The sequence below is a fragment of the Eutrema salsugineum genome, unplaced genomic scaffold (assembly GCF_000478725.1).
Source record: "Eutrema salsugineum unplaced genomic scaffold, Eutsalg1_0 scaffold_4, whole genome shotgun sequence".
Lineage (NCBI taxonomy): Eukaryota > Viridiplantae > Streptophyta > Magnoliopsida > Brassicales > Brassicaceae > Eutrema > Eutrema salsugineum.
In genome coordinates, this window is record NW_006256686.1 from 11,682,354 (window position 1) to 11,732,934 (window position 50,581).

General features: G+C 32.9%; 5 protein-coding genes across 6 annotated transcripts; 2 read left to right on the top strand and 3 right to left on the bottom strand.

Moving 5' to 3' along the window:
- Positions 1-5,373: 5,373 nt before the first annotated feature.
- LOC112084528 lies at positions 5,374-6,649 on the bottom strand. The gene is made up of 5 exons (XM_024153678.1): positions 6,527-6,649; positions 6,251-6,450; positions 5,878-6,001; positions 5,629-5,757; positions 5,374-5,538 (listed from the first exon to the last, which is right to left on the bottom strand). The coding sequence occupies exons 1-5, from the start codon at positions 6,647-6,649 to the stop codon at positions 5,374-5,376; spliced, it is 741 nt and encodes a 246-aa protein (XP_024009446.1).
- A 3,103-nt stretch (positions 6,650-9,752) lies between these two features.
- LOC18013769 (serine/threonine-protein kinase D6PKL2) lies at positions 9,753-14,739 on the top strand. The gene is made up of 3 exons (XM_006419056.2): positions 9,753-10,450; positions 13,137-13,570; positions 14,324-14,739. Exons 1-3 carry the CDS (start codon positions 9,924-9,926, stop codon positions 14,698-14,700), a joined length of 1,338 nt encoding a protein of 445 aa, XP_006419119.1. The 5' UTR covers positions 9,753-9,923; the 3' UTR covers positions 14,701-14,739.
- Positions 14,740-22,423: 7,684 nt separating this feature from the next.
- Positions 22,424-26,949, top strand: LOC18013677 (peptidyl-prolyl cis-trans isomerase CYP71). Its single transcript, XM_006419057.2, has 13 exons — positions 22,424-22,697; positions 23,082-23,167; positions 23,329-23,417; positions 23,623-23,862; positions 23,971-24,092; positions 24,442-24,517; positions 24,654-24,761; positions 24,847-25,023; positions 25,280-25,497; positions 25,696-25,828; positions 25,950-26,173; positions 26,271-26,424; positions 26,518-26,949. Exons 1-13 carry the CDS (start codon positions 22,513-22,515, stop codon positions 26,599-26,601), a joined length of 1,896 nt encoding a protein of 631 aa, XP_006419120.1. The 5' UTR covers positions 22,424-22,512; the 3' UTR covers positions 26,602-26,949.
- Positions 26,950-27,121: 172 nt separating this feature from the next.
- LOC18013678 (60S acidic ribosomal protein P2-4) lies at positions 27,122-28,490 on the bottom strand. Its single transcript, XM_006419058.2, has 4 exons — positions 28,402-28,490; positions 28,217-28,309; positions 27,399-27,622; positions 27,122-27,303 (listed from the first exon to the last, which is right to left on the bottom strand). Exons 2-4 carry the CDS (start codon positions 28,302-28,304, stop codon positions 27,277-27,279), a joined length of 339 nt encoding a protein of 112 aa, XP_006419121.1. The 5' UTR covers positions 28,305-28,309; positions 28,402-28,490; the 3' UTR covers positions 27,122-27,276.
- Positions 28,491-33,749: 5,259 nt separating this feature from the next.
- On the bottom strand, positions 33,750-38,490 carry LOC18013694 (probable fatty acyl-CoA reductase 5). 2 transcript variants are annotated; one of them, XM_006419059.2, is made up of 10 exons: positions 38,396-38,490; positions 37,363-37,466; positions 37,022-37,227; positions 36,833-36,933; positions 36,532-36,727; positions 36,282-36,443; positions 36,074-36,155; positions 35,676-35,945; positions 34,113-34,240; positions 33,750-33,998 (listed from the first exon to the last, which is right to left on the bottom strand). In XM_006419059.2, the coding sequence occupies exons 1-10, from the start codon at positions 38,469-38,471 to the stop codon at positions 33,833-33,835; spliced, it is 1,491 nt and encodes a 496-aa protein (XP_006419122.1). In that variant the 5' UTR covers positions 38,472-38,490; the 3' UTR covers positions 33,750-33,832. The 2 variants fall into 2 exon arrangements, 1 of the variants encoding a protein (XP_006419122.1); XR_002898272.1 differs by having other exon boundaries at positions 33,822-33,998; positions 34,113-34,205.
- Positions 38,491-50,581: the final 12,091 nt, after the last annotated feature.

Genomic DNA, 50,581 nt, shown 5'->3' on the forward strand with positions numbered 1-50,581 from the left:
AGCTTCTCTGAAGGTGTCGTATACAACACCATTAACTATTCGGATATCTTCATAACTGCGAGGACTTCTAATGATATTCAACAGACAACCCAAATAAAAAATTTCCCCATCATAAATTGAATATTGTTGAAGAATAGTTGGATTTCCTGAACCCTTCACATGTGGCCTCCACTCATGCAATGTGGCATTCCAGACAAATTGATGAGATAATTCAGTGTAGAGCAGAAATCTGGCAGTTGGGTATATCTTGTTACACTCCATCCAAGCAATAAATTTTCTATTTTTCATTAGTTTGTCCACCTTGTTTTAGCTTGGGAGAATTTGTTCTTGGTAGATGAAATTGAATAATTTCTGAAAACAATCATGTTAACTTGTTAAAACAGTTAAAAGGAAACAAATAATGTATGATAAGAAGTTATAAAGGGTAAGTCTCTATAGTTCTTAATAGAATAAATTTGGACGCAGAAGGCTTACTTATCTTGTTCATAGCAGTAGAAATGGAGAATATTGAGAATTTTTTTCAAGTGTAATAAATGAAGTTGCAGTTCACAAAAGTATGATGTGAATATATAGATGGATTAAATAGGGCATACACGAATATACGAATAAGTTAAAGATTGCAATATGCATCTGGTTATAAAAAGTAACAACAATATATCAATATCTTTCATATTATATTTAAAAAAAATCCAGAATATATGGTTAGATAATTTAATTTATACATAATTTCTTCATAAGAATATTAGTTCGAAATTATCGAAGCACAATATTATGTTACCATATATTACGGTTTAAATCAAAATGTAAAGAGGAAAATCCAAATTTTTAAATATTTTTGTATGAGCTAAGTTATGTGAATTGGACGAAGAAGACTTGTGTAAATATTATGTCCATTTATCAAAAGCGAAAGTGAAAAAGTCAAACTGGTTGGTTGAAACAGTATTCCCAAGAAAACATAGAAATTTGGTGACATTGAATATTTTTTAACTACCCTATCCTATATAAAATATGAGGTAGCTTCTATTATAAACATACTTATAAAATTTACTCTGCAACCCTAAATGACTAATAAGAGATTAGACAAAAATGGAAAATCTCCAAGAAAAACGTTTATGATGAAAACGGATGACTAAAAATTAATCCACCACCATTGAACATGAGATTTGGTGTGGAAGAAACACCATCACCTCCTCCAATTTCTGAATCAGAGATGGAGCAAACTAATATGTGGGAAGAGATTAATGACTTTCTGAGCATATCAACTGCGAAGGCCATCGAGGTTCCTTCTAATGTAATTTAAACTTTAGAAGGAACCCAAAAAAAAAGATCAATACTGAGCATTGGATGAAATTGCGTAAGAAACGTTATAGTTGCATCGCGTGACATAATTATAAATAAAGAAACTCATAAAGGCTCGTAATAAATGTAATTTCCAAATCTACCGTAATAAATTGTATGGTACTAAATTTGGCATAATATGAAAAATGGCCGTTAAAATATTGTAGTAATATAATTTGGCAATATCTTATTATTATGAAAATGTAAAATATTGGATAGAAGAAAATGTCTATAAAGGAAGTAACATTTCTAAATTCAAATGAATTCTATATATAGATGGTATATGTTATATCCAAAACTATACATATATACTTGTAAAATATATTAACAATAACTACAATGATATTAAAGGACATAAGTAAATTGGCAATTAAACATTACCATAAATAAATACTAAATATTTCATTACAAATATACGAAAGTATGTTCAAACACATCCCAGTTTGATGGGAAAATATTACATAATGGGAACGTAAAACAGTTGGTATTAAAATATAAGTAGAGGGATTAAAGTTATGGCCAGCTCGGATCTCCATGGATATCGGTAAAAGGAAGCCTGATTGAAAACAATTTCAAGTTAACAATTGAAAAAAGATTAAAATAACCCATAAAACATACCAATTAGAAAATTACCAGTCAAGATAATCAGAAACCTCTTTTATGTGAGGATTGAAAAGTATTTCAGAATAGTCTCCAGCATTCCTTATGCGATATCTCCCTATATGATTTACAAATATAAAGGGCACAAATGTTAGAAGCCAAATTATCATATAAACAAAGTCGAAATGAATGTTCCCACTCGATTATAAAATTTAATTCCTAACCTTCAGAATCATAGGTCAGACGAAACATGCGCAAAGTCAAGACTGTTTCATAAGTACCTATGTCTTCCCACTTCTTCCAGAAATCCAGAGCAGTCTTCCCAATGAGTTCGATGTCCATATCATTATAACTAAACCAAAAATTATATTACAACAACATTAACTAAAATATAAATACTCTGAATTATAAGACAAATTATTGGCATTTACATATATAGATGATAATAAAAAATATCTTACTTCATGTCCCTTAATGTCCAATTTGTGAGAAGGTCCAAAAATCATCTTGTATGGGTCATCAATGTCAGTACTTAGTTCATCATCAACATAGATGATTACGCTGATCAAATCTATAGAGAAACAATTTTATTATACAATATTTATAACCCTATATATGAATTGAATAAAGGTGAGAAGCCTAACCGATAGAGTACTCAGTAGGGAAATTCCCTCGCATAATGGCATCAAATGGCATAAAATCCATCATATGCTTAAGATTGACTTGAAAGGTCTTGTCTACAACAGTATCGGCGTTCATGTTGATGAAGTGGTAGTTTATAGTATTTCTGAAAGATCCGAACGCATTGACAACGTTGAATAATTTGACATAATTCCATTCTCCTTCTTTAAACTTTGGACCGAGAGAAGAAATAAGATCATGATCTATCGATGCCTCTATTTTGTAACCCTAAATTCGTGAACCAAAAAATCATTTCAGAGATTCATGTGTTTAAATGTTCATAACATGCAACAGAATAAAAAAATTTTAAAAGATGAACTTACATTTTCGTCACCGAGGAGAAGATGCAATTCCTGGCGTTGATTATGGTAGTTGTATTGTTCCAAAACTCGTAGAACTTTTATAAGGATTCTGGAGTCAGATTCTGTGGGAGAAAGATACTCAAGGGTACAATAGCGAAGCATGTTTGAGGAAAGTTGTTGTTTTCTGAGACTTTAGGTTTGTTTTTAGTTAAGATGACGAGAAGTTTTTCTACTTGGTCCTTTTATATGTATAGGAAAGCAAGTATAGGGTTTGAAAGGTTGTGTCGTTTTATAAAATCCGAATAAATAGCAACATTTGACATTTATTGCATTAAGTGACTTACGAACAAACCAAAATGGTTACATTCAATTCATTGGTATATTGACTTTTATATTGATTAAATATATATATATAGTAAAATATGTAAAGATGGTAGGAAAATGTCATATCTTGTACTGACTACTTCTTTTTAATAGTCAATTACTTCATTTCATTAATTATAAATAATTAATGAGAGTACAATACTGGAATTTATGTATTCTATTTTTTTTTTACAGACACAAATCACGGACCATCCAAATTTTGAATATCATAGTTATTTTTTGTTGAAAACAAATAGAATACGATTCTCGCCAATATACCCAATAAAATTTAATTGTTATTTAGAAAATATAAAATATTGTCATTGGATAAGTTATCTCAATCAGAATAATATAGAAGTATGGTTTAACACTATAAAAATAAGAAATAAGAAACAACAATCTCTTTTGCCAAAAAAAAAAACAACAATCTCTTTTACTGAGGCTGGTCTTCATATTCATCATGGACCGGAGGAAAATCATTTGAAGATGCGAGCCTGAAATAATATTAGGATTTTTTATCATTATTATAAGCATTATGTCAAAATAAGTAATATGACTATCATATATTTAGAAATATTATAATATAGGATACAATATCAAAGATGGAATAAACATACCTCAATCTTGCACTTTCCACTTCTGGGGTAGGAGGATCCTCGAGAATATCAGATATGAATCTTTCCGATTCAACTATCCATTCATCTAAATACATAGACATGTGTATTATTTAGAAAAAATATATATGTAAAACTTGTAATTAATTAAAAATATCAAATAATGAGGTAGATAGTTACCTCTCCATCTAGTGAAAGAGAAAAGTCGCAATACAATAATATGCCTAGAAGACCTTTCACGATTCGTCCAAAGATCTTCAAATTTCCTTGCCAAGTTATCCCAAGCAATACATTTCAAAGTTTCTCCACTGTATATTTAAATCATTTAGATTATTATTAATATACTTTAAAATTTATAAAAAAATATACAAATAACAGATGTTCTGAGAATAAGTTGTACAGACCTGAAATCTTAAATTTTAAAATGAATAAGTGGACGTTCCGTGGGTGTGTCCGATGTATCGGACATAGGAACTCCTAACTGAAGTTTCTGAACAAATATGACAACGCCGAGAAGATCAACTGCAACAATAAAGGACTGCCTTTAAATACATGTTGGAGTTCCTTAGATAAACGATTTTAAAAAAAAAAGTTGTAAGAAACATACCAAGATATCTATCTGTATGAATAAATCTATATAAAATATTCATGAATGCACAAAATGAGTATATTCCTCTTGAAGACTTCAGATCGGGTTTCTCAACAATGGTATCCTCGAGGAAATGTATATGATAGTTGTTTGATGATATACTTGGACGAATCACTCTGTCAGTAACTTCAAAATTACCAAGAAAAACTCAATCTCCTCCAACCAATTCATACTTGAATTTGTCCATTATATCATATTGAATAGTAGACAGGATGTGATTGCCCTACACGGTTTATAAGAATAAATAATTTAGGAAAACATTTTTAAAACATATATACGGTAAATTTTTCAAACTTAAAAAACTTACAAATTCATCCGCAAGAACTAACATCCGATTAGGTCGATCGAAGAGAGTATAATCATAATAATCTCTTAGTGTCTGTACACAAATACGATATCCGCCGTTTGACTTCTGAAATTCGAAAAGTCTTTCACAAGGAGACATCTTTGTTTTAATATTTTTGTGAAGATTGAAGTGAAAGAGAATAAGGAATGAATAATTTTCTATGTGATGGAGTAAAACGGTTACGGTTCTAATGACGTCTTAATTGAAACTCTCGTGTAAATTTATGACAGTTAGTTGAAAAAAATATCACAAATTAAAGTTTCAAAAAAATATAATTAAGGAAAAACAATCTAGGGCAACATTAAAGTTCCACGATGAAATAAAATACGCCAAAAAAGTTCCACAAATACCGCAAACAAAATAAAGAATAGAGTTAAAGCGTTAACCACCCATTGGAAAAATTGGTTACAAATATCAAAAGCAATAATCAATCACTAGCAATGCATTTCTGCAATAAGTTCATTACGATTTCTTGCCTCTTCATAACTTCATTGGGATCTCTTTCTTCGCTCGCTTTTTGTTAACAGATTTTTCACCTTCATCCAAATAGTCGAGACTCTTAATTACCTTCTTAGACGAAGGAGTGAGTGAAGATCCAGACAATGGATTCTCAAGTTCGTCAAAACTCGTAAGCATCAACGGTTGCTGAAGACATGTACATTGTTGACGTCTTAATTTAACTAAACGATCAGATAAGCGAGCTTTAGAAGTCTGTAAAACTTTATCATATATTACCTCTGATTGAGAATCCCACTCAGTCATAATGTCGACATCTTGAGACCATAGTTCTACTACATACGGAGACTGGCTTCCTTTATGTTCTTCTGAAACTGTTATTTTGAAAAGCATCCTCATAGTTAGAAGCTTTGTCAAGCCATCAGGGAGCCCTCTTAGTAAATCATGCGCATCATTATATATAATGGATTAATATTATTTCAGAAAATATAAATAATACATAATGTATATAATTATTACATAAATAACCTCATCATTTTGTTCCATTATAGACTCAGCTGAATGACCTAACAATCTTTGAGCAGTGTCATCAAACATCAGGAAGCGGACATCGACGTTTGAATCATCAGTTACAAATAATACAATGTAGTACCTACATTGTTTGAAAGATAATAGAAGAGTGAGTTATTTAAATGTTACAATCATAAACATGTAATGTAATGCCGGAATAAATGTATGATGAGACGAATCAATGTAATAAAATAAGGCGCACATTTAGCCAGTCAATCAGAGAAAGTCTACATGAAATAATTCTGCTATATGTGCTAGATATATTACCTAAGAAAGTCTTAATGAAACAAGTAATGTTTTCTTGACTTTATGGGACAAATCATTGTATTACCTTGCGACGATGGTACCATATGAATAAATATCACCACAATTTTTGCAACTGAAAAGAGGAATCCTCTTATCGTAATCTTCATCATCAGACATAATTCCATGCTCTAAAACTTTGATGTTGCAAGGTTTGCATGCCCAATAATACCATAGCTTTGAAGTGTCAACGTCTTTGACCATAATGCCTGTTACAATCTTGCCAGGCTATAACAAAACCATTAATATGTATATAGTTAAATGTAAATATATTTATACCATTTTCAAAATATATAGCTCATACCACTTTTGTATCATGAATTCCAGATATCGTTAGCCTCCTATTTTTCACACCTAAATATTCTTCACGGTAGTCAATAGCACCACCCCGAGAAGTCGAATAACTCTGTTTAACATGCACAATCATTTGATTGTTTTTTGGCAACCTACAAAAACGTAAACAATAATTATATAAATAAAACAATGTTAAAATGATATTAAATTGTCACAAAACATACTTTTCTCTGAAGTCTTTCACGATCTTGACGTCATGATCAAACACAATTTTGGTGGAGTTGAAAGCGTTTGATATTAAAATGTCACTTATACTCGGAAAACATAAAATAAGAATAATTAACAAACTAATCCAAACTCAATCTCTACAAACTGTATATATATGAATAGAGGATATAGTGATCTAACATTTGTACTCTTTTATACAGACAAATCGCATTACACACACAACAATAGCAGCCATATGTTTGTCAGTGTACTCAACAGTTGCTTTTGTATATTGTCCCCATAGTGTACATTTCAGTTGGACATCGTTTCATCAGTAAACATATTAGCGTTACATTGTTAAAATATTGTTATGTTTATTTTGGTATGATATCATAACTACTTACTTGGTATCCTGGAGTGTTATCATACATGGTGACAAATTGTCCAATGACATCTTCAAGAAAAAAATATTTGTATACAATGATAAATATGTACATTATAATATAAATTTCATAATCAAGATGATGACATACCGATGAGGACGTTTTTGTCGAGTTTGTCTTCCTTGATTAACTTGAAATCAGACAAATATTTCTCTGGCAAATCTGATGGAAAATCATTAATCTCCTTATTACGGGTTGTCCTGCACAAAGCGATCTTGTATGGTAATAGAGTCGTCCTAAAATCACCATAGTATTCTTTAATTATGAAACAATTAATAGAAAGTGTATTTTCCTTCTATAAGGATCCCTTTATGTTTTGCGATCAATTCTTCATCAACAGTAGTGTGAATACTAGTGCCCTGTGAAACACACGTAAATAGTATTACTATATAATCTATAGATTACTTAAAATAACAATAAGAAAAAGACATAAGATCGCATACAAACCTCTTCGTCAACCAATACTATTTCTATAACAAAACCAGACTGCCTATTCTTGACTTTCCAAAATGAAAATATAGTAGCTCTAACTTTCTGAATTTCACTTGATTGATCTAATTTGGTAAATGGAACTATAGCAGCTGAACGTCTGCGGACTAAAGCCATTTTAGTGAATGAGAATGGTAGAGTTTTAGGGTTTACGATATGTGGTATATATAGGGAGAGGAAGTTAATGAAAACATTTTAAAAATGATGTTAGGCGGGATTGAAATTATTTTGAGAAAGAGAATGAAATGAAGAATATGGATATTCGGAATGTGCGTAGAAGTAGGTATTGTTGCGGGAATATTTGAGAATTAATATATTCGAATTGATTTAATTGCCAAAATTGATGTCTAGTATTAAACTGTAACATAAATTATTGTTTCTTTTTGAAAAATTAAAATTTCTGTATATTTTGTTACATTAACTCCGGTAAATCCTGCTAATAGTTAATGTAATCTTTCATTTTGGGAATAATTTCTATTTTCTTACGTAGAAAAGTTTTTAAAAATCCATAATTTCAATAATTTCATAAATGGGCTTGTATGACGTATAGGGCCAAAGGGTGTTTTTAAAATACTGATAATTGGGCCGGGTCGGGTATAAAGATCCGCGTGTTTATCCGTTTATGACTTTCTATTCTTTTTTTTTTTTTTAATCAAAAAATTTTGGACAGAAATTACACATCAGCATCATCATCCAATGAAATTGCGCAGAGCTAGCGACCTTGACATGTCACATTTGTCGTGGAATAAACGTCATCATTGACGTTGACAAGTGAGATTTTCTAAGCCAATCAAATTAAAACAAATCAGATTTTTTCATTAAACTACATTCTCATTTAATATATATGATATAATAATTAAGGAAAATCAATAATAGAAAGACTATAAAAATTCAATACAATCATAATTAAAACATCACCATCAAAAGTCTCTATTTATGTTAAACTTCTATTAAAGTTTAGTATATATCAAGAAATTTTCAAATATATTTGATGTATATCATTCAATTTTTAAGAATTATTTTAGAATTTTTTTTTTTAATTTGCAGAAATATTCTTTCGTTCAATGTGTATATATAAGTACATAAATTATCCATAAACTCAAATATAAAATTATTATACAACTTTTTAAATGTATAAAGCTCGCGCTTGGCTCGAACAGTCACCTAGTTTATAGCTAAATTCACAAATTGTTAGGAGATTTCCAAGATTTCAAGATCGAGTTGGAAGGAAACTTAACATATCTGTATAGGTAGATTTTTTATTATCAAATGTAAATAACTTTTTAGTGAAAATATTCTTTTGTATAAATAAGAATAATGGCCAAATCAATAATACTGGTAGAAACTGTTTATACTTTTAGGTTTCCTCCATATTTGACACAAACCAAAGTCTTTCAGCCTCCGCAATTACTTGTTTATGCACATTTCAAATGAGCATCTCGTACCCATAATTCATCGAGTAGATACCGATCTTTGTTGTAATCCAACAGCCGTAATGTCTCCGTTTAATCAAAGACCTTTGTTAACGTATGATCTCGACATTAACAGGAGGATTTGAGTTTTGATTTAACAATCTTATAAAATACATAAACTCAAAATTATACATAATCATAACAAATGATGTCAAAACCAAATTAAAACATCAGCAACTACATCCTTAACTTAAATCAAATCATTAGTAAGACATGCTAACAATAACACTTCAAATGTCGATATATAAAAACTTCGCAAAGTGTACACCGTCTTTGTCCTAGGCATAGTGATTAGATTTTTGTTAAAACGAATAAAACATACTATAATTACAAACTGAAATAGAACAAACACAAAATATGTATATGTCATTATCTTTTTTCTGTAGGGGCCTAAAGATTATATGTCTCTTTGTTTCTCTCTTTTGAAACATATACATTCTTAAATCATGGAGAGAGCCAAATCCTCTCAAATAATTCCGTAATTATTGTCTAGTTTACATAAATTAAAATCTACTGTATTTGCTTAAAATATAAACAAAATAAAATTTAATTACGAAACGCGACATATCTAAATCCTAAATTACAAACTATGCCATTGCAATTGTATCTTCTAAAATGATTTTATTTTCTCTTCCCAAAAAGGCAAAATCTCACTGCTACTTCTTCTCTTCTCCTCCATAGCCAAATCTCTCTCTTTCTCTCTTCTCTTCTCTCTCTCTCTCTCTTCTCTTCTCTCTCTTCTCTCTCATCTCTCTCCTCTCTCTCTCTTCACTCATTGGGTCTGATTGGATCCGAAATGGAGCCATGGGTGGACGATTTAGCCGACGATTTACAGAGTGTGAGCTTTACATCCGCCGGAACCACCGTGAATCGAAGCACTAGCTCCGGCTCTCGCTCATCTTCCTCCGCCGCAGCTCTTACTCCGGCGCCATCCTTTTCCTCCGCTAAACTCCCTCCGTCACTCCGATCGTCTCTCTCCCTCTCCGATCTCCGATTCCGTCTCCGTCTAGGCTCCGGCGACATCGGTTCCGTTTTCTTAGCCGAATTCAAATCCGCAACCGCCGTCGAAACCGCCGGGAAGTTACCGCTCTTGGCCGCGAAAGTGATGGATAAGAAGGAGCTCGCGAGCCGGAGCAAAGAAGGTCGAGCGAAAACGGAAAGAGAGATCCTCGAGTCGCTTGACCATCCTTTCCTCCCGACGCTTTACGCGGCCATAGATTCTCCGAGATGGCTCTGTTTGTTAACGGAGTTTTGTCCCGGCGGTGACCTCCACGTTCTCCGTCAGAAACAGCCTTATAAACGCTTCCACGAATCCGCCGTCAGGTAACCGCCGTTACAGTTTCCGTTTATGTCCTTGAAAATTCAATATATTCAGTTTCCAAAAATATTTAAAATTCTTTGGGAGTATTATGAAGTGAAAATTAAACAAAATAAAAAATAAAAATGAAAAGAGAAAAGGAAGGCTGATGAAATCAGGGTAGTGGGACCCGCCAGCTGGCCATTGTCTCGTAGTTAACAGTTAAATACATAACAGAATTTATGGCTTTGTGCTTCCCCTGAACCGTAATTCACTAGATTATTGCCTGTTTAACGGATAATTATGCATTAATTAAATCATACACCTTTAGGTTTGTTACTTCTAATCCTGGTGAAAATCTCATAAATTTAGCATAAACCGAGTTTTGGATTTCCGTAATTTCGTCCGGAAATTAGCGTTTTTCCGTAAACTCAAGCCTTGTTATTAAAAATGTTTCCAAATTTGTTTTATTGATTGATGTGCTCGAATCTCGATAATGGTTTTTTTGGGTAATTAGAGAAAGTCTATTTATGTCACACGAAAAAAAAGGAACTAGAAAGTTGAAAGTCTATTTAAATTTAATATTTGTTTGTCGGCCTATTTAAATTTTTTTAAAACTCATAGATTTATATTGTTTTTTTATAAAAAAAATATTTTTAGCAGAAGTACGCACGATTACATGTGTGCGTATATCGTAGGGCACAATTAAGTTGCAGTCTAGTGCGGACACTTAAAATAAAGTCAAAACGAGTTGGGGTTTGACTTTGAGTACGTAACAAATGACTTAATGACACGTGTAATTATGTAGTGGGACCGCGTGATTAAATTGAATCACGTAGCATGCTGGAAAGGAGGTTTTGAATATTTTTTTTCTAACTTGGCATGTGGCTTCAGTACAAGCACATCCGCTAGGCAGGTTCTTGTAACAATTATTACAACTTTGCCATTGAAACCGGTGGTTATTAATATTATGAATTTACTATTAATATATTATTTAGAAAACAGTATCATAAAATAATACAAAAATTTTTTTTATCAAACTTAGCATTTTAAATTAGAATTTTGAAAATAGCACAAAAAATACATCTAAAAAATTCAATATTATATTTGGGTTTTCATTTCTTTTTGTTTGTAACAAGGGTAAGGGTTTTCTATTTCTCATTTAAGGTTTACTTTTTCTACTAAGAACAAAATTTTGATCATGTTAATATAAAATTAGGCTATTATCGAACTTTTTAACTAATGATACTAAGTTTGGAATAGTGTGCTTGGCCTAATTTTTTTTTTTTTGTCAAAAATCTTAATGAGTTGGACCCACTAGAGTTAACGACATTTGAAAATACTATCAAACAAAATTGATTATTTACAAGTAAATGACTTCGACCGAATATTTGAGATGCAACAGTCAATTTAATTTTCGATGTATTTTTAAAATTTTCCGGAAACAGATCGTGTTCCTAGTATATAGACGTTAACAAAAAAATAAACACTGGATATCTGATTAATTGCAGAGCGGATACGAATAGAAGAATGTTTTTTTTACTATAAAAAAATTAGGATATCTGTTCCGCTAGTTAGTATATAGGAGCGAACCAAATACACTTGATGATACATTAGGCCTTTTGTTTTCGGTTGGTAGAAAAAGATTTATTTTTACCCCCTTTGGTTGGTAGTAGTAGATGTAAGTGATGATTGTTAGTTGAGTTAGCCACTTATTGCCATTTATGAACCAATTCTTACCACGTGATATACTGGAAACCCGGATCTTGTTGTTCTTGGTAGATGACTAGATGATAGATCTGAATTTTTTTTTTCTTTTTATGATCTTGAGTTAATGTCATATTACAAGTAGTAGTTTACACGTTAAAGATTCTGAAAGTGAAGTCAAGGCCATCACTAGTTGAGCTTTTTTTTTTTCCAAATCCTGAGACTTAAATGTGTGTTTAGTTACAGCTAAATTCTAATATATTTGCCCTTTTTTACCTTTTCTTTTGTCTCTGACCATATAATTGAGTTCTAGTAGGTTTCTTCTTAAGTCTTAAAGTAAAATGATTGAGAACAGAAGAACCAGAAAAAGGTAGCCCTGTCTACGTTTAGCTATCTTTTTTTTATCATGATTGTAGGGATTCCTTATGTTATTTTAAGGTTGTCCTACAAAGAAACTAGGTCCCATTTCTCTTCAGTTAGCTGCATTTTACATTAAGAAACTAGTTTGGGTCATATATATATTTCACAATTGTTCTATAGATATATGCATATAAACCGAATATGAAATGGCTCTAAGTTTCTGGTTTATCTTTTGTGTGAACTTGTCCTTAAGAACCAAAACAGACTTTTATACTCTGTTTTGTGTGGAGTCTGTTTGTTGATTGTGGACCCATGGAGACAAAATAGGAATCTTGGGTAATGTATTTGCACCAGAAACTCTCTTATAGACAAAAGAGTTCGTTAAGCTAACAAACTTTGTAGGTCCACAATTGTTCCGTATGCATAGTAAAAATCAAACCCAACATTATCTTCTTGTCCCCAATATCCAACAGATGATGTTTTGTCATAATACCTAAATATGTAACCAAAGATTCCAAAATTATTGCTTAAATCTCAATTATTCGTATTGTCTTCACTACCCTGTTTTCTTCTTCCTGTCCCTTATATTATTTTCTTGCTTTCTCATTACCAATAATCACATTCACATCTGTTATGATTTTCTAGATTCTATGTATCGGAAGTGATCGTAGCCATCGAATATCTTCACATGATGGGGATTGTGTACCGTGACTTGAAGCCTGAGAATGTGCTGGTTCGATCAGACGGTCATATCATGCTAACCGATTTCGATCTATCCTTGAAATGTGATGAATCCACCTCCACACCACAGATCGTGCTGAACCGGAACCAAACTCAAAACGGCTCGTCTGACCAGAATGAGAACCAAGCCATGGACCATCATCAGACTACATCGTCCTCTTGCATGATCCCAAACTGTATTGTCCCTGCTGTGTCGTGCTTCCACCCGAGAATCCGAAGACGTAAGAAGAAAACTGATCACCGTAACGACGGTCCTGAGCTTGTGGCCGAGCCTGTGGACGTCCGGTCCATGTCCTTCGTTGGGACGCATGAGTACTTGGCTCCTGAGATTGTTTCAGGTATACTTCAAATTTACGTCATTATGATGTGCCTATCTTTCTTTCTTTTTTAGTTTTGATCACACCAAATCACTACATATCTACAATGGATTTGCAAAAGCCCAATAATGGAAAAATCTATTGAAAACAAAAGTCTGTAATCCTCCTAAATTTTATGCCCAAGCTTCTCTTACCATAATAATTATGGTATGGTTTGATAAGATAGGATTTGGTATTCGAAAATACTTATTTCAATGATTGCCATGCCATGCAAAACCTTTTCTCATTGTTTCAACACATTTTACACATTATTTCTTTTTCTTTTTGTAAGAAATACATATTTTTTTCTAAAATGTACTCTCCATTTCAAATAATTGATGATTTAGGGAAAAAATTGTTTCAAATTTAAGATGTTTTCAACTTTTATATTCTGTGGTTTGTTTTTTCTATTGGTTGTTTTCTTATTGGTTGATTTGTTTTTTGATAAATTAATATACAATTTTTATTTTGAAATGGAGAAAGAATACAAAAAGTATGAATTTCGTATACTACTAATTAAATAATATTATCTTAAATTCATAGTTTATTAGCTTTGAACAAAAGATCAACAAGGATTGTTGGTTTGAAAAGCGACATTGAAAATGCGAATTAACATTCTTTTGTATATACCAAATTATCATTCTAATTAAAATGAACATTTTTATGTAATCTACACTTTTTTTTATGTAATCTACACTATTGTAATAAATCTGGAACGTAAAATATGGATGGCAGGAGAAGGGCATGGAAGTGCGGTGGACTGGTGGACATTGGGGATATTCATGTTTGAACTGTTCTACGGAACGACGCCTTTCAAAGGAATGGACCACGAGCTAACCCTTGCCAACATCGTGGCTCGAGCCCTTGAATTCCCAAAAGAGCCAACGATTCCAAGCGCGGCCAAGGATCTGATCTCTCAGCTACTGGCCAAGGACCCGACCCGGCGCTTGGGGACGTCTCTGGGTGCATCCGCCGTGAAACGCCACCCGTTTTTCCAAGGAGTGAATTGGGCTTTGCTCATGTGTACTCGTCCTCCATTTCTTCCTCCGCCTTTCCGCAAAGAACTTTTGTCCGATGACATTTGTCCCGAAACCCATGTGGACTATTATTAATATCTTAATTAGCAACTACGTAATTAATTGAATTTACAAATTAGCAAACTCAGCTTAATACTAGTAGTTGTTTCATAAAAACTAGAAATCATTTTTCAGCTTTTAAAAATCTAAGATCATCTGCGAACATTCAAAAACAAAAATCTCATAAATTGAAACAAAAAAACTTATGGCATTCAGAAACCTGAGTCCCGACCAAAAAAAAAGAAAACATATATACAACTACCAGAGCCAGTTCAATGGATCAAGAAAATAAGTTTGGTATGATCCATACTCAAAATCTCAAATAAAATTAGTTTCAAAAAGTGTATCTGTATGGTCCAACTCCTATGTTTACTCCACTTGTTATTTTTAGAAGAGACCTGGCGGGTACACCTAATATGCATTTCAGTCATTTATTGTTGACTGAGATTTTGTTACAACTAAATGAGTTTCAAGTTCGTCACACAAAAAAAAAACTAAATGAGTTCCACATATTACATATATATGCATCATAATGCTTTCCTCAAGAAGAAAATATACTTCTTTGTGATATTACTGCTATTTGATTTCGGACAAGCAATTTAAGAAATTAATTTCGAAATGATTTTGACAGATAAATGAAGTCATTGAATTCACGTGCCTCATTCATGACATATAAGTAAATCCACGTGCATGGCTTTATTGTATTTGTACTTTTGGCTTATCCTAAAAGTAAAACTATCCAATCATTGATTCCACACCAGTTCGTCCGTCATGGGTTCGCTCGATGAAGTAGCTGTGGTTTGGGACAACGGCAAATGATTACATTTATTTATTTATTTTTTTATTTTTTTTGATAAATTTTATCTTCCGGTTAATTCATGTAGAAATCTATCGAAGTGTTATAGTGTAGACTTCTTCGTGGTTTAACGGACAGCATAAGCTTCGAGCGAATTCGAGTCAATGAGCCATGAAATCAATGAGATCCAAATAAGCCATCACACTATCTGTCCCGAGTTTGAAATACCTTCTGACTTATGTCAAGAGGTAACCAAATCGCCTGTTACTGAACTACCATGTAAACTGTTTGGGGTTAAAGACTCAAACCCAAACTTCCCACATAATTGTGTTTTTGTTTCCAGGGAGGATCGAAAATGGGTGAAGTGGTGTAACACTCCACACAACCCTTCCTAACACTAGATCACAACGATGCAGGCAAATATTTTAACTAAAATTTGCATCATCAAATCACATTTTCTGATTGCTAAAATTTGCATTCATTAATCACGTTTGATTAAACAAAAAATGCTTTCGCTTATAAAAAAAAACACATTTTTACTAAAGTTTCTACCTATAAAATCCAACTTTTTTTACTTAAATTTCAAAATATTGATTTTAATCTAAAAAATATGTAGAAGAGGTTCGATGCCCCTTAAAAAAAAAACACATGTGTGTTAGAAATCTGGGTTTGGGTTTAAGGCCTAATACAATTTACATGGTAGTCTAGTAACATGCAATTTGGTTATTTCTTAGCATTAGTCAGAAGAAATTTAAAATTCGGGATAGATAGTATAGTAGCCCATTTGGATCTTATGGCCCATTAATCCGAGTCCACTCGTAGTCTATAATATCAATTGAACCTGAGAGAAGTTCACTCTATAACAGTTTAGTGTGTTCTTATCAGAGCTAACTAGATCAACCGATAAAATTTATCAAAAAAAATATGTAGAAGACGATTTCATTGTTAAAAATTAAAATATCGTTTATCCATTCCTTTGTTGAGGTTCATCAGGGACTTAACGCAAATAATGATCCAATAGCCTCCAAGACTCATCATAACTACTTAATAGGCTAATACTGCTTTTATATTTATTTTGTTTATTTTGTTCGTTTTTATTGAGTCTTTGTTTCAATTTTAGTTTTTTTTGTGTGTCCGAGATAGATGATTTAGATCTTAATATCTAATACCAAGCCTATTATTTATTTGATAATATTTAATCAAATACAGTACCCAGGATTTGCTTGTTAAAAGAAAAAAAAATCAATATATAACTAATACAAAGAGTTATAACAAGTAATTCATTATACTTATTATTATATTTAAATAAATTAATTCAAATCAATGCTCATAATATGATCGGAAGTCCCGTAATCACTTTGCAAACATCAGAATAGAAACCATAAACATGTTTTTATTGAAAAAGCAACAATCATATGTAAACAATAACTCAATTACACGGCTGAGTGCTTTAACAGATCAAGAATCCACGTAAAATGCATAAGAGCATCTTTGACCCACTTCTATTTTTAATTTTAAATGCTATTTTAAGTAAAAAATATTTTCCAACTCATCTCTATTTTCACCTCTAAAATATCATTTTTAAATATATAAAGGAACTCTATCTTTTTGTTTTCCTCTAAAATTTGAATTTTTTTTTATTTTTAAAGTAGTATTTGAATTTTAAATCTTTTATTTATGACTAAAACAAACAATATAAATGATATAAATTCAAATTTAATAACAAAATCTAACAAAGTTAATTTCACATATATTATACCTAAAAGAAAAATTCAAATTTAATATAACAATATACTCTTATTCATTTTGTCAAAAAAATACTAGTGATTTAATATACTAGTGATAAGACGAAATATAGTAATAGTGATTTAAGCCAACATTTACTATGTTTTCTCATTTTTATTTGATGTAATATAATTTTATTTGCTTTATTGAATTAATATCATATTTTATAAAAAACATTGTAAAGAATAAATCAAGGTTAATTGTAATGTTTTACAAAGAAAAAGTTTAACACCAAATCAACAATTCTTTATATCAGTATAGCTGCAGAAGTACTCATTAAGAGGGATTATGGAGGGCGGCAAACAGTTGTCACTTTTGGGATTTGCATTTTGGTCGGTGATGTCTTGGTATTTAGATTGGATTGTGTTCCACTTGGCTTGTTGGCTTGTTGGCTTGTTGCCTCCTCTGCCGCCTTTTTTTACATGCTTTCTCTGCTTTCAGCTTATTTTTCTCTTCCTCTTGCTTCAGCTCCTTCTCTTTCTCCTTCTGCCTCTGCCTTTTTTGAATATATATTTTCAATTGTGATCGGGTATTTTCAAAGTTATGAGCTCCAAATATACGATATCTGTGGCAGCGTTTACGAGTTCAGGCGAAGCTTCCTTATTGTACTCGAAATACGCAAGAAAATTCCTCTGGGTTAGAAATGTAATGATTCTAACAAAATTGGTAACAGTCCGCCTTGCATAATCTTGTACGCTAATTTTGTTGGCATGATACCAAAGTTAACGGATAAGGAATTAAAATCATTGTTGCTTGCCAGCCCGATCCAGATTTCTCACATCAAAGCTAGCAATGTCAGATGATTATAGGGAAATGGTAAAAGTACTTGCACATTTGCAGATCTGAGATCTTTTTATTATTAATTAGGAGAGAACCCACACCTATGCTCTTATATTATATAATAATTATAAGTTTTTATATATTTGAATTAAATTTGAATTTTATTCTAATATAAATATATATTAATATTTATTTATGTTTTTTAATGTATTTGTTTTAATTTGATTTTATTTATTTTTTAATATTTTAAATGAACATATGTCACTTTCTCCATTGCTGATGTATCACTCAGTTAGAGAGAGTTGAACAACTTTTATATATAAGATAAGAAATGTTTTTGGGAATATATGATGTAAAAACTTGGATTTTTCAACAAATGATGTAACATATCACTTTTTTCTTTGAATATATATTACAAAATTTACATTTGCAATTCATGTGGGATAAGCAGATCATGCAAAATAATGAATGCATGAAAATGAATACTTCCTCCGGATTTATTTAGTTGTCGTTTTAAGGTTATGCACACAGATTAAGAAAATATTAATTGTTTTAGTTTTTTAATATAAAAATATCATTAATTATTTATTTAAATACAATTCAACCAATAATAAAGCAAAGTGCATAATAAAAATAATCCTAAAAAATAAAAAACTAATAAATGTTGCATTGAAAACTAAAAACGACAACTAATTTAAGACAAACAAAATTCTCTAAAAGGACAACTAATAAAAAACGGAAAAAGTATTACGTTTCATGATCAAACTTCAGAGTGTTAAGCAAAGCACTAGACAGAAAAGAACTAGAAGATTCCACCTTTGGAAAACGCATGGATTTCGTTCAAGAAAAGCTTCTACTGAGACAAAGCCTTGTGGAATGATAACTACAACAAATGCGGATCAATTCTTATAATTACTAATTGTTAATAATTTTAAAAAAATATTTCAGAGAAATTATATTGATTCACATAATTAATTCTCATAGTTTTTCAAAATTTTGATAACATTTTTTCCCAAAAAATGAAAATCACATCAAACCTATTAACACATTATAAATAATGTATCAGTTCGATATATTAGCTGAATGGAGACCATAAAGTAGGACCTACAATTTTTATCCAAAACCATTCGCTTATTGGTCTCTCATTTATAGCCGGAGTTTTATTAGAAAGTCAATCAATCAAAGTCAATGAAAAGGTTACAGGTTTGTCCAAATCTTCATGGAAATGCCCTACACCCAGGTGAGATGTTTGATATGGGGGGTGTTACTGAATTCGGTATTCTGAAAATATACTAATATTTTTTTCTCCAAATTCATCAATTAATAATTCTTCGGTTAGATAGAATTAGATGCGAAAAGATAATAGGAGCATAAATCGTAAGATAGAGTCTTATGCCTCTATATATAGAAACAGAAATTCTCATATGAAGTATGTATTGTCTGCTCCAGAACCAGAAAACAGAAGTAGTTTTGTAACAGATTATCCGAAGTTGGTGAAGATGGTGTGTACATTCGAAAAATAGTCAGCTTTTAGAAGATTAAAAAAATGAAAGACATGTTCAATTTTTTATTTTTATTACATATTCCACGCGCAAAAAACTTGAATTGTTATGTAAACCTAACAAAAAACTCGAACGCGCAAAAACAGATAACCTAACAAGAAGTGCTTATGTTTACCCTCAACACATTATTTATGTAAATCCGATACCTCCGGTTTGACTAGTCGAATTGTTCTAGGTATTTAAATTGATGACAAAAAAGTACAGATGCAAAATCAAAAAATTCAAAAGCGTGAAAACAATTTTTTCAAACAAAATTAAAAAATGAATAAGTTTTGAAAGCTTATCTTATACTAATAAAAATTGAAGCAATATGCTTTTAAGAGTGTCCACATAGAATTTAAAAAGGTAATTTAATTGGTTCATATCACCATTCAAAAATAAGGAAAATTTCCAAATTCTAATATTATTGCTGAAAAAAAAGAAATTAAGAAAGTTTACAACTGAATAAAAAAAACCTGTATAAATTTTTTATTGATCCACCTCAACATTGGAAATTAAAAAGTTTACAAATTCTATTATTTTTTTAAAAAATGAATAAAGATGAATAATTTTTTTTTGTCAACAGATGAATAAATTATATATAAAATTTATATTAATAACAAAAAAGTAAAATAAATAATTTTAAAATAGGAAAAATTTAAATTTAAACTAGATGTTTCAATTATATAAATAACTAAGAAAAAATAAAATATTAATTTATTTACATATGTATACACATATATTTAGAGACTCCTACATTAGCATTCAAATTTTTGTTACATAAATATAATAAATTGTAAGTTATTTTTTTATGTGTGTACAACCATTTCAATTAAAAAAAAAACAAAAATAGAGTTAGATTTCACTAAAGAATAAATCATTACAATGTACAATTAAGAACCAACTTGACTAAACTATATGTTTAACTATTAGCTAAATTAAAAAGAATATGATGAAAGAAGATATAAACAAAGCCACTAGAAAACCGCTTTAATATTGAAAAAGAGACTGTGAAATCTCCAAAGCTTGGCCACTGGATTTGACAAGAATGATAAATTTTAAGTAATCCGAGAAACATGTCAAGTGATTGATACCCGAAACTTTTGAAAAACGAAGCACTAAAAATAGAGAAAAAGGTTCCGGCATTAAGACAAAAGAGACTGAGGTATCCGAGGAAAATATTTGGAATAACATGGCATCTGACAAGGTTTTAACAACCCAACCTGAACCACAAATGTAACAATTAGCTGAACCAAACAGCATCATAAACATTCAGTAAGCCTCAAAACATGGAGGAGAGACCAAAATCAATGAAGAAGTTTTTAATGAAGAAGTTTCTTATATACATCTAAATTTCTGTTACATATACAAAATATATTTCCATATAATCTTATATAATATATTATGCAAAAATGATTAAAAAAATACATTCGTATATTTGACTTGGAATTGCAATAAATTAATGAAAAAGTTTTTAGTTTTGAGTTATCCAGTTTGTTATTCATTTTTCTAAATTTATATTTATTAAATTGTACCGATTTTGCCTACTTAAATAATTAGAAGAAGTGACAATGAATATGATGAAACTGAATATAATCATAAAACAAATCATTAAAATAAATAAAAATGATATATATATTGAAAAAAAACAGATATAACAAGAATAAAAATGAACATGATGAAAATTCTTTTTTTATTCTTATTAGAAGAGATGAGGTATAATTATTGAAAAATTATTCAAAAGTTAACACAAGCAATCGACAAAAATATATTTAATTCACAAATTTTGTGTGATTTTAATCATTTCATATTCAACTATTTTTTGGTTTCAAATTTAAAGTTGTTATTAATCTCAATGCAAAAGTTTTATTTATTAGTTTGTTTTTAATTAATAGATCAAAAATTTATAATTGTTAAACAAGAGAAAAATTTAAAATTTAAAATTTAATTATTTTTTATTTTTAAAAAAATCCATATGTAATTAGAATGAAAGTGAAAATGATGAAAAATTATTTTCTTGATTTGAAGGAGTGAATGTATAATATTTTATTGTCATGTCAATACTATGTTTAAAAAATAGAATTTGAAAATTTTGTATAAATTTTAGTCGGTTTTAGTATATTAAATTATAAGTGTTTCACCAAATTATACGTTTTTGAAAAGAGACATATTATATATATATATATATATTAAAAAAAACTGTTGAAACCTCACAATTTAGATAAAAATTATTATATTAACACCATAAATTTTTTAATATATTATTAAAATCCTAATATATAAAATTTATATCTTTATAAATATAATTAATTGTATATCATTTTTATCAATAAAATATCCACGCGTAGCGTGGGTGCAAAATCTAGTATATATAATAATTTTTGAGATGTTTGATAAACTAGAGTTTATGCTATGTCTAAAGGTAACACCGTCTGTATTTTTAAAGTATCTCTGTAACATTTGATGTAAAAACGTATTTCTTTTTTAACTTGAATAAAATTTAATATTCAATTCAAAAAATAAAGGTAATACAGTCACTAAGTTGAGGCTCAAGCGAAAGCGACGTGATGGGTTGTTGTTTGCATCAGAAACTTTGGCTATCGTGAGTCCGGTTCGAAAAGATAGTATACAACTTCATAGTCTCCCAAACATGGCACGATCTTTTAACCTTACCGGCAAAGATCTCCAAAGCTTTATTGCCTCATTTTTGACTTGTAATAGTGAAACAAATAGAGTAGCACACCACACACACACACATGCAGTTTCTAATGGGCTACACTCATTAAAATATCTAATCGGGCTTAAGTCAGGCCCAATATATACTCTCTTCACACTCCGTCAGTTCGTCTCTTCCCAAGGAAGTCGAAGTCGTAGCAAACCGTGCTTCCAAATCGAAGTTTTCACGAAATCCGGAGTGTTTGAGCTGAGGAAGAGAGCAGAGAATCAATGGAGGAAGAATCTCAGAATGGAAACGTGATTCCGGCTAAAGAATTGGCGGTGGCTGCGGCGACGGCGGTAGCGCCTGAAGTAGACGAGGAAGAGACGATGATTGGTCCCGCTCCACGCGGCAAACGCAAGCGTCCGCTTCAGTTCGAACAAGCTTACCTTGATTCGCTTCCTTCTGCTAATATGTAAGCATGTCTTGTGTTTTGGAACTTTTCTTTGCTCGTCGTCATCATCCTTATTGAGTCAAGGTTTGGGTTTAGGGTTTTAGTTGCTCTCGATTTAGTTTTTGAGAAATCTTCGAAGAAATTGTTTCTCGATAACCGAATGAAATTAAGCTTGTAGTTGAGTACACATTAAGCTTGTTGGTTGGGATTTGTGTAAGCTCGTCATTGGTGAATTGATCTTCCCACTTGAAGAATTTTTAGACAAATTCTTGTGCTTTTGTTGTTGAGATTGTTTCTTCAACATGAGCTTATGGGTTCTGAGTTTTCGGGAATCCATGTGATTTGTAAGCTTGTCATCTATGAAAAAAGTGCTTTGCAGCTTAGTAAACTCTTGAATATTTTCAGGTATGAGAAAAGTTATATGCATCGGGATGTAGTTACGCATGTTGCTGTTTCAGCAGCTGATTTCTTCATAAGTGGAAGCATGGATGGTAATGTTTCAGATGCTTGTGATATTGTTTTTCATATTTCTTAGTTCATTCTGGTCTTGTAATGTCAAAGCATAAAGTTATGGTCTCTTTGGTCTCAGACACTACCGGATCCCTGTAAAAAACTACGTATCTATTAACAAATATATCTTTTCATAATCTAGGTCACTTGAAATTTTGGAAGAAAAAAGGTGTTGGGATCGAGTTTGCTAAGCATTTCCGCTCCCATCTCGGTCCAATTGAAGGTCTAGCGGTGAGTACCGCCAGTGATTTTTCAATGTTAACTCTATTTTCTCGGTTTAAGATCTTGTGTATGCTTAATTTTTGTATGATAAGCTTTCCTTCTGGTCATGAAAATAGTTGATTTGCGGAAATTATAGTTAGACTTGTTAAGTGTCCACAGTTTATATGTTTGCTTCTTGTTCTGTTATCAACCATGACTCGTTTCAGCAATGCAGGTTAGCATTGACGGATTGCTTTGCTGTACAATCTCAAATGATCATGCTGTTAAAATATATGATGTTGTCAACTACGACATGATGGCCATGATCCGTTTACCATATATTCCTGGTGCTGTTGAATGGGTTTTCAAACAAGGGGATGTCAAAGCTAAACTTGCTGTTAGTGATCGAAACTCATCGTTTGTGCACATTTATGATCCCCGTTCTGGTTCCAACGAGCCAATTGCTTCAAAAGAGGTTTGTTTTAAACTGTTTATCTTTTGTTGCTATTTCTTGACTCCTCATTTTTGCCAGAGCTAAACCGTTTATCTTTTTCTTATAACTTTGTCGTTATATTATGTCCAGATACATTCAAGTCCAATTAAGGTCATGAAGTACAATCCTGTTTCTGACACAATGATCTCTGGTGACACCAAAGGAATCATTGAGTACTGGAGTCCAACTACGCTGCAATTTCCTGAGGATGAGTATGTCCTTGTCTCATTTCTTATCCAAAATCTTTTCAGTCTTTCTATTTCGGTATTGTTGTTTGTTATAAATTGAAGGATAACAACTTATTTAACATATTCCTAACAGCTAGATTGTAACCTGATAAATATTTGGGCCTTTCCCAAAAAGAGGAGCATACCCATTTTCTGTATGTGGTAATGTAGTTAGAGTTCATATTGATGAGAATGACGTGAAGAGGCTGTAGTAGAACACTTTTGTTGCCTAAGTTTATTCAATGTGTTTTGATTTGACCGTCGTCAGAGTCTGAGTTTGGTTGGACTGCTTCCATTTATGCTTTACGAGTTGACCTTTTGCTTGGTGTTGTAGGGTAAACTTTAAGCTGAAGAGTGATACAAATCTATATGAGATTATAAAGTGCAAAACAGCCATCTCTGCCATTGAGGTACTTATGTGGCATTTAGTATCTTTGTTTTGGCTATTTTCCTTACGTGCTTAAAATGCAGGTTTTAGCAATTGATATATCCGGCTAAAATCATAGTACAAGTTTAGGTCTCTAAATTTTGTGAAATTCTTTTCAGGTGAGTCCGGATGGTAGACAATTTTCTGTTACATCTCCTGATCGTAGAATTCGAGTGTTCTGGTTTAGAACTGGAAAACTGAGGCGGGTTTATGACGAGTCACTTGAGGTAAGGTTACATATTAATTCTCCTTTTCTTACATGTTGTTTTCACCTTACTCTCGATTAATCATCTATTCAACTGAAATTATTAGGTGGCCCAAGATCTGCAGAGGAGCGATGCTCCATTGTACAGGCTTGAAGCAATTGATTTTGGTCGAAGAATGGCAGTTGAGAAGGAATTTGAAAAAACCGAGAGCGCTCCACAGCCCAATGCCGTTTTCGATGAAAGCTCTAATTTCCTTATATATGCCACACTTCTTGGAATAAAAGTAAGACTTCCACTTATTGTTTTGTTTTAAATTACCTTAGACTAGCATATCAGTCTAGACATGATAAGTATACTGTCTCACATGAACATGATACAATTAACGAGCATAAGTTACCAAGATTAATGTGGTTACTTTATTGTTTCAAAATGTTAAAGTGGTTAGGGTCTTTGCGGTATAGTGCATGCAGAGGGAAAGGGAGACGAGATTGAGATTTTATCGGCAACTGACTGATTTTCCTATCTATTTTGTTGCCTAGATAATAAATTTACACACCAACACAGTTGCAAGGATCCTTGGAAAGGTGGAGAGCAATGAGAGGTTTCTGAGAGTTGCATTATATCAAGGTGATCAAGGAGGCAAGAAAGTTAGAAAGATTCCAGCAGCCGCAGCAAATGTAAATGAAAGCAAAGAGCCTTTAACTGATCCAACTATCTTATGCTGCGCTTTCAAGAAACACAGGATCTATATGTACAGGTAATTGACTCATATCGTGCTAAAACTACTCATGTTTATGTTGCGATATCTTTTTTATTATACTGTGTAGAATGATTTCTTCTTATGTTTTCTCTAGTTATCCTTAGAGATTCTTCTCCTGTCTCTGAAATGTTTACTTCTTACCTCGATTTTGTCGAATTGCTTATGGATTTTACTCTTAACCAATTGGTTCTATAGTCGGAGAGAGCCTGAAGAACCTGAAGATGCAAGCCAAGGGAGGGATGTGTTTAACGAGAAGCCTGCTCCTGATGAACTTATGGCTGCCTCAGATATTGGAAACTCAGCTACAACATCTCTTCCAGAGAACGTGGTATGTTCTTCATTACCCACCATGTTTGCAACTATTTTACTAATCATTACAAAAGTCTGAAATTTGGGTTTTTAACACAATAGTTCTCTTAAGTCCTTTTGTTTTTTTTAACTATATCCAGATCATGCATACTACGATGGGTGACATGCACATAAAGCTTTACCCAGAAGAATGTCCCAAAACCGTGGAAAACTTCACAACACACTGTAGAAACGGCTATTACGATAACCACCTTTTCCACCGTGTTATCAAGGGATTCATGATACAGACTGGAGATCCTCTTGGGGATGGTACCGGAGGACAGTCAATTTGGGGCAGAGAATTCGAGGACGAGTTTCATAAAAGGTAATATCATTTCTTGCTGCTTTGAGTTTAGCCGTCCTTTCAAACGATTAAAATTAGTTTGTAATATGTTGTTCTTCTTCTTCTTCCTGGCGTGCAGTCTACGGCATGATAGGCCGTTCACAGTTTCAATGGCAAATGCTGGTCAAAACACAAATGGGTCACAATTCTTTATCACGACGGTGGCGACACCGTGGCTAGACAATAAGCATACAGTTTTTGGAAGAGTCGTCAAGGGAATGGACGTCGTACAGGTACGATAAAAACAAAAACGAAAAAACGAATGTGTTTTGCTTACTGGCTTAGTGTGACTTTTGTGTCTTAACTATATAAACCAAAATGAACAGGGTATAGAGAAAGTGAAGACAGACAAGAACGACAGGCCTTACCAAGATGTTAAGATACTTAATGTCACTGTTCCTAAATCTTAGCATCTTTTGCTCTTGTGTCAAAGAAGGTTACGCATATACAATCTGAGCTGTGAAATTCGCGACGAAATATGGATTTGGAAGTTTATCTGAGATGGATCGTAACTGTCGAATGTGTTTCTGCCCTGAGTAGATGAGTTAGTGGCATCATCTTCTTAATGCTATTTAACATTCTTTTTAGTTTTTGCTAAACAACTTTGTGGAAGTACTTAGTGATAGAAGACTTCAGCTTCTAGTTTTACTTCAAACTCGAGCTTCTTTTTATTTTAATCGTCATCAAGTATTTACAATCTTGATCATAATTCATAATCAGTGAAGACTTTAGTTACATCTTTTTATGGAAAAATCAGATGTTTAATACAATATCTCAAACTCAATTTTGTTATTCGTGCAGCCTAATCCAATTAGTAATGAGTGTGAAGAGTCTTAATTTTTGCATGAGTTTTGTAATTTGCAGGATTATACCACACTCATTTACTGATCATCATCATACAGGTGACGCAGAGTTTAAACCATTCGAAAAGGATAAAGATGAAAAACCAACAAGATAAGGAAAAAACTCTTCTCGTTTCATATCTAACTAAAAATTGTAATCAATCTTTGATAACAACGAACTACAAGAGAGGACAAAAAAGAGAGCAAAAAAAGTTCCACTAACTGCATTCCGCAGCCAAAGTCCTACTCGAAGAGACTGAATCCCATGTCCTGCATCCAAAGTTGAATGCAGCAGAGTTAGAGATATATAGACCAAGTATCGCGAGCCAATATAAAGGAAACCGAAGAGAGAAAAAAATGCTTACATCATCGGACTCGTCTTTCTCTTCCTTCTTGGCTTCTTTCTTCTCTGCAGCTGCAGGAGCAGAGGCAGCACCGCTTGATGGAGAAGAAGCTGCAACAGCCACACCACCACCTGATGGCACAGAAGCCAACTTCTCCCTACCGGTTGCAATCAGCTCGGTGATGTCTTTACCACTCACTTCTTTCAGAAGAAGGTCAATGCTCTCTCCATCAACATCAGCACCAACTAAACAAACAAACATACAGTTCATATTTCGCTACAAGACCAAATCCGTAACATTTACATATGAATAAACAAGAAACAAGTAAATTACGATACAGAACAAGTACATTCTAATACAGAATGTAACTCTTACAACTAATATAAAAGCAAATGCAGAATAAAACCAAAACCTTATTGCATTGATGAAGCTTAAATCATCTATCTAAGCAGATACAAATCATCTAAACTCTATGCAGAAATCATCTAAATCATAATTGCAATGATGAAGTCACTGTTCACTGCAATACCAGTTTCTTAAATCATCTATGCAGCAACAAGACTGGAACGTAACTAAAACAAGTAAATTCTGGGACAGAACAAAACTTTTGTTCTAACTATGATCTGACATTTCCAAAGACCACAAAGCTTAAAACTTTGATAAGCACTAGATGAAAATCTTAACCTCTACATCAGGAATCAAACTAAACTATCTAACACCAAAAGTAAAGCAAATGCATGATAAAATCGAAGAGCGTATTGCGACTAATCGCATCTAATTCGAATTTCCCGGAAAAAAAGTTTCAAACTTTACAAAAGAGAAGAAACAAAAAAGTTTACCAGCTCCGATAATATCTTTGATGTTATCAGCAGAAGGATTAGCGTTTCCGCCAAGAACGGCGAGGAGGAAAGCAGCGACAACCTTCATTTTTCCTGATTTGATACAAAATAAAATGTTTATATCAAATTAACAGAAACGGAATCTGCTGTAAGAGTGAAATCTAGAGACATTGAGAGAAGAGTACCGAGAAGATCTGAGAAGCAGGAAGCTACAAGCAGATATGGCTTATGAGTGTTTGGAGAAGCGACAATGGAGGAAGAAGATGACTTATATATACGTATATATACTTAGGGTTTCTGGTAGTTCCATCGTCACATCGTGGCCGTTCGTTATCTTCGTTTCCGGTTTTACCCTCACTCACCGGTTTAACTCGTTCAATCATGAACCGGTAATACTCGTGTCTTCAAAATATACTCTTTTTGGTTTTGTTTTTTGATTTTTTCCATCTATCTAATTTGTATACATATATCAAAAGTCCAAACCGGTCTAGGCAGATGTTATGTTAACTAGAATCTGCGATGATAATTGTGAACCCTCAACCCGTCTATAAGACAAACCGGAATGTCATCCTCGATTCCAAATCGATTTATTACATTAATTACATAAATTAACTACATTTTCTCTGAATAAATTTTTTATTTAATTAATAAAACTAAAATTTTGTAACTAAAAAATCTATAATTTTAAGTAAAAGCAAACCAAAGCAAATTGCGAAAAAATCTTTAAAAGATATTGAAATTGAAATAATGATTAAGAAAAACTCATCCCAAAAGCACGGCTTACTCCTCCTCATTGGTTCGGCGGCAGCTCGTGATGGTTCGTGGTGGTTTGGCTGGCTCGGATGAAGCTTCTTGGTGGCTCGACTATATCTGCGACGACTTGGGATGGCTCAACGAAGGCTCGGGCAGTGAAGGATGGCTGATTGGCGGTAGTGGCTACTCCTGGTGGCTGCTGCTCGTCGATCTCTCTCTCTCTCTCTCATGTTTTCCCTTTTATATCTGTAGAGATTGGGAATTGGACCTCTGGCTGGACTGAGATGTTATAACTCTTCCCCCGTTGAAAAGAATTCGTCCCCGAATTCACTCCCTCTTTATCGGTTTCCATTCCATCCGAAAAGATTTCAAGGTACTCATTTCTCATCCGCTGTTCCGGCTCTTATGTTTTCTTGCGAATGACATCTCTTTCCCATCTGACTTTTACCATCTTGGTCTTCTTACCATCAACCTTATTCTCTTTGAATTCCAAAGTCTCAGACGGCTTACTCACAACTGACAGATTTCCTTCCAAATCGATTGGCAGATTAGGCAAAATAAACTGTTGTTCTCTTACTACCTTCCTAAGTAGCGAAATGTGGAACATATCATGAAGTTCAGACAAGTCCTGAGGTAACTGTAGTCGAAATACTACTTCTCTAATTCTTTCGACTTTAGGGTATGGCCCCATATACCTCGGCTTAAGCTTTTTCAGCTTCTGGTGTTTGTCATTTCCTCTAAAGGCTCTCAGCTTCAGATACACTTCATCTCCTACTTCAAATGACAATTCTTTCCGGCGCAATATCTGCATAACTCTTCTGACGCTCATGAGCCTCTTTCAACCTTGACTTAAGCAACTCCACTTGCTCAGCGGCATTCTTTACCAAGAATCCAAAACCTTCATTTCTCCTACACTGGTCCAGTAGAGGGGGGTACAGCACGGTCTTCTATAAAATGCTTTGTACGGAGCCATTTTGATGCTGGAATGAAATTTGTTATTGTAGGAAAACTCCACCAATGGAAGATACTTTTCCCAATTTCCTTCGCAGTCAAGAACACAAGATCTCAACAAGTTTTCCAAGGTCCAAATCGTTCTTTCCAATTGACCATCAGTTTGGGAATGATAGCCCGTACTCAAATGTACTTTTGTCCCTAAAGCTTTCTGAAACGCTTTCTAAAACACAGCTGTGAATTTTGCATCTTTATCAGACACAATACTGACCGGAACTCCATGCAGCCTCACAATCACACCCAAATATTTTTGCGCCAAAATTTTTGCTCCATTAGTTTTCTGTATAGACACAAAATGAGCAGACTTAGTGAGACGGTTCAAAATCACCCAAATTGCGTTTTTCTTATCCAATGTCATTGGTAAGCCCGTGATAAAGTCCATAGTTACCATGTCCCATTTCCATTCTGGTAATGGCAAGCTCTGAAGTAATTCACTGGGAACCATGCGTTCTACCTTTACCTGCTTGTATGTTGCGCACTGAGAGATCCATTTCTCTATATCCCTCTTACTTCCTCCCCAATGATAATGTCTCTTCAGGTCTCGATACATCTTGGTACATCCGGGATGAATAGAAAATTTTGAGTTATGAGCCTAGCTGAACACTTCTTTCCTCAACTCCTCATCGTTAAGGACACAAACTCGATTCTTGTACATATAAGCTCTATTATATGCCATGTGGTACCCAACCACTTGCTTCTCAACCATTTCCTTTAAAGCATCATCCTTCTTCTGCTCCTGGCAAATTTTTCACAGTAAATCCGCATTTTCCAATGCTTCTAGACCCATAAAATTTTCTTCCACTTCAGTCAAACACAACTGAAGACTTGCTAAGGCCGCAGTTAGATTCTCCATTTCCTTTTCCTTAGCGACATCTCCTCTGTGATGGTTTAGAGCATCTGTCACTTGGTTAAATTTTCCAGGGCGATAAGCAATATCTAAATCATAATTCGCTAACAACTGCATCCATCTTCGCTACCCCAGATTCAAATCTCTCTGGATGAAACATGTTTTAAACTCTGGTAATCCATGTATATTTGCACATTCCCCCGTAAAAATAAGCACACCAGATTTTCAAAGCGAATACAACTGGTGCTAACTCCAAATCATGAGTGGGATAGTTCAATTCGTGCTTTCGCAACTGTCTCGAGGCATATGCTATGACTTTCCCTTCCTGCGTAAGCACACTACGTATGCCCGTTTTGCAGGAATCGGTGTAGACCTCGTATGGTATTCTTGTCTTTGGAAGTACCAACATTGGAGTTTCAGTTAGATGCTTCTTCAACTCCTCAAAAGTCTTATTCTGAGCCTCTGTACATTCAAACTTCTCATATTTTCTAGCAAAAATCGACAACGGCTTCGTCAACCTTGCAAATTCTGGCACAAACCTGCGGTAATATCCGGCTAATCCCAAAAAGCTACAGACCTCTGTAACATTTTTAGGAACAAGCCATTCTGTCAGTGCAACAATCATTTCTGGATCCACTGCTACTCCTTCTGAGATAACATGACCGAGAAATCTTATCTTCCACTGCCAAAAGCTGCACTTTCTCAACTTAGCGAAAAGTTGATGCTTCCTTAGCTCCTGAAGCACTAATTGCAAATGTCAAGCATGCTCTCTCTTCGTCCTCGAGTAAGCGAAAATATCGTTGATGAAAATAATCATAACACTTATCAAATATACTCAAAAAAGATTGTTCATAAATTTCATAATGCAGCCGGCGCATTCGTCAATCCAAACGACATCAGTCAAAAAGTCAACAACGGATTTGGAATGCCGTTTTCTTAATATCCTCCTTAGCTATCTGAATCTGATGATAACCTGATGCTAAATCATTTTGATAACCATGAAGTTCCTTGCAGCTGGTCCAACAACTCTTCGATTCATGGCAACAGATACTTGTTCTTAATCGTCACCTTATTCAGCCTTCGGTAATCTATGCAAAGACGAAAACTCCTATTCTTTTTCATCATGAACAACACTGGTGTTCCCCATGGCGAATTACTTGGTCGGATAAAACCCTTGTCCATAATGTCTTCCAACTGATTCTTCAATTCAGCCATTTCTGCTAGTGTTAACCGATACGCAGCCTTCAAAACAGGGCCATCCCTGGTTATATCTCGATAGTGAAATCATCTCCTCGCGATAGGATGGTCTAGTCAACGGTTCGAACTCGTAAATCATTTGTGTTCTTCCTGGAGATATTTTGCTGAAACATACAATTTTCTTACACTGAAATATCTGAACTCATAAATCAGTGTGTTCTTCTTTGTCTTGCCTCATTGTTTGATTCCATTAAAAAATGTTTACACATAAAACGTAATGTTGGAGGTGAAAACCGCACCCCCGGTTTTCTCCGGTACAAACCAAGATCGGCACGAATTAAACCCGGTTTACGAAAGAATTGTACCGGGGAAATTGGGCCAGGCGAGCTACTGGTCCGAACATGGCCCAATAAGCCGAATTCGGTCGGAACTTCTCAAAAGAATCGAGAAGGATCCTGAGTTTGGGTGAAAAAGGAAAGTTTTCGAATAGAAAAAGGAAACTTCCGAGAGAAAAGGAAAGTCTTCTCGGTTTCATATCGAGGAGATGTCGCGCGAAGACCGACTTAAAACACATATATAAAGGGAGAAGAATCGACACCATAAGACACAAAAAAATCTCAAGAGACTTAAAGACCGAGAACTCAAGATATTTGCTAGCTTCTTAGTTTCCTAAGTCTTAGTTCGTTTATCACTTCTATAAACAAATTTAGTTGTATTTTTTTCGATCTAATAAAATCCGAATTTTTGATCTGAATTACTGTTTTGCCCCTTTGTGATATCGCATATCAACACGTTATATCGGCCATTCAAACTAGTCGATTGGTTTTCTAAGCATTTTGAATGATGCCTCTATTGGGATATCAATCCAAATCCCACATCGGAAGATTAGACCAAGAGTGTCTACTATATAAGCAAGATGTCGAACAGATTAGTATGAGACTTTTTGGGAAGGAACCCAAAAACAAATCCGTGCGGGTTTTGCCACTTAGGCCCAAAGCGGACAATATCATATTAATAGGGAGTTGGACATGGGCTTGAAAAGTCCAACAATTAGTATCAGAGCGAGGTTCTTAAAAAAGTGGACCTAGACAAGTGGGTGTGGGCTGTGGGTTCGGTGTGGGAGGAAAGTCTACAAGGTGACTTTGTGAGTGGTGTACCGGTGCCTTGTGTCGAAAATATTCCTAACGGTACGCGAAAGATTAAGTTATGCGATATAAGATGGGTGAAACTTGGGGGAGACCACAAGTTTGTGTAGTTCTTGGTTTGAGAGAGGGATTGTTGGGATATCAATCCAAGTCCCACATCGGAAGATTAGACTAAGAGTATCTAGTATATAAGCAAGTTGTCGAACAGATTAGTATGAAACCTTTTGGGAAGGAACCCCAAAACAAATATGTGCGGGCTTTACCACTTAAACCCTAAACGAACAATATCATATTAATAGAGAATTGGACGTGGCTTTGAAAAGTCCAACAACCTCTCTATTGTATTAAAAAAAAACTAAATTCTGCTTGTAAATGAACTTTGAACGCCAAAAAGATATTTGAAAAACTGCTTAAACTACTTTTTTAGAACAAATAAAAAAAAATAAGAGACTAGTATTATTAAATATATATATATATCATACTTATCGGAACTAAGAGACTACTATTATCAAATAAATAGCACATTCAACTAGAAAAATATAACATTTACTTTATTTTAGAAGAATTAATGTTTGCCATATACATATAATATACTTTTCCATCATGAGGTGTCTTATTGATAATACATGTAAATTCGATAAAATGTTTGTGTGTGTATGCGGTTTATTTCTTAAGCACGTGTGTGATGAGGCCAGGGATATGTATATTTGTGAGATAATCTCCCCAATTAATGACTTTTGGGTCGAAATCAAACATCGATCCTTCAGAATTTTTGCTCTCCTCTTCCTTTTGATTGGCACATAAGCTCTTAGTATTTTTGTCGTCAAATCTAAGAAAAAGAATTATTACTATTACGTAAGTATAAAAAATAATACTTTCATACATATTTTATAGTTAATTAAATGTCATAACAAAAAACTTTGAATCTGAAGTTAATACGTACATGCCTTTGAAGAGTACGTAAGGCTCGTAAAGCTCTACCAATCTCATCACCAAATTGATTTTGCGGTTCTTGTCTCCGTATTTATCTCCGTTCCTCCAAGGATATATGATATCAATCAATTTTAATAACTGATAGAACAAAAATACCGAATTAACAGTACATAAAAACACTAAACAAAAACAAAAATACCAAATGAGCACATATATACATTTTTGGTTGATAGTAATTTACTAATTTTACTCAAAAAATTGGATAGATTTTGAAAATCGATCAATATGTACTTGTTTAGGCTGCAACTGGATGTACAAAATATGGGATAAAAATAGGTTGACTGGGTCATTCCATTTAATTCACTGAAAATTTCACAAGTTACTATGAAAAAAATTCAGAAAAGATTCAGCAAAATTTGTCTGAACAAATGGGAAGAAAAAAAAAATATCTCTGTAAGAACATCTCATTACATTCAGTACGTAATGTAGATAAGACGTGGAAAGCACATTTTCGTTATCAATTATTGACTAAAAACAAAATATTGTTCGTAATATGTTTGTAACTACTTACATTTTTTTTTTCTCTCAATTATTTTCAGTTGTCAAAATGTTAAAAAAAATTCATGTCAGATAGGTTATGGTTCAATAACTTGTAGTTATATACAATTATCCGAAAACAACTACATTTTTTTATAATAGCCGATTTTTTTCATATTCAGATTATATTTAGATAAATTATGAATTCATATAATAGAATACTGTTTGAATTTAAATTAATTTATCTAGCACTCTCTATTCCTCTAAATAGCTACCATTCATGTTATATTCTTTTCTCTGCAATTATTCATTCCATTTATCTTATTCCTTTAACCGCCGTTATTCCATTAATTTACATTCATCTTATTCAGAATATTCCTCTTATTGGTTTCCAGTTGCAACCTTAATATATAATGGTTTTAACTGTGATGAAAGAATAGCTGAATAATAAAACAAAATAATCAAGAGAACGAGAAACCTCAAAATTGAATAAACAAACGCCAAAAAATATTATTTATTAAATAAATAACGTTTTGTATTAATTACTTATCAATATAAAATGTGTGGAATGGATTCGAAAATAGACTTTTCTTTGGTCTTCGGACCCTCTTTCTCATTCAGTGGTTTTGCTTAATGGGTTAGATACTTAGATCTTGTTTTTCTGGTTGGAGATAACAGTATATATTATTATTTTTATTTTACTAATGCTCTCTCCCTTTCAATATCAATATTCAAAATGGATGGTGTTTAAAGTTTACACACGGATTAAAAAATTCTTATCTCATTACCAGTTGGTTAAATTTTAGTTTACTCAATTCTTAAGTGAATTCTTCAAATTTTAAACTTGGTTGAATTTATTTATTTTGATTTTATATAATTTACACACTAAAATATATTATTAATTTTGTTGATGTTTAACTTTTACCATTTCGTACTGATTATTTATATACTTGGCGGAATCACGTTTTCCAAACGTGAAAATGTACTTACCATTCAAGTATAATACATTTTTAAACAATTAACTGGCTATTAGTACCTGTAGAGGTAGTTTGAAACGTAGGGTCATGTAGAGGCTGAACATACTCATCGTCGATATGAGCCTGACATTTGAGACAGCTATGAGCGAGCCATTGCGACTACGCAAAGGGTATTTGGTGAAGTAACAAACTGCAATCTCATGAATCTCTCCAAATGTCACTGGGTTCTGGTGCGACGAACCGACATGGTACACCATGTGAACCCCTGAGCCTCCAGCATGCGTAGCTGCAGCCGTGATCATCGCGTTTGCCACCATATCCACTGGTATCTGTAACATGTTTTTTCATATCGCATCAAAAAAAGAAAAAATCTAGCTAGAGCTAGCTAGATCTTATGTTTCTATAAATATACAAGGACCGATAAATGATTATGGACATGTCTAGTTCAACAAATTACCATATCGCAGACTGAATTTACATCGGCAAGAAAACACTTGAGCGCTCCCTTTCCGTATGCAATAATCACACTGTCTACGGTTCTACATTTCAAATTTCATAATGTGAATAACTGTAATTAGTAAGGATACAAAAAAATTCTAAATAGATTGGTTATAAGTCTTGAGTTATTCAATCACTTATGAAGTTTTTATCGGTTATAAAACTACCTTAGCCCTTCAATCCAACCAGAAAATGGTTCATAAATAGTGCTAGTGATCATCGTGGGACGGATGATGACGAGAGGAAGGTCTTCTTTGTGGTTACCAAGAAGCATCTCTCCCATCGATTTGGTGAAAACATATGTGTTTGGCCATCCGTGAAGCTTTGCCCTAATCATAATCAACATATACCAAATATATTTCATCAATGTGATATTTAGAATTTTTGTCCAATCATCAACAACTTAACACTCGGTACCTTTCCATTCCAAGTTCTTTCATGGAGAGAGAAATGTCCTCTTCTGAACACTCTTGTTCATGGAGTTCTTTCAATCTTTGCTTCATCAGTTCCATTTCAATTTTTATATCTAAGTGAAGACCATTCTTGTTACGAATCTCTTCCATTGAGAATGGTTTTTCACGTAGGAGACCCGGTTTTTCTCCGCAAACATAAGCTAGAGAAAAATAGAATACTATAAGTTTCAAAATCCATATCATAGAATATAAATAGTAAGACGATTTCTAAAGAAAATTAGAGGAATATATAGGAAAAAACTCACCGGTTGAGACATGGAGAAGCAATTGTGCTTTAACACATTTTTTGGCAAAGTTAAGGACATTGAGAGCACCAAATGTGTTGATTCCAAGCCCAACATCATATCTTTTTCATACGTAAAAGAAAATTAACAAAATTTAGATTTCAATTAAGAGACTACAATTGTCTTGTATAATTGTCTTGTAGCTAGTACCTTTCGTCAAAGTTTGTTGTGGCTGCGACATTAACAACAACATCGATTTCTTTTTGCATACGTTCTCTGAGACTGGAGTCCTTTACATCCAAATTATCGGTAGAGATATCACCTGCGACCGGGACAATTTTTTCGGACAATAATGCATTCAAATTCACTTCGCCAAGATTCTCTCTCAACACCTTGAAGAGATCTTTCTCAAATACCTGTTATATATATATATATATTAATGCAACAAATCAGATTAATAAACAACAAGATCTTAACCCACTCTTTTTATGTTTATAAATATACATTGGTTCAAAAATAATGTAGTGAGTTAGGAATTGTTAAAATATAACCTCTGTGCGTAAGCGTTTGGTCGCGGCTTCATTGTCGGATGCTCTCACCACAAGGTACAGCTTCTTCACATTAGGTTGTACTCTCAGAATTTTCTCCACAAAAACTAAGAAATATTAACGATATTTAATTATATTCCGGTTAGGTGTAAATAGTGAGCTACTACTCAATTTCATATTTTATTTTGACAAAAAATAACAATTTCATATTTTATTTTGACAAAATAAACAATTTCATATATTAGGTGACTGCCCACTAGCTGAAATAGTTATTATATAAATACTATTGCCCACTAAGCATAAGCAGGCGGTAACCTTTCGCTAGAACGCTTAGCCGGTTTAAGCATTTTTAAAGTAAATTAATGTTAGATATCATAATGTTAACATATATAACATGATTCACTAAAACAATAAGCAATATTAAAAACCATATAGTATTTAGTAAATACAAATGTTTTTGATATCGTTATGATAATCATCGTTTTATGGATATCATAAACTGTTTAAAACTTCGAATTCTATTTTTTTCTGACCTATAATATTGAATAAGTTAAAAATAACATTTCAAAAGATTACAGATAGATAAATATTTTGCTTTTACATAAAAAGAAAGGAACTATGTGGACAGAAAGCCTAGATTGCTTAAGCCGTTTAGGATCCGTCTAACTCGCCTAATTACCTCCCAATCCGCCGGATACAACCACCCCAGTATACAACCACTCATTTTAGTAAAATCTAAGCGGTTTAGGACAACGCTTAGGCAGTCGCCTAGACCACTTTCTTGAACACTGATTAATACACATTAATTATAGTATGATATTTCTACTAAATCTCGTGTTTAGATGTATATTATCTTCAGAAATCTTTATTCTAAAAAACGAGACAACGAAATTAATCACATTTTCATAAAAAAACAAGTGCCAATCTTATTTAGAAATGGTTTCCCAAACTAAGCGAAGTTATTAGTCAGTCTAACGAATCTTGAGGAATAATTATGAGGATTAACCAAAATCAAACGGAAAATCAAAGAACCTACCTTTGGCAAGGAAACCGGTAGCGCCGGTGACAAGAATCGTCTTGTTTTGAAGAAATTGAACACAATTGGATTCCATTGTATGAGACTTAGGAAGAAATGACAGATAAGTCTATGTGACAAAGAAAACCTGTGGAGTGTAAGAGTCTTTATAACAGCAGATTATGCATGTGTTTTAGGAAAGTCTATAGTACCCTCCAATAATCCTTGTTTTACAAAAATAGTTGATATCGAGAAATAAGAAAAACCAAACTTTGTCTAATTTCTTTTAACGTTATGGAAGCATAACGTATACCTTCAAATATATTGCCAATTTTAGCTAAAGTTTAGGGAGAGGTCTTGTTTTTATTTTTATTTTTAATGCATTACTGATTCAAACGTTATGCAAAAAAACGTTAATCAGAAACAATAATAAACTCCAATCGAAAACAAAATGAGACCATTTTATCTAAATTTTTATCCAGTTAAAAGTATCAGGATATATGTGTACGTTATAGAAAAATCGGTTAATAGATTGGCTAATTAAGAAGAGCTTCCAAAGAAAGGTTCTTTATAGCCGCCCTAGCGTTTAGTTTTGACTCAATACATTTTCGTGACGACTTAAAGTAAAACAATATTGTTGCATGTTGAGAGAAGCAAAGGTTCATGTAATTTTTGGGTAACTTGTTTGAAAATTAGAACAATATCTATTTTGTTTTGCTACAAAAATAAAGATAGATGAGTCAACAACTATTACGTGCGTCTCCTAAACCCTTTTAACTAAAAAAAACTATTACGTGCGTCTCCTATAAGGCTATAATGTCGTATTTCATTCACACTATATTCAAGCGTAAACCTTTTTGATGTACTAACTCACGAGACATCTATGATTCAAATCGTGCTATAAAAACGGACGGTGTATAAATAGGGTCAGAATGAACAAGCGGAACTAATGTGATTAGTGCATAAACGATGGTACAGTTTCTATGAAATGAACAAAACAATATTTGAGTCGTGATTTTTATAAATGCACTATCACTGAATATTAATATAATACTAATTATCAAATTTTTTTTTTGGGCAACTACTAATTATCAAATTTAAGGATGTTTTAAACAGTGATTATTCTTTCGAACAATAATGTATTATATGATAAAATTAACTGATGTGAATATTTTCAGTTTTTGTAAACATTTTGTTCACAAGTAAAATAATTAATCTAGAAAAATTAAGTGTAACAATTTTCTTCAAAAAAATAAAAAATTAAGTGTAACAATAATATCAAAATACTCCTTATTAAAGTGTGAAATAAAGTTTGTAAGAAACTAATCTTGCAGAAAATAATTAATTATTCACAGTTTTTTCTGAGTCTTTAGAAATATAAGAAACTAAACTTAAAATTAACTTTTAAAATAAAATATTAATTAAATGAGTATTTTGTTTCTTACATCTACCTTAGATTACAGAGATGTTACACATATGAACATATTAAGTATATGTACGTTACAAAATCTGATCTGACTATAGTTAACATTGTTAGAAGCCAGTGGATGGTAATTATTATTATTATTTTTTGTACACAAATTTAAAGCATACAATTAATTGTGAGTTTTCTAATGAATGCAGGTAGATCTACATATAGTAGATATTATAGGTCAACCATATATGATTGATATATGTGTGTTGACTAAAGGATATTTGTTCCTTCGCATGTGATGTAAGCTTGAAGGAGCACATGTGGTTTGTGTCTGTTAATTGTTATCCAACTTGGAAAATTTCCGCGGCTTGTAACCAAATTTAATGCTCCATTTTATTTAAATTTAGGGTAAATTTGTATCAAATGAATGAATGATGCTCAAAACGCATGAACCACGGAACTTTTACCAGCATTCCAATCGGACCAATCCCTATACTCTCAAGGTTAGATTTATAATCAGGAGTTCAGGACAGCTAAAAAGGCAACCTAAACGCAGTTATAGAAAGACATAATATAATTTCTTCAAATTAATAGTTGATAAACTAATAACACCATAAAATAATAGACTTTACCACTGTAAAACCTTTGGAGCATAAGAGTATGTAAAACATAGCAAAATTCAACAAAATAAGAAAATAGTAAATTATAAAAATTCCTACGTAAGTATCTATTTTTGTAATTGGTCAAAAAAGATTATGAAGTAGAGCCTGAAATATAAGATAAGAAAAAAAAAAATATTAGCCTTGCCCATATGCATTTATTTATAGTTATGATAATCTAAGAACTAATTTATAGAAAAAAAAAATCTAAGAACTAATCTACACGTAATTCTTTTACCATTGGAGCAAAAAAAAAAATTCTACACGTAATTGCTTTTGTCGATCTATCCCTTTTTTGGAAAACGTTTTTTTGTCAACTCCTTGTGCGTAGACGGAGGGTTAGAGGCTTAGAGCCCGTAAACTCCTTTTTACTGTCTTGAAAGAAAATTATATTATCTCAACAAGACATCGAAGATGACACACTTCTCCAAAAATCTTTCCAAAATCCAATTCGCTCAGTTCCAAAAATCGCTATAATGTCCATAATTTGTCATCAAACTTGTTTGACCAAAGCAATGCACCTTTTTGAGTCTTCTGTATACTTTACAGAGTGGATTTTATTTAAGAAAATTGACTGCAATAACCAAAACAAATATTTCTATATTATCATTTGAGATGTTTATTAAGAAAATTAATATTTAGTTGACGTATAATTTATAAAAAAATACCTTTAGAAATGATACAATTACAATAATTTCATGAAAACTTCAAAAAAACATTAACATGATTTATTAATTTTTAATATTATAGCAAAAATCCCAAAAAGTTGGAGTAGCCAGTTAAATTTAGTAAAAAAGTTGTTTCTCATCTATTTTTTTTTTTTTGAATAAAATGTTAAACTATATTTAAAAAACTGTTTACAATTCTACTTTTATAACTTTCAAAGTAAAAAACAGAGCATTTTGAATCCTAAAACAAATATAAAGCATATCATTGCTAAGCCCTTCTTGTCACAAACCATGTTTGCATCCCATCTTCATACTTCCTTCAGCCTCCTCCTCGTCTAATTGTGCTAAGCCGATTTCAAACCATATGGCAATCTTCTTGTTCAAAAGAGTCTCCGGAGTTGGTGTCTCACCATGGCGTCTATTGTTTCTCTGGCACCAAATCGTGTGGATCGCTGTTTAAAAAGCATACGACAGAAGAAAAGTTGTTGTTTGAATAGTTGTTGGGTAAATAACTTGATCGAGCACCTCAGTCCACTTCATCGAGTAATCTGAATCCATGACTCCTTCGACAAGTGTTTCCCAAATATGCATGGTATATGAGCATTCAAAAAAAAAGATGTTCCCAGTTTTCAACACTGGTTCATTACGATGCATCACATGTCGCAATATTTGTGCTCCACCTTTCTATGCAATCACCTGTCGATAGCTTGTTTTTAGTAGCTAGACAAGTAATAAAGGGCAAATTTTGGGGGTAGCAGAGGGGAACCAAATGCCTTTGTAGGGGTTTTACTGTGCATTTGGTGTCCTCATGTGCTCCCACACGGCTTTCGAGTTGAACTTGGATTTGTATGTGTTTTTCATTTCATTTTTATTTGATATTTATTGAAAAATTAAATAATCATATGAATGATATAATAAACAAATCTAAATTTTCACATAATTTATGATTTGAATTAAAAAAAAACATAATTTTGTCAACATTTACAGATAAAGACTTAAGTTAAACGTTTCACTTTGTTTATAAAGATAAATGGTGGTCCATAAACATAAACCTAAATATATATATATATATATATATATATATATATATATATCACAAAGTTGGGAAACATGGTAAAAATTATAACTTAATAAGTATCTAAGTTTTTGAAAAATTATCGATTTAATCTCGATTTTAATTCAAAGTATAATTATGAGGAATAAAAACTTGGTCCAGTAAATCAGACCTAATTAATCTACGATAAAAGGTCCAATGAAGTCAAAAGAACCATCTAAAGTTAAATAAATATTGAAGTTGCATGCTGAGCTGAAAGGCCTACCAAAGTAAAAGTGTACAGTCAAATGCAGAACCACTAGACAACCCAACCAAAACTAAAGACTTATTCAAATCAGTAAAATAATATGTAGACTGGAATCTACAAACTTAAATATCATTCATGGCGAATTAGATGGAGTAAACAGAGATGTTAAACACGATCTCAGAATATAAAACGAGAACAAGAGCAAAGAGGAAAAGATAATTTTCTCATCTGGAATTCTACGTACGGCATACTTCAACCTAGCTCTAAACTCAAACACTTCTCTTTGTTTTGTTCTTTTTCTTCTAAAACTTTCCTCAAGATTGAAATAGTATTCCCAGTTTACTTCCCTAAAACCTTTTCCAAAACACTCTCAAGTTTTGTTTGCTCTGATCAAGCAACAAATTCAGTGTTTATTGTCTGATAGTCCCACAGCTCTTTTTCTCTTAAAAATTAATCCAAGACCCCTCTATTTTTATTATTTTATTATTTATAATATTTAAACAGTTGTAATTCCAGCTATATCAGGTTGGTACCAAAAAAATGGGATAAACAAATATAAACCTTGTGCAAGAAGAAATACTATGGAAGAACATACAGCTTTGCGTAAAGTTGCAAATATGAGCACAAGTAATCTTTCCCCGATCTTTAAACGACAATGACCACGATGAACCAAAGACTTGGAAAGATTGTTTAAGATCAGACGACATTGCCCTAATATTTTGTTGAGCTCTACTTAGAGGTAACAAGAATGCAAGTTCCACTACCACAAGTTCAGTGCTTACACTGGTCAATGTCTCATCCGCACGGTGACCTAGAACGCTTCCCCGGCACTCACTATTTCCGCTTGGAAGTAATGAGAACAAAAATATGTGCCTAGGTATGCTAGCGCTTCACTTAGGGACTGATCCATTCTATTAAGGGTAGCACAGTGGAAGCACTCAACTATTCTCAAGGGATATAGTACTAGTTGAATCATCGACTTTTCCTCCACCACCTCATATTGAACCACTAAACTCACAGTTTCGTACCCCAAATTAAAGACGAATTCTGACTCTGGAGTCTAAGCATTATAACGGACATGGCCAATACAGCCCTCAGGTGATCGATCCCATGACCTTTCCTCCACCTCTGCTTGATCCTATCAATCTACCATGATGGATCTTGGATAAATCAAGAGCAAAAGAATGGAAAAGATCAGTATGGTCCTCAAATAGTAGGAAATAACAGCCAACCTAGCAAGAATCTTTGGCCGGAAGTACGCTTTCTCAATTGACCTGAGAAAGGCCCATTTCTCATGTAGATTTTGTTCCTGCTGGTACAGGGAAGGAGATGGTGATTGAGTAGCAAGCCCCTGCACATCTATTAACAAACAGTTAGCAGTAACAACTCTCTCTTGAATATTAGAAAAAGTCTCATGATTTAGTGAATGTAGTGCACTCTTTAGGGATTTTAGCTTCGAGCACAGTTCAGTGAGATTAATAGATTTGTTTCCGACCTGAATCCAACCATCCTCAACCGTGGTTAAGAGTTTAGGGTGTTTGGTGAGATAGCTAATTTAAAAGGCTTAGTTCTGACTTGAGGAAGGGGATTGGCAAAGTCGACGAGACAAAGGCTATGGTTAGAGAACTCAGGGGCAAGGAACACATCAACACTGTTTGGCAGGTAAGAGATCCAGTTTTGGTTAACTAATAATATGTCAAAATGTTTTGCAGTTGGGCTCAGCAGTTCTTTGTTGGTCCAGGTATTGAAGAGACTTTAATATCTGAGATCAAACATCCCAAGGTGAAGCAGAGAGTCTCAAAGTTCAACCATATCAGGGCTAAAGGAATTTACTAATGGATAAGAATGCTCAGCTGGAAGACGAATCTGGTTGGATCACCTCCAATGAGCCAAGGAGATAAAGTATAAGATAAGGTTAGGTGTGCTGCAGATTTATGAGCTCCACCCATAGATTTAAATTGCTTATCATGGAGATTTGATGCGTAAACAATAGTGTAGAAAAACCTCAAACCATTTGAGATAGTAGCTTGACATGTTAGAGTTTGTTTTGATTGCAGGATAACTTGGACTGAGACAGGATGCTTCCATAGCAGGATAATTTTACAATCATCATTAGAGTAGTGGTTGGAGGTAGAAAAACCTCAAACCATTTGAGATAGTAGCTTGACATGTTAGAGTTTGTTTTGATTGCAGGATAACTTGGACTGAGACAGGATGCTTCCATATCAGGAGAATCTTACAATCATCATTACAGTAGGGGTTGGAGGCATAGTTCTATCCATTACAATCTTTTGACATTATGGAATTTAGATTAGATTCTTTGAGGTGAGTTTCTAAAAGGGCACTGAACAGTTTTATTCTGAACTAACCATTGGCTAAGTGGCAGGTATTTGACTGAGTCAACGTCATTGAGACCTCAGACATTCCAAAAAAAAGAGCTTTGTACTCATAGGGAATCGCTAGGAGACCTTCCTTGGGGATGGAGATCTCCTTGACATAAAATAGACGGTACAAAAATTGCATTTTAAGAGGAGGGAACAGTAGGGAGAGCATTTTGATAGGGAGGGAAGATAGAAAGTGAAGATGATAAAGAGAAAGATGAATAAAAGTTAGAAAAAGCTGGAGGAAGAGTAATTAGAGGCGACTTGAAAAAGGAAACTTGTTTTGAGGCAAAGTAAGAGCCAAAAGAAGGAAGCATGGAGGGAAGAAGCCCATCAGCGGAGGAAGAATTTGTGGCCATAGAGGAGAAAACAAGCGGCAAAGCATATGAGGGAGGGGAATGAGCTGAGGAGAATGGAGATTTAGCAGGTGGAAATGATTTAGAGGGCGAGGAAGAGATAGAAGGGGGACAAAAAAAGTTTTTTAGTAAGGCGAATTTTAAAGGAGGAGAAAGAGGAAAAGAAAGAGAAGGGGAACTAGGGGATGGTACAACATATGAAGTTTCTTTTGAGAGAGTATTCAACGGTGCCTGACTAGAAGCACTCTCCACAGCAGAAAGATTGGCAATAAACGAGACAATAAAGGGTAAAGCAGCAGCCAAGTCATTAGCACAAGGGCAATCAGCAGTGACCAATGGAGTTTGTGGCTGGACAAAATAATCAGCTCATGATGTTAAACCATCAAACTCGTCCAACTGGATCATCGCCATTTCCAGAAGCGAATGTAGCTAATAAATTTGCTGCTGCTTTACCACAGTATAGGAGGACTCTTCAATATCAGCGATAACCTCTTCAATAACATCAGGACAGACCATAGTCGCATTTACAACAACAGTAGGACAGACCACAAACTCTTCATCAATATGAAGCTGAGGACCAGCCATGGTAATCTCCAACGATGTATGAACATCTGGAGTATCAGGGACAATTTTAGCCAGAGGGTTAATACAGTTTTTGAAAATATGACCCATCTCATTGCAGTGAGAATAGAAAGGAGGCATCCAAGGGTAGTCTATTCCAAGATCACTGATTTCTTCATTCTCTCTAAAAAAATCACCAGTAGACGAAAGTAGTTTTTTGAGGTTTGCTTCAACTTTTACATGAGCAACACTGAGACTAGAGATATTTTTTATGTAGTCATCTGTTTCAATTGGCTCACCAACAAATCCAACAGCTAAACTCAGACCCTCTTAAGTATGCAGATCAAATGGAATTCCATGAAGATGAGCCTACAGAGGAATAAAGACGAACTCAAAAGTAACAGTTGTAGAAGTGGAGCCCATTGAACAATATGGAATATCGAGGTATCAACATACCAAAGTTTTTTATCTAATATTTTTGTTCTGGTAAACTCATTTGGGACCCGAACAAGCATTTGTCTTTGTGATGGTTGCAAGTGGACTTCTAGCTTAGAACCTTTCGCCCCACCCCCTCCCCCAACCCCACCCCAAAATGCCATACTATGGCCCTATCTTATTTGATGATGTGTTAAAATAACTTAAAACATATCGATCTTAAATTATTGTGGTTTAATGCACTATTTTCAGTTTCGGACCGGACCGGATGGTCCGATCGGTTGAACCGCGACCCAACAAGCTTTCCGATTTGGCTTTTGTTGAAAATTCGAAATGCTATTAAACTGTTCAAACCCAGAAAAACTTGCTCAAACCCAGTGGACCGGCAAAAATCCGACCCGGACATTTTCTGGTTTGAAAGAAACGTAATAGTTATATCCATCGATAATCTACTACATCGATGAGATTCTTTTTCTAAAAAACAAAAGTTCTGAAAAGCAAATTAGAACAGCAGAAAAACTTAGAGTCTTAGACTAACAGAAGATGAAGAAGAGGAGGCGGCAACAAAATCAAAAGATATTGGCTAGGGTTTCTGCATTACTTTTTTGGATTTTATGAGATAATTAATATATATATATATATTTAATATTTAGTGGCAATAACTGTTTGTTTTCTTTTATTTTATTGAATAGTTTGTTACCTTTTCACCATTACACATTAATAAATTTTCTAATATAATATTTTCTGATAAAAATTTAATAGTTTGAAAAGAAAATAAATTGAATGAAAAAATATAAAATATAAAATAATTATAGATGTGAAAAATATAATTAAAATGATCACTATACTTAGTGTTTATGTTATTTAAAATTTTATTGAGAAAAATAAAAATGTATAAAAAAATATTTGATAATTAATTTGATTGGGTAACATAAATTTTTAGAATAATTCTTTTTGTTACACACATCAGAAAAAATGTAACTAAAATGATGAGCTTCATAAAAACAACAATAACAAACTATATACTTAGTTGGCTTGCAGTTGACTTGGATTGATCCAGGTTGAACTAGTGACCCGACAACCCGATGAAATTTCCGAGTCATTATCCGAGTCGGGTTTAAAAACATTGGTTTAATGCTTCATTACATTATCAATCAAACTGTTTTTTAAATTTTAATAAAATATTTAGTAAAACCTAACAAACCCTAATAACATTCGCTATTTACAAAATGAAGAAATATAATACTTAAGCTCTATCATAAGGAACAAATTGAACACCAAATATAACAACAGATTACCCCAGGGAACTCGGAGGTGAATATCATATGAACCTCGCACATCATATGAACATATACACACCAGTCTCTATGAACCTATACACCTTTCAGTCTCAAATTTACTCGAATAGATCAAGTATCCTAACCTAATCTTTTGTTTTGTATGGCCAAGTATCCTCAATTCTGGATTAAATCGGTGATGGTTTATCACTATGTATTTTTGTTTTGTTTGTTCCTTATAATATTAAATGGATTTGGTTCATGTTGTTTATGAAAATATTGTATGTTGTCATTTTAATTTTGATTGTGCCTCTTGGGTTACAAATTTTGGTTTTGATGGTTGTAAAGATATTGAGATCGATTTCCAAAATAAAACGGAAAAGAGGGTGCTTCTTTGTCTGATCATTATTTGATCTTTTTTTACAATAATTTTGTTTGTGCTTTACGATATATTATCTATTACACTTGCTGCAATTTTTTTTCTCTTTTTTACTTATGCGGTTAGCTTGGCTTTACTTGAGCCACTTAGGCGTCTAACCAAGAATCCAGCTCTAACTCTAGAGATACAAAATAATTTACTGTTTCCATAGTCATGAATTTTTTCCTTTAGTACTGTCTACTAACTTCTACAAACCATTAATCTATATGTTTATGTCATCTTATGGCCTAAAAGTTACTGATTGACTGACCATTTAGTGTGTAGATGATGGTTTAATTTCATCTGACAAAAGAACTTAGTGGAGGCGCAAATATATCACAGGATGTGAAATAAAGATGTGATGGCCCTGATCTCAACGACAGTTTGCTTTGCAAACTCAGAAGTCGTATCAGTTCTTTAAAGTTAGACTTTTCAAAGAAGAAGAAGAAATGAAAGCTACAGAGAGAAGCTCCACTCTGCTGGTGAAATGTTCATTACAAAATTACAAGTGGCCTTACCCTACTATAAGGCCAAAACACACTATGGTCATCGAGCCAACCATAATTACAATAATGGAAGTTAATCGTTAACATCATCGTCTCTGCTATATAACGTTCTCATTGAATCCTCCGCTAAGAACACCACCTCCACTTCAAACATCTCGGTTCCTTTCTCCTTTAACTAAGGAGTGTTCCTTTGCTTTCTCTTCTTCATGTTCCTGCAGTTTTTGAAAAAACAGAGTATTAATCAACGTTTGTTCATCCTGTATATTTCGTGTTATAGCGTAGGTGCCTCTCTATCTACATGTCTCCAAAGATAAGCTTTTTGTGTTTAAAAATGGTTTAGTTTATTGACTTTTTATGAGTCCAAACTATGTACTTCAAGAGAAGAAAATTAGGAGACGACACTTATGCGGAAGATAGTGCGATCAAAAAGTATGCAATCCTCTTTGAGGAGATAATAGAGAATAAATTAGAGACATGAGGACGTCAGAAGATGAAGAAGTCTCTCGAGGGATAACAGTTTAATCGTTTTACCTTTTGGCTCAAGTCACATATTTTATTTCTTAATAGATTTGGTGGCTCATGGCTTTTTTTGGTGTGGATTCTGCATGATGATGGAATATAACTGAGAGAGAAAGTACTTGGTCTAAGGCAGTTCATTGTTGATGTTGCTGCTGCTCATTGCAAACTTGATTCTTTGTTTCTAAACTTCATTAAAGCACACATAAGAAACCAATCACATCTTTTTTACGGGCTTCTCTTTAAATTTTTTTCATGGAGATTGTACTGAATCTAATCTTTTCATTTGTGGTTTTTCTTAAATTTGGAGAAAATATTATATGCTCGTATTCGATGGCTTTGATAAGATTGTCAACCATAGAAAAAATATATATTATATGTTAATTAATACTTCAAAAATAAACAAGATTAATATTGAATATTATTTTTGCACAGATTTATAATAAAAGTAAATGTTTATTTATTGATCTACCATGGCGAAAAGATATATATAAAAAATCTAAATTTTACATAAATTTTCTAATTTCAGTTACATTTTGTACATGCTATGGTGCCGATACCCTTTAACAATGAAAATTCAATGATTCTAATCATTTCTAATAATTGCATGATCCACATGATAGCAAAACAAAAGAAAAAACACTCTAAAGTCATAGAGAACAAATAAATTCTTTTTTTTTTTACTATTATATAAGGAACAACTGTGGATAAAACTATGGATTGAGTTTTATACAAAAAATCAATTAAACAATTATATATTGAAAAACATTGATAATATATTTAAACAATTATTGTTTCGAAGAAATTTCCAATATTATGAATCTTTGACCCTATCAGCTTCCAACTCAACGGAGCCAATGAAAATGTTGAAACACCAACATTAAAACATCGTCATGGTTTATAGCTATCTTTTTCTCTACATGGTTCTTAAAAACACTTATCAACATATCTTCTAAAACAACAAAGAATCACAATTGATCTGCAAGATATGTGTGTGGAGTGTGAAGGTTATGATAGAGGAAATTTTATAAAGATCATATCAATTCATTTCTCTTTGAAAGTGTCAATGAGATTGCATGTAATGGATATGGTGGGAAATTGCATTATGAAATGACTCACTTGAATTAGACTTTATCGATAAATTACATATATCATTTGTGAGTAATTATCGATTTTAGTTTTTCTTTTTAAAAAAGATTCATTCAGAATTCTAATTTAGTATAAATAAATAAAAACGATAAAATATTATAACATATAATAAATAAATTATTTTTTGAATTCTAACATTTTATTTACTAAGTATTTGTAGCCCGCACACCGTGCGGGCCCATTAGCTTGTTATTCATTGTTTTGTTTAGTGTTTCCATAATTCATATAAAATGTGTTATTATTCATAAGGTTATATGCACCAACAAAAAGAATATATACATAAATCAAACTAACAATTTTTGTTTTAGTGTTTTAACTTTCAATATACCATAAGGATATGGCTTCACTGAATTTCTCTTGCTCATGATTTGACTCATTTAATGGGCTATATAAAACAAATGGGCTATATATGATGTTAAAAAAAAGGGCTACATAAGTGTTAACTGTTTTTTTATTTTTTTCCATGATCGTTAGTGGAAGCTTGATCAAATATTTTTGTAACTCATTGTTCAGAAAATAAGTTTCATGCATCAATATACAAATTTGATTTTATTCAGGCAGGTCTT

What these genes read in the sequence shown, in the direction of transcription:
- LOC112084528 (XM_024153678.1), bottom strand. Translation starts at nt 6,649, where the DNA reads ATGATTGTGCATGTTAAACAGAGTTATTCGACTTCTCGGGGTGGTGCT. An exon ending in GAATTCATGATACAAAAGTG is followed by an intron (nt 6,451 to 6,526) that starts GTATGAGCTATA and finishes GTTTTGTTATAG; the next exon opens with CCTGGCAAGATTGTAACAGG. An exon ending in TAATGGAACAAAATGATGAG is followed by an intron (nt 5,758 to 5,877) that starts GTTATTTATGTA and finishes GGCTTGACAAAG; the next exon opens with CTTCTAACTATGAGGATGCT.
- LOC18013769 (XM_006419056.2), top strand. Translation starts at nt 9,924, where the DNA reads ATGGAGCCATGGGTGGACGATTTAGCCGACGATTTACAGAGTGTGAGC. An exon ending in TTCCACGAATCCGCCGTCAG is followed by an intron (nt 10,451 to 13,136) that starts GTAACCGCCGTT and finishes ATGATTTTCTAG; the next exon opens with ATTCTATGTATCGGAAGTGA. An exon ending in GGCTCCTGAGATTGTTTCAG is followed by an intron (nt 13,571 to 14,323) that starts GTATACTTCAAA and finishes TATGGATGGCAG; the next exon opens with GAGAAGGGCATGGAAGTGCG.
- LOC18013677 (XM_006419057.2), top strand. Translation starts at nt 22,513, where the DNA reads ATGGAGGAAGAATCTCAGAATGGAAACGTGATTCCGGCTAAAGAATTG. An exon ending in CAGCCATCTCTGCCATTGAG is followed by an intron (nt 24,518 to 24,653) that starts GTACTTATGTGG and finishes AATTCTTTTCAG; the next exon opens with GTGAGTCCGGATGGTAGACA. An exon ending in AGGGAATGGACGTCGTACAG is followed by an intron (nt 26,425 to 26,517) that starts GTACGATAAAAA and finishes CAAAATGAACAG; the next exon opens with GGTATAGAGAAAGTGAAGAC.
- LOC18013678 (XM_006419058.2), bottom strand. Translation starts at nt 28,304, where the DNA reads ATGAAGGTTGTCGCTGCTTTCCTCCTCGCCGTTCTTGGCGGAAACGCT. An exon ending in CAAAGATATTATCGGAGCTG is followed by an intron (nt 27,623 to 28,216) that starts GTAAACTTTTTT and finishes TTGTTTGTTTAG; the next exon opens with TTGGTGCTGATGTTGATGGA. An exon ending in AGAAAGACGAGTCCGATGAT is followed by an intron (nt 27,304 to 27,398) that starts GTAAGCATTTTT and finishes CTTTGGATGCAG; the next exon opens with GACATGGGATTCAGTCTCTT.
- LOC18013694 (XM_006419059.2), bottom strand. Translation starts at nt 38,471, where the DNA reads ATGGAATCCAATTGTGTTCAATTTCTTCAAAACAAGACGATTCTTGTC. An exon ending in ACAACAAACTTTGACGAAAG is followed by an intron (nt 36,934 to 37,021) that starts GTACTAGCTACA and finishes CGTATGAAAAAG; the next exon opens with ATATGATGTTGGGCTTGGAA. An exon ending in TACGTACTCTTCAAAGGCAT is followed by an intron (nt 33,999 to 34,112) that starts GTACGTATTAAC and finishes TCTTTTTCTTAG; the next exon opens with ATTTGACGACAAAAATACTA.